At 55.9% G+C, this 72,089-nt stretch overlaps 2 long non-coding RNA genes across 2 annotated transcripts; both read right to left on the bottom strand.

Annotated features, from left to right (window-relative positions):
* Nucleotides 1–29,959: 29,959 nt before the first annotated feature.
* On the bottom strand, nt 29,960–50,921 carry LOC310882078. Its single transcript, XR_014572801.1, has 2 exons — nt 50,047–50,921; nt 29,960–30,469 (listed from the first exon to the last, which is right to left on the bottom strand). It is a non-coding gene; the product is annotated as an uncharacterized lncRNA (long non-coding RNA).
* On the bottom strand, nt 32,400–48,260 carry LOC310882079. Its single transcript, XR_014572802.1, has 2 exons — nt 47,813–48,260; nt 32,400–32,738 (listed from the first exon to the last, which is right to left on the bottom strand). It is a non-coding gene; the product is annotated as an uncharacterized lncRNA (long non-coding RNA).
* Nucleotides 50,922–72,089: the final 21,168 nt, after the last annotated feature.

Here is a 72,089-nt window from a genome sequence, read left to right on the forward strand (position 1 = left end):
GTACTGGCACCACTGGGGATGCACTGCAGTGAGTCCAGAGAGTGCACTGGCACCACTGGGGATGCAGCGCAGTCACTCCAGAGAGTGCACTGGCACCACTGGGGATGCAGCGCAGTGACTCTAGAGAGTGCACTGGCACCACTGGGGATGCAGTACAGTGAGTCCAGAGAGTGCACTGATACCACTGGGGATGCAGTGCAGTGAGTCCAGAGTGCACTAGCACCATTGGGGATGCACTGCAGTGAGTCCAGAGAGTGCACTGGCACCACCGGGAATGCACTGCAGTGAGTCCAGAGAGTGCACTGGCACCACTGGGGATGCACTTCAGTTAGTCCAGAGAGTGCACTGGCACCACTGGGGATGCAGTGACGCGAGTCCAGAGAGTGCACTGGCACCACTGGGGATGCACTGCAGTCACTCCAGAGAGTGCACTGGCAGCACTGGGGATGCACTGCAGTGAGTCCAGAGAGTGCACTGGCACAACTGGGGATGCAGTGCAGTGAGTCCACAGAGTGCACTGGCACCACTGCGGATGCGGTGCAGTGAGTCCAGAGAGTGCACTGGCACCACAGGTGATGCAGTGCAGTGAATCCAGAGAGTGCACTGGCAGCACTGGGGATGCAGTGCAGTGAGTCCAGAGAGTGCACTGGCACCACAGGTGATGCAGTGCAGTGACGCCAGAGAGTGCACTGGCAGCACTGGGGTGGAGTGCAGTGAGTGCAGAGAGTGCACTGGCACCACTGGGGATCCAGTGCAGTGAGTCCAGAGAGTGCACTGGCACCACTGGGGATGCGGTGCAGTGAGTCCAGAGAGTGCACTGGCACCACTGGGGATGCAGTGCAGTGAGTCCAGAGAGTGCACTGGCACCACTGGGGATGCAGTGCAGTTAGTCCAGAGAGTGCACTGGCACCACAGGTGATGCACTCCAGTGAGTCATGAGAGTGCACTTGCACCACGGGTGATGCAGTGCAGTGACGCCAGAGAGTGCACTGGCAGCACTGGGGTGGAGTGCAGTGAGTCCAGAGAGTGCACTGGCACCATTGGGGATGCAGTGCAGTGAGTCCAGAGAGTGCACTGGCACCACTGGGGATGCGGTGCAGTGAGTCCAGAGAGTGCACTGGCACCACTGGGGATGCAGTGCAGTGAGTCCAGAGAGTGCACTGGAACCACTGGGGATGCGGTGGCGGGAGTCCAGAGAGTGCTTTGGCACCACTGGGGATGCACCCCGGTGAGTCCAGAGAGTGCACTGGCACCACTGGGGATGCAGCGCAGTGACCCTAGAGAGTGCACTGGCACCACTGGGGATGCAGTGCAGTGAGTCCAGTGAGTGCTCTGGCACCACTGGGGATGCACTGCAGTGAGTCCAGAGAGTGCACTAGCGCCACTGGGGATGCAGTGCAGTGAGTCCAGAGAGTGCACTGGCACCACTGGGGATGCACTGCAGTGAGTCCAGAGAGTGCACTGGCACCACTGTTGATGCAGTGCAGTGAGTCCAGAGAGTGCACTAGCGCCACTGGGGATGCAGTGCAGTGAGTCCAGAGAGTGCACTGGCACCACTGGGGATGCACTGCAGTGAGTCCAGTGAGTGCACTGGCACCACTGGTGATGCGGTGCAGTGAGTCCAGAGAGTGCACTGGCACCACTGGTGATGCAGTGCAGTGAGTCCAGAGAGTGGCGCTCCAGCCTCGGTTTCCGCTCCAGCCGCGTCAGCCTCTCCAGCCGCGGTAGCCCCTCCAGCCGCGGCAGACGCTCCAGCCGCGGCAGCCGCTCCAGCCGCTCCAGCCGCGGTAACCACTTCAAACGCGGCAGGAGCTCCAGCCGCGGCAGCCGCTCCAGCCGCTCTAGCCGCGGCAGCCGCTCCAGCCGCTACCGAGTGGAGCGGCTGCCACGGCTGGAGCGGTTGCCGCGGCTGGAGACCCTGCCGCGTTTGGAGCGGCTGCCGCGGCTTCCGCGGCTGGAGCGGCTGCCACGGTTGGAGAGTCTGCCGCGTATGCCGCGGACGGAGCGGCTGCCGCGGCTGGAGCGGCTGCCGCGGTCGCCGCGGCTGCCGAGGCTGGAGGGCTACCGCGGCGTGAGCGACTGCCGCGGCTGGAGTAGTGCAGTGAGTCCAGAGAGTGCACTGGCAATACTGGGGATGCAGTGCAGTGAGTCCAGAGAGTTCACTGGCACCACTGGAGATGCACTTCAGTGAGTGTAGAGACTGCACTGGCGCCACTGGGGATGCAGTGCAGTGAGTCCAGTGAGTGTACTGGCACCACTGGGGATGCAGCGCAGTGAGTCCAGAGAGTGCACTGGCACCACTGAGAATGCACTTCAGTGTGTCCAGAGAGTGCACTGGCACCACTGGTGATGCACTGCAGTGAGTCCAGAGAGTGCACTGGCACCACTGTGGATGCAGTGCAGTGAGTCCAGAGAGAGCACTGGCAGCACTGGGGATGCAGTGCAGTGAGTCCAGAGAGTGCACTGGCACCACTAGGGATGCACTGCAGTGAGTCCAGAGAGTGCACTGGCACCACTGGGGATGCATTGACGCGAGTCCAGAGAGTGCACTGGCACCACTGGGGATGCAGTGCAGTCACTCCAGAGAGTGCACTGGCACCACTGGGGATGCGGTGCAGTGAGTCCAGAGAGTGCACTGGCACCACTGGGGATGCAGTGCAGTGAGTCCAGAGAGTGCACTGGAACCACTGGGGATGCGGTGGCGGGAGTCCAGAGAGTGCTTTGGTACCACTGGGGATGCAGTACAGTGAGTCCAGAGAGTGCACTGGCACCACTGGGGATGCAGCGCAGTGACTCTAGAGAGTGCACTGGCACCACTGGGGATGCGGTGCAGTGAGTCAAGAGAGTGCACTGGCACCACTGGGGATGCACTGCAGTGAGTCCAGAGAGTGCACTGGCACCACTGGGGATGCAGTGCAGTGAGTCCAGAGTGCACTAGCACCACTGGGGATGCACTGCAGTGAGTCCAGAGAGTGCACTGGCACCACCGGGAATGCACTGCAGTGAGTCCAGAGAGTGCACTGGCACCACTGGGGATTCAGTGCAGTGAGTCCAGAGAGTGCACTTGCACCACGTGTGATGCAGTGCAGTGACGCCAGAGAGTGCACTGGCAGCACTGGGGTGGAGTGCAGTGAGTGCAGAGAGTGCACTGGCACCACTGGGGATCCAGTGCAGTGAGTCCAGAGAGTGCACTGGCACCACTGGGGATGCGGTGCAGTGAGTCCAGAGAGTGCACTGGCACCACTGGGGATGCAGTGCAGTAAGTCCAGAGAGTGCATTGGCACCACTGGGGATGCAGTGCAGTGAGTCCAGAGAGTGCACTGGCACCACAGGTGATGCACTCCAGTGAGTCCAGAGAGTGCACTTGCACCACGGGTGATGCAGTGCAGTGACGCCAGAGAGTGCACTGGCAGCACTGGGGTGGAGTGCAGTGAGTCCAGAGAGTGCACTGGCACCACTGGGGATGCAGTGCAGTGAGTCCAGAGAGTGCACTGGCACCACTGGGGATGCGGTGCAGTGAGTCCAGAGAGTGCACTGGCACCACTGGGGATGCAGTGCAGTGAGTCCAGAGAGTGCACTGGAACCACTGGGGATGCGGTGGCGGGAGTCCAGAGAGTGCTTTGGCACCACTGGGGACGCAGTACATTGAGTCCAGAGAGTGCACTGGCACCACTGGGGATGCAGCGCAGTGACCCTAGAGAGTGCACTGGCACCACTGGGGATGCAGTGCAGTGAGTCCAGAGAGTGCACTGGCACCACTCAGGGTGCAGTGCGGTGAGTCCAGAGAGTGCACTGGCACCACTGGGGATGCAGTACAGTGAGTCCAGAGAGTGCACTGGCACCACTGGGGATGCAGTGCAGTGAGTCCAGAGAGTGCACTGGCACCACTGGGGATGCACTGCAGTGAGTCCAGAGTGCACTAACACCACTGGGGATGCACTGCAGTGAGTCCAGAGAGTGCACTGAGACCACCGGGAATGCACTGCAGTGAGTCCAGAGAGTGCACTGGCACCACTGTGGATGCAGTGCAGTGAGTCCAGAGAGTGCACTGGCACCACTGGGGATGCACTGCAGTGAGTCCAGAGTGCACTAGCACCACTGGGGATGCACTGCAGTGAGTCCAGAGAGTGCACTGGCACCACCGGGAATGCACTGCAGTGAGTCCAGAGAGTGCACTGGGGATGCACTTCAGTGAGTCCAGAGAGTGCACTGGCACCACTGGGGATGCAGTGACGCGAGTCCAGAGAGTGCACTGGCACCACTGGGGATGCACTGCAGTCACTCCAGAGAGTGCACTGGCACCACTGGGGATGCACTGCAGTGAGTCCAGAGAGTGCACTGGCACAACTGGGGATGCAGCGCAGTGACTCTAGAGAGTGCACTGGCACCACTGCGGAAGCGGTGCAGTGAGTCCAGAGAGTGCACTGGCACCACTGGTGATGCAGTGCAGTGAGTCCAGAGAGTGCACTGGCAGCACTGGGGATGCAGTGCAGTGAGTCCAGAGAGTGCACTGGCACCACAGGTGATGCACTCCAGTGAGTAAAGAGAGTGCACTTGCACCACGGGGGATGCAGTGCAGTGACGCCAGAGAGTGCACTGGCACCACTGGGGATGCAGTGCAGTGAGTCCAGAGAGTGCACTGGCACCACTGGGAATGCACTGCAGTGAGTCCTGAGAGTACACTGGCTCCACCGGGGATGCCCTGCAGTGAGTCCAGAGAGTGCACTGGCAGCACTGGGGATGCAGTGCAGTGAGTCCAGAGAGTGCACTGGCACCACTGGGGATGCAGCGCAGTGAGTCCAGAGAGTGCACTGGCACCACTGGGGATGCCCTGCAGTGAGTCCAGAGAGTGCACTGGCACCACTGGGGATGCACTACAGTGAGTCCAGGGATAGCACTGGCACCACTGGGGATGCAGTGCAGTGAGTCCAGAGAGTGCTCTGGCACCACTGGGGATGCCCTGCAGTGAGCCCAGAGAGTGCACTGGCACCACTGGGGATGCAGTGCAGTGAGTCCAGAGAGTGCACTGGCACCACTGGGGATGCACTGCAGTGAGTCCAGAGAGTGCACTGGCACCACAGAGAATGCACTTCAGTGAGTCCAGAGAGTGCACTGGCACCACTGGGGATGCACTGCAGTGAGTCCAGAGAGTGCACTGGCACCACTGGGGATGCACTACAGTGAGTCCAGGGATATCACTGGCACCACTGGGGATGCAGTGCAGTGAGTCCAGAGAGTGCACTGGCACCACTGATGATGCAGTACAGTGAGTCCAGTGAGTGCACTGGAACAACTGGGGATGTAGTGCAGTGACTCGAGAGAGTGCACTGGCACCACTGGGGATGCACTGCAGTGAGTCCAGAGAGCGCACTGGCACCACTGGGGATGCACTGCAGTGAGTCCACAGAGTGCACTGGCACCACTGGGGATGCACTGCAGTGAGTCCAGAGAGTGCATTGGCACCACTGGGGATGCAGTGCAGTGAGTCCACAGAGTGCACTGGCACCACTGGGGATGCACTGCAGTGAGTCCACAGAGTGCACTGGTACCACTGGGGATGCAGTGCAGTGAGTCCAGAGAGTGCACTGGCACCACTGGGGATGCACTGCAGTGAGTCCAGAGAGTGCACTGGCACAACTGGGGATGCAGTGCAGTGAGTCCAGAGAGTGCACTGGCACCACTGGGGATGCAGTGCAGTGAGTCCAGAGAGTGCACTGGCAGCACTGGGGATGCAGTTCAGTGAGTCCAGAGAGTGCACTGGCACCACTGGGGATGCACTGCAGTGAGTCCAGAGAGCGCACTGGCACCACTGGGGATGCACTGCAGTGAGTCCACAGAGTGCACTGGTACCACTGAGAATGCACTTCTGTGAGTCCAGAGAGTGCACTGGTACCACTGGGGATGCACTTCAGTGAGTCCAGAGAGTGCACTAGCACCACTGGGGATGCAGTGCAGTGAATCCAGTGAGTGCACTGGCACCACTGGGGATGCAGTGCAGTGAGTCCAGAGAGTGCACTGGCACCACTGGGGATGCACTGCAGTGAGCCCAGAGAGTGCACTGGCACCACTGGGGATGCACTACAGTGAGTCCAGGGATAGCACTGGCACCACTGGGGATGCAGTGCAGTGAGTCCAGAGAGTGCTCTGGCACCACTGGGGATGCCCTGCAGTGAGCCCAGAGAGTGCACTGGCACCACTGGGGATGCAGTGCAGTGAGTCCAGTGAGTGCACTGGCACCACTGGGGATGCACTGCAGTGAGTCCAGAGAGTGCACTGGCACCACAGAGAATGCACTTCAGTGAGTCCAGAGAGTGCACTGGCACCACTGGGGATGCACTGCAGTAAGTCCAGAGAGTGCACTGGCACCACTGGGGATGCACTACAGTGAGTCCAGGGATAGCACTGGCACCACTGGGGATGCACTTCAGTGAGTCCAGAGAGTGCACTGGCACCACTGATGATGCAGTACAGTTAGTCCAGTGAGTGCACTGGCACAACTGGGGATGTAGTGCAGTGACTCGAGAGAGTGCACTGGAACCACTGGGGATGCAGTGCCGCGAGTACAGAGAGTGCACTGGCTCCACTGGGGATGCAGTGCAGTGAGTCCAGAGAGTGCACTGGCACCAGTGGGGATGCACTGCAGTGAGTCCAGAGAGTGCATTGGCACCACTGGGGATGCAGTGCAGTGAGTCCAGAGAGTGCACTGGCACCACTGGGGATGCACTGCAGTGAGTCCACAGAGTGCACTGGTACCTCTGGGGATGCAGTGCAGTGAGTCCAGAGAGGGCACTGGCACCACTGGGGATGCACTGCAGTGAGTCCAGAGAGTGCACTGGCACCACTGGGGATGCAGTGCAGTGAGTCCAGAGAGTGCACTGGCACCACTGGGGATGCAGTGCAGTGAGTCCAGAGAGTGCACTGGCAGCACTGGGGATGCAGTGCAGTGAGTCCAGAGAGTGCACTGGCACCACTGGGGATGCACTGCAGTGAGTCCAGAGAGCGCACTTGCACCACTGGGGATGCAGTGCAGTGAGTCCACAGAGTGCACTGGCACCACTGAGAATGCACTTCAGTGAGTCCAGAGAGTGCACTGGTACCACTGGGGATGCACTTCAGTGAGTCCAGAGAGTGCACTAGCACCACTGGGGATGCAGTGCAGTGAATCCAGTGAGTGCACTGGCACCACTGGGGATGCAGTGCAGTGAGTCAAGAGAGTGCACTGGCACCACTGGGGATGCGGTGCCGGGAGTCCAGAGAGTGCACTGGCACCACTGGGGATGCAGTGCAGTGAGTCCAGGGAGTGCACTGGCACCACTGGGGATGCAGTGCAGTGAGTCCAGAGAGTGCACTGGCACCACTGGGGATGCACTGCAGTGAGTCCAGAGAGTGCTCTGGCACCACTGGGGATGCAGTGCAGTGAGTCCAGAGAGTGCACTGGCACCACTGGGGATGCAGTGCAGTGAGTCCAGAGAGTGCACTGGCACCACTGGTGATGCACTGCAGTTACTCCAGAGAGTGCACTGGCACCACTGGGGATGCGGTGCGGTGAGTCCAGAGAGTGCACTGGCACCACTGGGGATGCAGTGCAGTCAGTCCAGTGAGTGTACTGGCACCACTGGGGATGCACTGCAGTGAGTCCAGAGAGTGCACTGGCACCACTGAGAATGCCCTTCAGTGAGTCCAGACAGTGCACTGGCACCACTGGGGATGCACTGCAGTGAGTCCACAGAGTGCACTAGCACCACTGGGGATGTAGTGCAGTGACTCCAGAGAGTGCACTGGCACCACTGGGGATGCACTTCAGTGAGTCCAGAGAGTGCACTGGCACCACTGGGGATGCACTGCAGTGAGTCCAGAGAGTACACTGGCACCAATGGGGATGCAGTGCAGTGAGTCCAGAGAGTGCACTGGCACCACTGGGGATGCACTGCAGTGAGTCCACAGAGTGCACTGGTACCACTGGGGATGCAGTGCAGTGAGTCCAGAGAGTGCACTGGCACCACTGGGGATGCACTGCAGTGAGTCCAGAGAGTGCACTGGCACCACTGGGGCTTCAGTGCAGTGAGTCCAGAGAGTGCACTGGCACCACTGGGAATGCAGTGCAGTGAGTCCAGAGAGTGCACTGGCAGCACTGGGGATGCAGTGCAGTGAGTCCAGAGAGTGCACTGGCACCACTGGGGATGCACTGCAGTGAGTCCAGAGAGCGCACTGGCACCACTGGGGATGCACTGCAGTGAGTCCACAGAGTGCACTGGCACCACTGAGAATGCACAGCAGTGAGTCCAGAGAGTGCACTGGTACCAAAGGGGATGCACTGCAGTGAGTCCAGAGAGTGCACTAGCACCACTGGGGATGCAGTGCAGTGAATCCAGTGAGTGCACTGGCACCACTGGGGATGCAGTGCAGTGAGTCAAGAGAGTGCACTGGCACCACTGGGGATGCACTGCAGTGAGCCCAGAGAGTGCACTGGCACCACTGGGGATGCAGTGCAGTGAGTCCAGAGAGTGCACTGGCACCACTGGGGATGCAGTGCAGTGAGTCCAGAGAGTGCACTGGCACCACTGGGGATGCACTGCAGTGACTCCAGAGAGTGCTCTGGCACCACTGGGGATGCAGTGCAGTGAGTCCAGAGAGTGCACTGGCACCACTGGCGATGCAGTGCAGTGAGTCCAGAGAGTGCACTGGCACCACAGGTGATGCACTGCAGTTACTCCAGAGAGTGCACTGGCACCACTGGGGATGCGGTGCGGTGAGTCCAGAGAGTGCACTGGCACCACTGGGGATGCAGTGCAGTCAGTCCAGTGAGTGTACTGGCACCACTGGGGAAACACGGCAGTGAGTCCAGAGAGTGCACTGGCACCACTGAGAATGCCCTTCAGTGAGTCCAGAGAGTGCACTGGCACCACTGGGGATGCACTGCAGTGAGTCCACAGAGTGCACTAGCGCCACTGGGGATGCAGTGCAGTGAGTCCAGAGAGTGCACTGGCACCACTGGGGATGCACTTCAGTGAGTCCAGAGAGTGCACGCGCTCCACTGGGGATGCAGTACAGTGAGTCCAGAGAGTGCACTGGCACCACTGGGGATGCAGTGCAGTGAGTCCAGAGAGTGCACTGGCAGCACAGAGGATGCAGTGCAGTGAGTCCAGAGAGTGCTCTGGCACCACTGGGGATGCAGTGCAGTGAGTCCAGAGAGTGCACTGGCACCACTGGGGATGCAGTGCAGTGAGTCCAGAGAGTGCACTGGCACCACTGGGGATGCACTTCAGTGAGTCCAGAGAGTGCACTGGCACCACTGGTGATGCACTGCAGTGAGTCCAGAGAGTGCACTGGCACCACTGGGGATGCACTGCAGTGAGTCCAGAGAGTGCACTGGCACCACTGGGGATGCAGTGCAGTGAGTCCAGAGAGTGCACTGGCACCAGAGGGAATGCACTGCAGTGAGTCCAGTGAGTGCACTGGCACCACTGGGGATGCAGTGCAGTGAGTGCAGAGAGTGCACTGGCACCACTGGGGATGCAGTGCAGTGAGTCCAGAGAGTGCACTGGCACCACTGGGGATGCAGTGCAGTGAGTCCAGAGAGTGCACTGGCAGCACTGGGGATGCAGTGCAGTGAGTCCAGAGAGTGCACTGGCAATACTGGGGATGCACCTCAGTGAGTCCAGAGAGTGCACTGGCACCACTGGGGCTGCAGTGCAGTGAGTCCAGAGAGTGCACTGGCACCACTGGGGATGCAGTGCAGTGAGTCCAGAGAGTGCTCTGGCACCACTGGGGATGCACTGAAGTGAGTCCAGAGAGTGCACTGGCACCACTGGGGATGCAGTGCAGTGAGTCCAGAGAGTGCACTGGCAACACTGGGGTTGCAGTGCAGTGAGTCCAGAGAGTGCACTGGCACCACTGGGGATGCAGTGCAGTGAGTCCAGAGTGTGCACTGGCACGACTGGGAATGCAGTGCAGTGAGTCCAGAGATTGCACTGGCACCACTCAGAATGCCCTTCAGTGAGTCCAGAGAGTGCACTGGCACCACAGGTGATGCACTGCAGTGAGTCCAGAGAGTGCACTGGCACCACTGGGGATGCAGTGCAGTGAGTGCAGAGAGTGCACTGGCACCACTGAGAATGCACTTCAGTGAGTCCAGTGAGTGCACTGGCACCACTGAGAATGCACTTCAGTGAGTCCAGTGAGTGCACTGGCACCACTGAGGATGTAGTGCACTGACTCGAGAGAGTGCACTGGCACCACTGGGGATGCAGTGCAGTGAGTCCAGAGAGTGCACTGGTACCACTTGGGATGCAGTGCAGTGAGTCCAGTGAGTGCACTGGCACCACTGGGGATGCAGTGCAGTGAGTCCAGAGAGTGCATTGGCACCACTGGGGATGCAGTGCAGTGAGTCCAGAGAGTGCACTGGCACCACTGGGGATGCACTGCAGTGAGTCCAGAGAGTGCACTGGCACCACTGATGATGCAGTACAGTGAGTCCAGTGAGCGCACTGGCACCACTGGGGATGTAGTGCAGTGACTCGAGAGAGTGCACTGGCACCACTGGGGATGCAGTGCAGTGAGTCCAGAGAGTGCACTGGCACCACTGGGGATGCACTGCAGTGAGTCCAGAGAGTGCACTGTCACTACTGGGGATGCAGTGCAGTGAGTCCAGAGAGTGCAGTGGCACCACTGGGGATGCAGTGCAATGAGTCCAGAGAGTGCACTGGCACCACTGGGGATGCACTGCAGTGAGTCCAGAGAGTGCAGTGGCACCACTGGGGATGCAGTGCAATGAGTCCAGAGAGTGCACTGGCACCACTGGGGATGCAGTGCAGTGAGTGCAGAGAGTGCACTGGCACCACTGAGGATGCAGTGCAGTGAGTCCAGAGAGTGCACTGGCACCACTGGGGATGCACTGCAGTGAGTCCACAGAGTGCACTGGTACCACTGGGGATGCAGTGCAGTGAGTCCAGAGAGTGCACTGGCACCACTGGGGATGCACTGCAGTGAGTCCAGAGAGTGCACTGGCACCACTGGGGATGCAGTGCAGTGAGTCCAGAGAGTGCACTGGCACCACTGGGAATGCAGTGCAGTGAGTCCAGAGAGTGCACTGGCAGCACTGGGGATGCAGTGCAGTGAGTCCAGAGAGTGCACTGGCACCACTGGGGATGCACTGCAGTGAGTCCAGAGAGCGCACTGGCACCACTGGGGATGCACTGCAGTGAGTCCACAGAGTGCACTGGCACCACTGAGAATGCACAGCAGTGAGTCCAGAGAGTGCACTGGTACCGAAGGGGATGCACTGCAGTGAGTCCAGAGAGTGCACTAGCACCACTGGGGATGCAGTGCAGTGAATCCAGTGAGTGCACTGGCACCACTGGGGATGCAGTGCAGTGAGTCAAGAGAGTGCACTGGCACCACTGGGGATGCACTGCAGTGAGCCCAGAGAGTGCACTGGCACCACTGGGGATGCGGTGCCGGGAGTCCAGAGAGTGCACTGGCACCACTGGGGATGCACTGCAGTGAGTCCAGAGAGTGCACTGGCACCACTGGGGATGCACTGCAGTGAGTCCAGAGAGTGCACTGGCACCACTGGGGATGCACTGCAGTGACTCCAGAGAGTGCTCTGGCACCACTGGGGATGCAGTGCAGTGAGTCCAGAGAGTGCACTGGCACCACTGGCGATGCAGTGCAGTGAGTCCAGAGAGTGCACTGGCACCACTGGTGATGCACTGCAGTTACTCCAGAGAGTGCACTGGCACCACTGGGGATGCAGTGCAGTGAGTCCAGTGAGTGTACTGGCACCACTGGGGAAACACGGCAGTGAGTCCAGAGAGTGCACTGGCACCACTGAGAATGCCCTTCAGTGAGTCCAGAGAGTGCACTGGCACCACTGGGGATGCACTGCAGTGAGTCCACAGAGTGCACTAGCGCCACTGGGGATGCAGTGCAGTGAGTCCAGAGAGTGCACTGGCACCACTGGGGATGCACTTCAGTGAGTCCAGAGAGTGCACGCGCTCCACTGGGGATGCAGTACAGTGAGTCCAGAGAGTGCACTGGCACCACTGGGGATGCAGTGCAGTGAGTCCACAGAGTGCACTGGCAGCACAGAGGATGCAGTGCAGTGAGTCCAGAGAGTGCTCTGGCACCACTGGGGATGCAGTGCAGTGAGTCCAGAGAGTGCACTGGCACCACTGGGGATGCAGTGCAGTGAGTCCAGAGAGTGCACTGGCACCACTGGGGATGCACTTCAGTGAGTCCAGAGAGTGCACTGGCACCACTGGTGATGCACTGCAGTGAGTCCAGAGAGTGCACTGGCACCACTGGGGATGCACTGCAGTGAGTCCAGAGATTGCACTGGCACCACTGGGGATGCACTGCAGTGAGTCCAGAGAGTGCACTGGCACCAGAGGGAATGCACTGCAGTGAGTCCAGTGAGTGCACTGGCACCACTGGGGATGCAGTGCAGTGAGTGCAGAGAGTGCACTGGCACCACTGGGGATGCAGTGCAGTGAGTCCAGAGAGTGCACTGGCACCACTGGGGATGCAGTGCAGTGAGTCCAGAGAGTGCACTGGCAGCACTGGGGATGCAGTGCAGTGAGTCCAGAGAGTGCACTGGCAATACTGGGGATGCACCTCAGTGAGTCCAGAGAGTGCACTGGCACCACTGGGGCTGCAGTGCAGTGAGTCCAGAGAGTGCACTGGCACCACTGGGGATGCAGTGCAGTGAGTCCAGAGAGTGCTCTGGCACCACTGGGGATGCACTGAAGTGAGTCCAGAGAGTGCACTGGCACCACTGGGGATGCAGTTCAGTGAGTCCAGAGAGTGCACTGGCAACACTGGGGTTGCAGTGCAGTGAGTCCAGAGAGTGCACTGGCACCACTGGGGATGCAGTGCAGTGAGTCCAGAGTGTGCACTGGCACGACTGGGAATGCAGTGCAGTGAGTCCAGAGATTGCACTGGCACCACTGAGAATGCCCTTCAGTGAGTCCAGAGAGTGCACTGGCACCACAGGTGATGCAGTGCAGTGAGTCCAGAGAGTGCACTGGCACCACTGGGGATGCAGTGCAGTGAGTCCAGAGAGTGCACTGGCACCACTGAGAATGCACTTCAGTGAGTCCAAAGAGTGCACTGGCACCACTGGGGATGCAGTGCAGTGAGTCCAGAGAGTGCACTAGCACCACTGGGAATGCAGTACAGTGAGTCCAGTGAGTGCACTGGCACCACTGAGGATGTAGTGCAGTGACTCGAGAGAGTGCACTGGCACCACTGGGGATGCAGTGCAGTGAGTCCAGAGAGTGCACTGGTACCACTTGTGATGCAGTGCAGTGAGTCCAGTGAGTGCACTGGCACCACTGGGGATGCAGTGCAGTGAGTCCAGAGAGTGCATTGGCACCACTGGGGATGCAGTGCAGTGAGTCCAGAGAGTGCACTGGCACCACTGGGGATGCACTGCAGTGAGTCCAGAGAGTGCACTGGCACCACTGATGATGCAGTACAGTGAGTCCAGTGAGCGCACTGGCACCACTGGGGATGTAGTGCAGTGACTCGAGAGAGTGCACTGGCACCACTGGGGATGCAGTGCAGTGAGTCCAGAGAGTGCACTGGCACCACTGGGGATGCACTGCAGTGAGTCCAGAGAGTGCACTGTCACTACTGGGTATGCAGTGCAGTGAGTCCAGAGAGTGCAGTGGCACCACTGGGGATGCAGTGCAGTGAGTCCAGAGAGTGCACTGGCACCACTGGGGATGCAGTGCAGTGAGTCCAGAGAGTGCACTGGCACCACTGGGGATGCAGTGCAGTGAGTCCAGAGAGTGCACTGGCACCACTGGGGATGCACTGCAGTGAGTCCACAGAGTGCACTGGAACCACTGAGAATGCACTTCAGTGAGTCCAGAGAGTGCACTGGCACCACTGGGGATGCACTGCAGTGAGTCCAGAGAGTGCACTAGCACCACTGGGGAATGCAGTGCAGTGAGTCCAGTGAGTACACTGGCACCACTGGGGATGCAGTGCAGTGAGTCAAGAGAGTGCACTGGCACCACTGGGGATGCACTGCAGTGAGCCCAGAGAGTGCACTGGCACCACTGGGGATGCGGTGCCGGGAGTCCAGAGAGTGCTTTGGCACCACTGGGGATGCAGTGCAGTGAGTCCAGAGAGTGCACTGGGAACACTGGGGATGCAGTACAGTGAGTCCAGAGAGTGCACTGGCACCACTGGGGATGCACTGCAGTGAGTCCAGAGAGTGCACTGGCACCACTCAGGGTGCAGTGCGGTGAGTCCAGAGAATGCACTGGCACCAATGGGGATGCAGTGCAGTGAGTCCAGAGAGTGCACTGGCTCCACTGGGGATGCAGTGCAGTCAGTCCTGTGAGTGTACTGGCACCACTGGGGAAGCAGTGCAGTGAGTCCAGAGAGTGCACTGGCACCACTGAGAATGCACTTCAGTGAGTCCAGAGAGTGCACTGGCACCACTGGGGATGCACTGCAGTGAGTCCAGAGAGTGCACTGGCACCAACGGGGATGCACTGCAGTGAGTCCAGAGAGTGCACTGGCACCACTGGGGATGCACTTCAGTGAGTCCAGAGAGTGCACGGGCTCCACTGCGGATGCAGTGCAGTGAGTCCAGAGAGTGCACTGGCACCACTGGGGATGCAGTGCAGTGAGTCCAGAGAGTGCACTGGCACCACTGGGGATGCACTGCAGTGAGTCCAGAGATTGCACTGGCACCACTGGGGATGCACTGCAGTGAGTCCAGAGATTGCACTGGCACCACTGGGGATGCACCTCAGTGAGTCCAGAGAGTGCACTGGCACCACTGGTGATGCACTGCAGTGAGTCCAGAGAATGCACTGGCACCACTGGGGATGCAGTGCAGTGAGTCCAGAGAGTGCACTGGCACCACTGGGGATGCACTGCAGTGAGTCCAGAGAGTGCACTGTCACCACTGGGGATGCAGTACAGTGAGTCCACAGAGTGCACTGGTACCAGTGGGGATGCAGTACAGTGAGTCCAGAGAGTGCAGTGGCACCACTGGGCATGCAGTGCAGTGAGTCCAGAGAGTGCACTGGCACCACTGGGGATGCACTTCAGTGACTCCAGAGAGTGCACTGGCACCACTGGGGATGCAGTGCAGTGAGTCCAAAGACTTCACTGGCAAAACTGGAGATGCAGTGCAGTGAGTCCAGAGAGTGCACTGGCACCACTGGGGATGCAGTGCAGTGAGTCCAGAGATTGCACTGGCACCACCGGGGCTGCAGTGCAGTGAGTCCAGAGAGTGCACTGGCACCACTGGGGATGCAGTGCAGTGAGTCCAGAGAGTGCACTGGCACCACTGGTGATGCAGTACAGTGAGTCCAGAGAGTGCACTGGCACCACTGGGGATGCACTGCAGTGAGTCCAGAGAGTGCACTGGCACCACTGGGGATGCAGTGCAGTGAGTCCAGAGAGTGCACTGGCACCACTGGGGATGCAGTCCAGTGAGTCCAATGAGTGCACTGGCACCACTGGGGATGCAGTGCAGTGACTGCAAGAGTACACTGGCACCACAGGGGATTCACTGCAGTGAGTCCAGAGAGTGCACTGGCACCACCTGTGATGCAGTGCAGTGAGTCCAGTGAGTGCACTGGCACCACTGGGGATGCAGTGCTGTGACTCCAGAGAGCGCACTGGCACCACTGGGGATGCAGTGCAGTCAGTCCAGTGTTGCACTGGCACCACTGGGGGTGCAGTACAGTGAGTCCAGAGAGTGCACTGACACCACTGGGGATGCACTGCAGTGAGTCCAGACAGTGCACTGGCACCACTGGGGATGCAGTGCAGTGAGTCCAGAGAGTGCACTGGCACCACTGGGGATGCAGTGCAGTGAGACCAGAGAGTGCACTGGCACCACTGGGGATGCACTTCAGTGAGTCCAGAGAGTGCACGGGCTCCACTGCGGATGCAGTGCAGTGAGTCCAGAGAGTGCACTGGCACCACTGGGGATGCAGTGCAGTGAGTCCAGAGAGTGCACTGACACCACTGGGGATGCAGTGCAGTGAGTCCAGTGAGTGCACTGGCACCACTGGGGATGCAGTGCAGTGAGTCCAGAGAGTGCACTGGCACCACTGGGGATGCACTTGAGTGACTCCACAGAGTGCACTGGCAACACTGGGGATGCAGTGCAGTGAGTCCAGAGAGTGCACTTGCACCACGGGGGATGCACTGCCGTGAGTCCAGAGAGCGCACTGGCACCACTGGGGATGCACTGCAGTGAGTCCAGAGAGTGCACTGGCACCACTGGGGATGCACTGCAGTGAGTCCAGAGAGTTCACTGGCACCACTGGAGATGCACTTCAGTGAGTGCAGAGACTGCACTGGCACCACTGGGGATGCAGTGCAGTGAGTCCAGTGAGTGTACTGGCACCACTGGGGATGCAGCGCAGTGAGTCAAGAGATCGCACTGGCACCACGGGGGATGCACTTCAGTGAGTCCAGAGAGTGCACTGGCACCACTGGGGATGCACTGCAGTGAGTCCAGAGAGTGCACTGGCACCACTGGGGATGCACTGCAGTGAGTCCAGAGAGTGCACTGGCACCAGAGGGAATGCACTGCAGTGAGTCCAGTGAGTGCACTGGCACCACTGGGGATGCAGTGCAGTGAGTGCAGGGAGTGCACTGGCACCACTGGGGATGCAGTGCAGTGAGTCCAGAGAGTTCAGTGGCACCACTGGGGATGCAGTGCAGTGAGTCCAGAGAGTGCACAGGCAGCACTGGGGATGCAGTGCAGTGAGTCCAGAGAGTGCTCTGGCACCACTGGGGATGCAGTGCAGTGAGTCCAGAGAGTGCACTGGCACTACTGGGGATGCAGTGCAGTGAGTCCAGAGAGTGCACTGGCACCACTGGTGATGCACTGCAGTTACTCCAGAGAGTGCACTGGCACCACTGGGGATGCGGTGCGGTGAGTCCAGAGAGTGCACTGGCACCACTGGTGATGCACTGCAGTGAGTCCAGAGAGTGCACTGGCACCACTGAGAATGCCCTTCAGTGAGTCCAGAGATTGCACTGGCACCACTGGGGATGCAGTGCAGTGAGTCCACAGAGTGCACTAGCACCACTGGGGATGCAGTGCAGTGAGTCCAGAGAGTGTACTGGCACCACTGGGGATGCACTGCAGTGAGTCCAGAGAGTGCACTGGCACCACTGAGAATGCACTTCAGTGAGTCCAGAGAGCGCACTGGCACCACTGGGGATGCAGTGCAGTGAGTCCAGAGAGTGCACTGGCACCACTGAGAATGCACTTCAGTGAGTCCAAAGAGTGCACTGGCACCACTGGGGATGCACTACAGTGAGTCCAGGGATAGCACTGGCACCACTGGGGATGCAGTGCAGTGAGTCCAGAGAGTGCTCTGGCACCACTGGGGATGCCCTGCAGTGAGCCCAGAGAGTGCACTGGCACCACTGGGGATGCAGTGCAGTGAGTCCAGTGAGTGCACTGGCACCACTGGGGATGCACTGCAGTGAGTCCAGAGAGTGCACTGGCACCACAGACAATGCACTTCAGTGAGTCCAGAGAGTGCACTGGCACCACTGGGGATGCAGTGCAGTGAGTCCAGAGAGTGCACTGGCACCACTGGGGATGCACTACAGTGAGTCCAGGGATAGCACTGGCACCACTGGGGATGCAGTGCAGTGAGTCCAGAGAGTGCACTGGCACCACTGATGATGCAGTACAGTGAGTCCAGTGAGTGCACTGGCACCACTGGGGATGTAGTGCAGTGACTCGAGAGAGTGCACTGGCACCACTGGGGATGCAGTGCAGTGACTCCAGAGAGTGCACTGGCACCACTTGGGATGCAGTGCAGTGAGTCCAGAGAGTGCACTGGCACCACTGGGGATGCACTGCAGTGATTCCAGAGAGTGCATTGGCACCACTGGAGATGCAGTGCATTGAGTCCAGAGAGTGCACTGGCACCACTGGGGATGCACTGCAGTGAGTCCTCAGAGTGCACTGGTACCACTGGGGATGCAGTGCAGTGAGTCCAGAGAGTGCACTGGCACCACTGGGGATGCACTGCAGTGAGTCCAGAGAGTGCACTGGCACCACTGGGGATGCAGTGCAGTTAGTCCAGAGAGTGCACTGGCACCACTGGGGATGCACTGCAGTGAGTCCAGAGAGTGCACTGGCAGCACTGGGGATTCAGTGCAGTGAGTCCAGAGAGTGCACTGGCACCACTGGGGATGCACTGCAGTGAGTCCAGAGAGCGCACTGGCACCACTGGGGATGCACTGCAGTGAGTCCACAGAGTGCACTGGCACCACTGAGAATGCACTTCAGTGAGTCCAGAGAGTGCACTGGTACCACTGGGGATGCACTGCAGTGAGTCCAGAGAGTGCACTAGCACCACTGGGGATGCAGTGCAGTGAATCCAGTGAGTGCACTGGCACCACTGGGGATGCAGTGCAGTGAGTCCAGAGAGTGCACTGGCACCACTGGGGATGCACTGCAGTGAGCCCAGAGAGTGCACTGGCACCACTGGGGATGCGGTGCCGGGAGTCCAGAGAGTGCACTGGCACCACTGGGGATGCAGTGCAGTGAGTCCAGAGAGTGCACTGGCACCACTGGGGATGCAGTGCAGTGAGTCCAGAGAGTGCACTGGCACCACTGGGGATGCACTGCAGTGAGTCCAGAGAGTGCTCTGGCACCACTGGGGATGCAGTGCAGTGAGTCCAGAGAGTGCACTGGCACCACTGGGGATGCACTGCAGTGAGTCCAGAGAGTGCACTGGCACCACTGAGAATGCACTTCAGTGAGTCCAAAGAGTGCACTGGCACCACTGGGGATGCACTGCAGTGAGTCCAGAGAGTGCACTAGCACCACAGGGAATGCAGTACAGTGAGTCCAGTGAGTGCACTGGCACCACTGAGGATGTAGTGCAGTGACTCGAGAGAGTGCACTGGCACCTCTGGGGATGCATTGCAGTGAGTCCAGAGAGTGCACTGGTACCACTTGGGATGCAGTGCAGTGAGTCCAGTGAGTGCACTGGCACCACTGGGGATGCAGTGCAGTGAGTCCAGAGAGTACATTGGCACCACTGGGGATGCAGTGCAGTGAGTCCAGAGAGTGCACTGGCACCACTGGGGATGCACTGCAGTGAGTCCAGAGAGTGCACTGGCACCACTGATGATGCAGTACAGTGAGTCCAGTGAGCGCACTGGCACCACTGGGGATGTAGTGCAGTGACTCGAGAGATTGCACTGGCACCACTGGGGATGCACTGCTGTGAGTCCAGAGAGTGCACTGGCAGCAGTGGGGATGCACTGCAGTGAGTCCAGAGAGTGCACTGGCAGCAGTGGGGATGCACTGCAGTGAGTCCAGAGAGTGCACTGGCACCACTGGGGATGCAGTGCAGTGAGTCCAGAGAGTGCACTGGCACCACTGGGGATGCACTGCTGTGAGTCCAGAGAGTGCACTGGCAGCAGTGGGGATGCACTGCAGTGAGTCCAGAGAGTGCACTGGCAGCAGTGGGGATGCACTGCAGTGAGTCCAGAGAGTGCACTGGCACCACTGGGGATGCAGTGCAGTGAGTCCAGAGAGTGCACTGGCAGCACTGGGGATGCAGTGCAGTGAGTCCAGAGAGTGCACTGGCACCACTGGGGATGCACTGCAGTGAGCCCAGAGAGTGCACTGGCACCACTGGGGATGCGGTGCCGGGAGTCCAGAGAGTGCTTTGGCACCACTGGGGATGCACTGCAGTTACTCCAGAGAGTGCACTGGCAACACTGGGGATGCAGTACAGTGAGTCCAGAGAGTGCACTGGCACCACTGGGGATGCACTGCAGTGAGTCCAGAGAGTGCACTGGCACCACTCAGGGTGCAGTGCGGTGAGTCCAGAGAATGCACTGGCACCAATGGGGATGCAGTGCAGTGAGTCCAGAGCGCGCACTGGCTCCACTGGGGATGCAGCGCAGTCAGTCCTGTGAGTGTACTGGCACCACTGGGGATGCAGTGCAGTGAGTCCAGAGAGTGCACTGGCACCACTGAGAATGCACTTCAGTGAGTCCAGAGAGTGCACTGGCACCACTGGGGATGCAGTGCAGTGAGTCCAGAGAGTGCACTGGCACCAACGGGGATGCACTGCAGTGAGTCCAGAGAGTGCACTGGCACCACTGGGGATGCACTTCAGTGAGTCCAGAGAGTGCACGGGCTCCACTGGGGATGCAGTGCAGTGAGTCCAGAGAGTGCACTGGCACCACTGGGGATGCAGTGCAGTGAGTCCAGAGAGTGCGCTGACACCACTGGGGATGCAGTGCAGTGAGTCCACAGAGTGCACTGGCACCACTGGGGATGCAGTGCAGTGAGTCCAGAGAGTGCACTGGCACCACTGGGGATGCAGTGTAGTGAGTGCAGAGAGTGCACTGTGAACACTGGGGATGCAGTGCAGTGAGTCCAGAGAGTGCACTGGCACCACTGGGGATGCAGTGCAGTGAGTCCAGAGTGTGCACTGGCACCACTGGGGATGCACTGCAGTGAGTCCAGAGATTGCACTGGCACCACTGGGGATGCAGTGCAGTGAGTCCAGAGAGTGCACTGGCACCACTGGTGATGCACTGCAGTGAGTCCAGAGAATGCACTGGCACCACTGGGGATGCAGTGTAGTGAGTCCAGAGAGTGCACTGGCACCACTGGGGATGCAGTGCAGTGAGTCCAGAGAGTGCACTGGCACCAGAGGGAATGCACTGCAGTGAGTCCAGTGAGTGCACTGGCACCACTGTGGATGCACTGCAGTGAGTCCAGAGAGTGCACTGGCACCACTGGGGATGCAGTGCAGTGAGTCCAGAGAGTGCACTGGCACCACTGGGGATGCACTGCAGTGAGTCCAGAGAGTGCACTGGCACCACTGGGGATGCACTGCAGTGAGTCCAGAGAGTGCACTGTCACCACTGGGGATGCACTACAGTGAGTCCACAGAGTGCACTGGTACCAGTGGGGATGCAGTACAGTGAGTCCAGAGAGTGCACTGGCACCACTGGGGATGCACTTCAGTGACTCCAGAGAGTGCACTGGCACCACTGGGGATGCAGTGCAGTGAGTCCAAAGATTTAACTGGCAAAACTGGAGATGCAGTGCAGTGAGTCCAGAGAGTGCACTGGCACCACTGGGGATGCAGTGCAGTGAGTCCAGAGATTGCACTGGCACCACCGGGGCTGCAGTGCAGTGAGTCCAGAGAGTGCACTGGCACCACTGGGGATGCACTGCAGTGAGTCCAGAGAGTGCACTGGCACCACTGGTGATGTAGTACAGTGAGTCCAGAGAGTGCACTGGCACCACTGGGGATGCACTGCAGTGAGTCCAGAGAGTGCACTGGCACCACTGGGGATGCACTGCAGTGAGTCCAGAGATTGCACTGGCACCACTGGGGATGCAGTGCAGTGAGTGCAGGGAGTGCACTGGCACCACTGGGGATGCAGTGCAGTGAGTCCAGAGAGTGCAGTGGCACCACTGGGGATGCAGTGCAGTGAGTCCAGAGAGTGCACAGGCAGCACTGGGGATGCAGTGCAGTGAGTCCAGAGAGTGCACTGGCACCACTGGGGATGCAGTGCAGTTACTCCAGAGAGTGCACTGGCACCACTGGGGATGCGGTGCGGTGAGTCCAGAGAGTGCACTGGCACCACTGGTGATGCACTGCAGTGAGTCCAGAGAGTGCACTGGCACCACTGAGAATGCCCTTCAGTGAGTCCAGAGAGTGCACTGGCACCACTGGGGATGCACTGCAGTGATTCCACAGAATGCACTAGCACCACTGGGGATGCAGTGCAGTGAGTCCAGAGAGTGTACTGGCACCACTGGGGATGCACTGCAGTGAGTCCAGAGAGTGCACTGGCACCACTGAGAATGCACTTCAGTGAGTCCAGAGAGCGCACTGGCACCACTGGGGATGCAGTGCAGTGAGTCCAGAGAGTGCACTGGCACCACTGAGAATGCACTTCTGTGAGTCCAAAGAGTGCACTGGCACCACTGGGGATGCACTGCAGTGAGTCCAGAGAGTGCACTAGCACCACTGGGAATGTAGTGCAGTGAATCCAGTGAGTGCACTGGCACCAGTGGGGATGCACTGCAGTGAGTCCAGGGAGTGCACTGGCACCACTGGGGATGCACTGCAGTGAGCCCAGAGAGTGCACTGGCACCACTGGAGATGCAGTACAGCGAGTCCAGTGAATGCACTGGTAACACTGGGGATACAGTGCAGTGAGTCCAGAGAGTGCACTGGCACCACTGGTGATGCAGTATAGTGAGTCCAGTGAGTGCACTGGCACCACTGGGGATGCAGTGCAGTGAGTCCAGAGAGTGCACTGGCACCACTGGGGATGCACTGCAGTGAGTCCAGAGAGTGCACTGGCACCACTGATGATGCAGTACAGTGAGTCCAGAGAGTGCACTGGCACCACTGGGGATGTAGTGCAGTTTCTCGAGAGAGTGCACTGGCACCACTGGGGATGCAGTGCAGTGACTCCAGAGAGTGCACTGGCACCACTTGGGATGCAGTGCAGTGAGTCCAGAGAGTGCACTGGCACCACTGGGGATGCAGTGCAGTGAGTCCAGAGAGTGCATTGGCACCACTGGGGATGCAGTACAGTGAGTCCAGAGAGTGCACTGGCACCACTGGGGATGCACTGCAGTGAGTCCAGAGAGTGCACTGGTACCACTGGGGATGCAGTGCAGTGAGTCCAGAGAGTGCACTGGCACCACTGGGGATGCACTGCAGTGAGTCCAGAGAGTGCACTGGCACCACTGGGGATGCAGTGCAGTGAGTCCAGAGAGTGCACTGGCACCACTGGGGATGCACTGCAGTGAGTCCAGAGAGTGCACTGGCAGCACTGGGGATGCAGTGCAGTGAGTCCAGAGAGTGCACTGGCACCACTGGGGATGCACTGCAGTGAGTCCAGAGAGCGCACTGGCACCACTGGGGATGCACTGCAGTGAGTCCACAGAGTGCACTGGCACCACTGAGAATGCACTTCAGTGAGTCCAGAGAGTGCACAGGTACCACTGGGGATGCACTGCAGTGAGTCCAGAGAGTGCACTAGCACCACTGGGGATGCAGTGCAGTGAATCCAGTGAGTGCACTGGCACCACTGGGGATGCAGTGCAGTGAGTCAAGAGAGTGCACTGGCACCACTGGGGATGCACTGCAGTGAGCCCAGAGAGTTCACTGGCACCACTGGGGATGCAGTGCAGTGAGTCCAGAGAGTGCGCTGGCACCACTGGGGATGCAGTGCAGTGAGTCCAGAGAGTGCACTGGCACCACTGGGGATGCACTGCAGTGAGTCCAGAGAGTGCTCTGGCACCACTGGGGATGCAGTGCAGTGAGTCCAGAGAGTGCACTGGCACCACTGGCGATGCAGTGCAGTGAGTCCAGAGAGTGCACTGGCACCACTGGCGATGCAGTGCAGTGAGTCCAGAGAGTGCACTGGCACCACTGGTGATGCACTGCAGTTACTCCAGAGAGTGTACTGGCACCACTGGGGAAACACTGCAGTGAGTCCAGAGAGTGCACTGGCACCACTGAGAATGCCCTTCAGTGAGTCCAGAGAGTGCACTGGCACCACTGGGGATGCACTGCAGTGAGTCCACAGAGTGCACTAGCACCACTGGGGATGCAGTGCAGTGAGTCCAGAGAGTGCACTGGCACCACTGGGGATGCACTTCAGTGAGTCCAGAGAGTGCTCGCGCTCCACAGGGGATGCAGTACAGTGAGTCCAGAGAGTGCACTGGCACCACTGGGGATGTAGTGCAGTGAGTCCAGAGAGTGCACTGGCAGCACAGAGGATGCAGTGCAGTGAGTCCAGAGAGTGCACTGGCACCACTGGGGATGCAGTGCAGTGAGTCCAGAGAGTGCACTGGCACCACAGGGGATGCAGTGCAGTGAGTCCAGAGAGTGCACTGGCACCACTGGTGGTGCACTGCAGTGAGTCCAGAGAGTGCACTGGCACCACTGGGGATGCACTGCAGTGAGTCCAGAGAGTGCACTGGCACCACTGGGGATGCAGTGCAGTGAGTCCAGAGAGTGCACTGGCACCAGAGGGAATGCACTGCAGTGAGTCCAGTGAGTGCACTGGCACCACTGGGGATGCAGTGCAGTGAGTGCAGAGAGTGCACTGGCACCACTGGACATGCAGTGCAGTGAGTCCAGAGAGTGCAGTGGCACCACTGGGAATGCAGTGCAGTGAGTCCAGAGAGTGCACTGGCAGCACTGGGGATGCAGTGCAGTGAGTCCAGAGAGTGCACTGGCAATACTGGGGATGCAGTGCAGTGAGTCCAGAGAGTGCACTGGCACCACTGGGGCTGCAGTGCAGTGAGTCCAGAGAGTGCACTGGCACCACTGGGGATGCAGTGCAGTGAGTCCAGAGAGTGCTCTGGCACCACTGGGGATGCACTGAAGTGAGTCCAGAGAGTGCTCTTGCACCACAGGGGATGCAGTGCAGTGAGTCCAGAGAGTGCACTGGCAACACTGGGGTTGCAGTGCAGTGAGTCCAGAGAGTGCACTGGCACCACTGGGGATGCAGTGCAGTGAGTCCAGAGTGTGCAATGGCACGACTGGGAATGCAGTGCAGTGAGTCCAGAGATTGCACTGGCACCACAGGTGATGCACTGCAGTGAGTCCAGAGAGTGCACTGGCACCACTGGGGATGCACTGCAGTGAGTCCAGAGAGTGCACTGGCACCACTGATGATGCAGTACAGTGAGTCCAGTGAGCGCACTGGCACCACTGGGGATGTAGTGCAGTGACTCGAGAGATTGCACTGGCACCACTGGGGATGCACTTCAGTGAGTCCAGAGAGTGCACTGGCACCACTGGGGATGCACTGCAGTGAGTCCAGAGAGTGCACTGGCACCACTGGGGATGCAATGCAGTGAGTCCAGAGAGTGCACTGGCACCACTGGGGATGCAGTGCAGTCAGTCCAGTGAGTGTACTGGCACCACTGGGGAAACACTGCAGTGAGTCCAGAGAGTGCACTGGCGCCACTGAGAATGCCCTTCAGTGAGTCCAGAGAGTGCACTGGCACCACTGGGGATGCACTGCAGTGAGTCCACAGAGTGCACTAGCACCACTGGGGATGCAGTGCAGTGAGTCCAGAGAGTGCACTGGCACCACTGGGGATGCACTTCAGTGAGTCCAGAGAGTGCACGCGCTCCACTGGGGATGCAGTACAGTGAGTCCAGAGAGTGCACTGGCACCACTGGGGATGCAGTGCAGTGAGTCCAGAGAGTGCACTGGCACCACTGGGGATGCAGTGCAGTGAGTCCAGAGAGTGCTCTGGCACCACTGGGGATGCACTGCAGTGAGTCCAGAGAGTGCACTGGCACCACTGGGGATGCAGTGCAGTGAGTCCAGAGAGTGCACTGGCACCACTGGGGATGCATTTCAGTGAGTCCAGAGAGTGCACTGGCACCACTGGTGATGCACTGCAGTGAGTCCAGAGAGTGCACTGGCACCACTGGGGATGCACTGCAGTGAGTCCAGAGAGTGCACTGGCACCACTGGGGATGCAGTGCAGTGAGTCCAGAGAGTGCACTGGCACCAGAGGGAATGCACTGCAGTGAGTCCAGAGAGTGCAGTGGCACCACTGGGGATGCAGTGCAGTGAGTCCAGAGAGTGTACTGGCAGCACTGGGGATGCAGTGCAGTGAGTCCAGAGAGTGCACTGGCAATACTGGGGATGCAGTGCAGTGAGTCCAGAGAGTGCACTGGCAGCACTGGGGATGCAGTGCAGTGAGTCCAGAGAGTGCACTGGCAGCACTGGGGCTGCAGTGCAGTGAGTCCAGAGAGTGCACTGGCACCACTGGGGATGCACTGCAGTGAGTCCAGAGAGTGCTCTGGCACCACTGGGGCTGCAGTGCAGTGAGTCCAGAGAGTGCACTGGCACCACTGGGGATGCAGTGCAGTGAGTCCAGAGAGTGCTCTGGCACCACTGGGGATGCACTGATGTGAGTCCAGAGAGTGCACTGGCACCACTGGGGATGCAGTGCAGTGAGTCCAGAGTGTGCACTGGCACGACTGGGAATGCAGTGCAGTGAGTCCAGAGATTGCACTGGCACCACAGGTGATGCACTGCAGTGAGTCCAGAGAGTGCAGTGGCACCACTGGGGATGCACTTCAGTGAGTCCAGAGAGTGCACTGGCACCAGAGGGAATGCACTGCAGTGAGTCCAGTGAGTGCACTGGCAGCACTGGGGATGCACTGCAGTGAGTCCAGAGAGTGCACTGGCACCACTGGGGATGCAGTGCAGTGAGTCCAGAGAGTGCAGTGACACCACTGGGGATGCAGTGCAGTGAGTCCAGAGAGTGCACAGGCAGCACTGGGGATGCAGTGCAGTGAGTCCAGAGAGTGCACTGGCACCACTGGGGATGCACTGCAGTGAGTCCAGAGAGTGCACTAGCACCACTGGGAATGCAGTACAGTGAGTCCAGTGAGTGCACTGGCACCACTGAGGATGTAGTGCAGTGACTCGAGAGAGTGCACTGGCACCACTGGGGATGCACTTCAGTGACTCCAGAGAGTGCACTGGTACCACTTGGGATGCAGTGCAGTGAGTCCAGTGAGTGCACTGGCACCACTAGGGATGCAGTGCAGTGAGTCCAGAGAGTGCACTGGCACCACTGGGGATGCACTGCAGTGAGTCCAGAGAGTGCACTGGCACCACTGATGATGCAGTACAGTGAGTCCAGTGAGCGCAATGGCACCACTGGGGATGTAGTGCAGTGACTCGAGAGATTGCACTGGCACCACTGGGGATGCAGTGCAGTGAGTCCAGAGAGTGCACTGGCACCACTTGGGATGCAGTGCAGTGAGTCCAGAGAGTGCACTGGCACCACTGGGGATGCAATGCAGTGAGTCCAGAGAGTGCATTGGCACCACTGGGGATGCAGTGCAGTGAGTCCAGAGAGTGCACTGGCACCACTGGGGATGCACTGCTGTGAGTCCAGAGAGTGCACTGGCAGCAGTGGGGATGCAGTGCAGTGAGTCCAGAGAGTGCACTGGCACCACTGGGGATGCACTGCAGTGAGTCCAGAGAGTGCAGTGGCACCACTGGGGATGCAGTGCAGTGAGTCCAGAGAGTGCACTGGCACCACTGGGGATGCACTGCAGTGAGTCCAGAGAGTGCACTGGCACCACTGGGGATGCAGTGCAGTGAGTCCAGAGAGTGCACTGGCAGCACTGGGGATGCAGTGCAGTGAGTCCAGAGAGTGCACTGGCACCACTGGGGATGCACTGCAGTGAGTCCAGAGAGCCCACTGGCACCACTGGGGATGCACTGCAGTGAGTCCACAGAGTGCACTGGAACCACTGAGATTGCACTTCAGTGAGTCCAGAGAGTGCACTGGCACCACTGGGGATGCACTGCAGTGAGTCCAGAGAGTGCACTAGCACCACTGGGGAATGCAGTGCAGTGAGTCCAGTGAGTACACTGGCACCACTGGGGATGCAGTGCAGTGAGTCAAGAGAGTGCACTGGCACCACTGGGGATGCACTGCAGTGAGCCCAGAGAGTGCACTGGCACCACTGGGGATGCGGTGCCGGGAGTCCAGAGAGTGCTTTGGCACCACTGGGGATGCACTGCAGTTACTCCAGAGAGTGCACTGGCAACACTGGGGATGCAGTACAGTGAGTCCAGAGAGTGCACTGGCACCAGTGGGGATGCACTGCAGTGAGTCCTGTGAGTGCACTGGCACCACTCATGGTGCAGTGCGGTGAGTCCAGAGAATGCACTGGCACCAATGGGGATGCAGTGCAGTGAGTCCAGAGAGCGCACTGGCTCCACTAGGGATGCAGTGCAGTCAGTCCTGTGAGTGTACTGGCACCACTGGGGATGCAGTGCAGTGAGTCCAGAGAGTGCACTGGCACCACTGAGAATGCACTTCAGTGAGTCCAGAGAGTGCACTGGCACCACTGGGGATGCACTGCAGTGAGTCCAGAGAGTGCACTGGCACCAACGGGGATGCACTGCTGTGAGTCCAGAGAGTGCACTGGCACCACTGGGGATGCACTTCAGTGAGTCCAGAGAGTGCACGGGCTCCACTGGGGATGCACTGCAGTGAGTCCAGAGAGTGCACTGGCACCACTTGGGATGCAGTGCAGTGAGTCCAGAGAGTGCACTGACACCACTGGGGATGCAGTGCAGTGAGTCCACAGAGTGCACTGGCACCACTGGGGATGCAGTGCAGTGAGTCCAGAGAGTGCACTGGCACCACTGGGGATGCACTGCAGTGAGTCCAGAGAGTGCACTGTGAACACTGGGGATGCAGTGCAGTGAGTCCAGAGAGTGCACTGGCACCACTGGGGATGCAGTGCAGTGAGTCCAGAGTGTGCACTGGCACCACTGGGGATGCACTGCAGTGAGTCCAGAGATTGCACTGGCACCACTGGGGATGCACCTCAGTGAGTCCAGAGAGTGCACTGGCACCACTGGTGATGCACTGCAGTGAGTCCAGAGAATGCACTGGCACCACTGGGGATGCAGTGCAGTGAGTCCAGAGAGTGCACTGGCACCACTGGGGATGCAGTGCAGTGAGTCCAGAGAGTGCACTGGCACCAGAGGGAATGCACTGCAGTGAGTCCAGTGAGTGCACTGGCACCACTGTGGATGCACTGCAGTGAGTCAAGAGAGTGCACTGGCACCACTGGGGATGCAGTGCAGTGAGTCCAGAGAGTGCACTGGCACCACTGGGGATGCACTGCAGTGAGTCCAGAGAGTGCACTGGCACCACTGTTGATGCAGTCCAGTGAGTCCAGTGAATGCACTGGCACCACTGGGGATGCTGTGCAGTGAGTGCAGAGAGTGCACTGGCACCACCTGTGATGCAGTACAGTGTGTCCAGTGAGTGCACTGGCACCACTGGGGATGCAGTGCTGTGACTCCGGAGAGCGCACTGGCACCACTGGGGATGCAGTGTAGTCAGTCCAGTGAGTGCACTGGCACCACTGGGGATGCAGTGCAGTGAGTGCAGAGAGTGCAATGGCACCAATGGGGATGCACTTCAGTGAGTCCAGAGAGTGCACTGGCACCACTGGGGATGCAGTGCAGTGAGTCCAGAGAGTGCACTGGCACCACTGGGGATGCAGTGCTGTGACTCCGGAGAGCGCACTGGCACCACTGGGGATGCAGTGCAGTCAGTCCAGTGAGTGCACTGGCACCACTGGGGCTGCAGTGCAGTGAGTCCAGAGAGTGCACTGGCACCACTGGGGATGCACTGCAGTGAGTCCAGAGATTGCACAGACACCACTGGGGATGCAGTGCAGTGAGTCCAGAGAGTGCACTGGCACCACTGGGGATGCACTACAGTGAGTCCACAGAGTGCACTGGCACCACTGGGGATGCTCTGCAGTGAGTCCAGAGATTGCACTGGCACCACTGGGGATGCAGTGCAGTGAGTGCAGAGAGTGCACTGGCACCACTGGGAATGCACTTCAGTGAGTTCAGAGAGTGCACTTGCACCACTGGGGATGGGTTTCAAGCCAACTGCATTAACCGCTCATGCTTCTTTCTTATGAGACGTTAGTAAACCAATTACATAGCCTTGTCAAGACTAAATCACAGGTAAAAATCCTGTATATCTCATGTGGCCAACCACTCCCAACTAGGATTCCAAGAACCAGGAGGTTCGGTGAAAATAGGGCTAGTGCTATTAGAGGGGTGATTATTAGGGTAAGCCCTAAGCTGTCTTTAATGGAGAAGTATGGGTGGAATGGGATTTTGTCGCAGTCTGATACGATTCCTAGTGGGTTATTTGAGCCTGATTCGTGTAGGAAGGTTAGGTGGACTAGGGTGATTCCTGCAATTAGGAAGGGCAGTAGGAAGTGGATGGCGAAGAATCGGGTTAAGGTTGGATTGTCTACTGAGAATCCTCCTCAGGCTCATTCTACTAGAGTTTGCCCAATGTACGGGATGGCTGAGAATAGGTTGGTGATTACGGTGGCCCCTCAGAATGACATTTGTCCTCATGGTAGGACATACCCTACGAAGGCAGTTGCTATTAGGGTGAGTAGGAGGATTACTCCTGTGTTTCAGGTTTCTTTGTATAGGTAGGAGCCGTAGTAGAGGCCTCGTCCGATGTGTAAGTAGATGCAGATAAAGAAGAGCGAAGCACCGTTGGCGTGGAGGTTGCGGATGAGCCATCCGTACTGGACGTCTCGGCATGTGTGAGCTACTGAGGAGAAGGCGAGTGAAGTGTCTGCGGTGTAGTGTATGGCTAGTAGCAGGCCTGTTAGGATTTGTGTGGCTAAGCAGATGGCTAGAAGGGAGCCGAAGTTTCATCAGGCAGAGATGTTGGAGGGGGCGGGTAGGTCGATTAGGGAGTTGTTGATTATTTTTAGTAGGGGATGGGATTTGCGGATGTTAGGGGCCATTAGTGAGTCTGTGTGTTATTAGGATTATTACCAGGATGGAGAGGGCGAAGGATCCTAGGTAGGCCTTAATTAGCCCTGTGTGTATTGAGGTTGCGGCTTTGCTTGCGGCTACTTGTAGTTCAGCAAGGCCCTCTGGCCCTATTTTTTTGAGTCAGGAGAGGTCGATCAAGTGTAGGGCAATGTTTTGTCCCTTTTCTAGTAGGTTTTTGGAGAAGAATCGGTGTACTAGGGGGTTGAAGTACCCTAATGCAGAGGAGAAGTTTATGAGGGGGTTTGGTTTGGGGTGAGTGAGGGTGTGTGTTATGTTCGATAGTTCTAGGGCTAGGATGATTCCTAGGATTGTTATGAGGATGGCAGCAGTTTTGGTGATAAGGGGTATGGTTATTGGGGGGGTTTTGGTTGGTGTGATGAAAGAGGTAATGATTATTCCTGCTGTAATGCTGCCTAGGGCGAGTCGGGTTAGGGGGGCGGTGATTAGTGGGTTGTTTTCGTTTATTGATACTATTGGGGGGATTCGGGTTTGTCCAGCTTGGACTAGGATGGTTATGCGGATGCTGTAGGTTGCGGTGAATGCTGTGGCTATAAGGGTTAGGAGTAGGGCTCAAGTATTTAGGTATGATGTGTTTAAGCTTTCGATGATGAGGTCTTTTGAGTAGAATCCGGCTAGGAATGGGGTTCCTATCAGCGCCAGGTTTCCGATGGTTAGGCAGGAAGTAGTGACTGGGAGTATTTTCTGTAGGCCTCCTATCTTTCGGATATCTTGTTCTCCGTTTAGGTTGTGGATGATAGACCCTGAGCATAGGAATAGTATGGCTTTAAAGAAGGCATGGGTTGAGATGTGTAGGAAGGCTAGTTGTGGGAGGTTTAGTCCGATAGTGACTATTATTAGTCCTAGTTGGCTGGATGTTGAGAAAGCAATGATTTTTTTGATGTCATTTTGGGTTAGGGCGCATGTGGCAGCGAATAGGGTTGATAGAGCACCTAGGCATAGGCAGGCAGTTAGGGCTGTCTGGTTGGTGGCTAGCAGGGGGTGCATGCGGATGAGCAGGAAGATTCCGGCTACTACTATGGTACTGGAGTGCAGTAGGGCTGATACTGGGGTGGGGCCTTCTATTGCTGCGGGCAGTCATGGGTGGAGTCCAAATTGGGCGGATTTTCCTGCGGCTGCGAGGATTAATCCTATGAGGGGGAGGATTGGGGTTTGGTGGGGGTGTACGGCTTGTTGGATCTCTCAGGTGTTGAATGTTGAAGCTAGTCATGCTATGCTCAGGGTCAGTCCGACGTCTCCGATTCGGTTGTAGATTACGGCTCGTAGGGCGGCGGTGTTGGCATCTGCTCGGCCTTGTCATCAGCCGATGAGAAGGAAGGACATGATTCGTACTCCTTCCCAGCCTACGAATAGGAGGAATATGTTGTTTGCGGTTGTTAGGAGGAGTATGGCGACTAGGAATGTCAGTAGGTAGGTGAAAAATTTTGTTACGTATGGCTCTGAGGCCATGTATCATATGGCGAATTGTAGGATTGATCATGTTACAAATAGGGCGATTGGAAGAAATGTTATTGAGTATTGGTCTATTTTTAGGCTCAGGGGGATTTTAAAGTTTATAATGAATTTTCACTCCCAGTGGCAGGTGACAGATTCTACTCCCGAGTAGATGAATGCGGTTGTAGGGGCTAGGCTAATTAGGAATGCGGTTTTAACAGCGCGGGTGGTGGCTTGTGGGGTGTTTTTAAAGTTTTTAAATAGAAATGGCAGGATGATTGGGGTTAGGAGGATTGTCAGCGTGAGTAGTGTGAGGGAGTTGATTAGTAGTGTGGGGTTCACTACTTTTACTTGGATTTGCACCCAGATGGGTGGTTCCTAAGACCAGTGGATTGCTGTTATCCTTTAAAAGTAAGGGGGCTGAGGTTTTAGGCTCAGATGTAAGAGTTAGCAGCTCTTGTTGGTTAAACCCTCCCCTCGGCAGGTAAGAAGGTTTGAACTTCTATTCTTAGAATCACAGTCTAATGTTTGGTTTAAACTATACTTGCATGAGGGGATTCCGGAGATCAGTTCGGGTTTGAGGATTAGGAGGAATATTGGGATAATGTGGAGTGTTATGAGCAGGTGTTCTCGCGTGGTTGAGTTTTGCATAGATGTGATGTGGGAGGGGATTGAGCCTCGTTGGGTCATTAGTAGTATGAATAAGGTGTAGGAGGCGGTTAGTAGGGTTGCGATTCCTGTTAGGATGATCGTGAAGGCAGATCAGTTGAATAAGGTGATTATAATGGTTAGCTCTGCTATGAGGTTTGTTGTTGGGGGTAAGGCTATGTTTGTTAGATTGGCCAGCAATCATCAGGTAGCTATGAGTGGTAGGAGAGGTTGTAGGCCTCGTGTGAGTAGTAGAATTCGGCTGTGCGTACGTTCATAGTTTGTGTTGGCTAGGCAGAATAGTATGGAGGAAGTTAGTCCATGGGAAATTATTAGGATCATTGCCCCTGAGAATGATCAGTGGGTTTGGATTATTCCTGCGGCGATAACTAGGCCTATGTGGCTAACGGATGAATAAGCGATTAGTGATTTTAGGTCTGTCTGTCGTAGGCAGATTGAGCTAGTCATTAGGGCGCCTCATAGGGCCAGGGTTAGGAAGGGGTAGTGCAGGAGGTTGGACAGTGGGCCCATAAATAGAGTGACTCGTATAATTCCGTATCCTCCTAGCTTTAGTAGTAGGGCGGCGAGGAGTATTGAGCCTGCGATGGGTGCTTCTACGTGGGCTTTTGGCAGTCAGAGGTGTAGGCCGTATAGTGGGGCTTTTACTATGAATGCTATGAGCAGTGCTAGACCTGATAGTATTCCTGTCCATGAGGTGGATAGGGTTGGGTGGGTTAGTTGTAGGGTTGGCAGGTGCAGGGTGCCAATTTTCACGTATAGGTGTATGATTGTGATTAGCAGGGGTAGAGAGCTTACTGGCGTGTAGAATAGCAGGTAGATGCCAGCGCTTAGGCGTTCTGGTTGGTTCCCCCATCGGGTGATTAAGATTAGGGTGGGAATGAGGGTTGCTTCAAATGAGATGTAAAATAGTGCTAGTTCTGTGGTGGAAAAGGCTAGTAGGATGAATGGCTGGACTGCGACTAAGGTTGAGATAAAGATTCGTTTGCGTTGTAGGGGTTCTTGTTGCAGGTGGTTTTGGCTTGCTATGATTATGAGTGGGAGTAGTCAGCAGGATAGTACTAGGAGGGGGGATGAGATTTGGTCAATTCCTGTTCAGTTGGATAAAAATTTGTAGGGGTAGTAGGTTGGGATTAATCACTGTAGGCTTAGGGCAGCGATTAGGAGGCTGTATAAGGTGGTGTTAGTCCATAGAAATTTTGGTGGAGACAGCAGGGCTGTTGGAAGAAGTATGATTGTGGGTAGGATGATTTTTAGCATTGCAGGAGGTTTAGGTTGTGTAGATGGTCGGAGCCATGTGTGCGGGTGGAGGCTACTAGGATGGCCAGGCCTGTGCCCGCCTCACACGCTGAGAAGGTTAGCATGAGAATTGGTACCATGGTGAATGAGGAGACTTGGTTTTCGATGGATCATATTGATAGGCCTACGAATATCGATAATATTATGCTTTCAAGGCATAGTAGGGCGGATACTAGGTGGGTTCGGTGGAAGGCTAGTCCTAGTCCGCTGAAAATGAAGGCTGAGTAGAAGCTTAAATGTAGGGGCGACATAAGAAAGTTACAGGGTTGGCTGTAATCTGCTGGGTCGAAACCAGCTATCTTTTTGGTTAGACTAACTTTCTGTTATTCTGCTCATTCTAGGCCCCCTTGAATTCACTCGTAGGCCAGTCCGAGTGTTAGGAGAAGGAGGATCACTACAGTTCAGGTGAGGGTCATTAGGGGGGATTGGAGTTGGACGGCTCATGGCAGGGGGAGTAGGAGGGCGATTTCTAGGTCGAATAGGACGAACAGGATGGCTACTGAGGAAGAATCGGACTGAGAATGGTAATCGAGCAGATCCAAGTGGGTCGAATCCACATTCGTACGGTGAGAGTTTCTCTGAGTCGGGGTTTATTTGGGCGAGTCAGAAGTTTAATGCGGTTAGGGCGGCGCTTAGGATTGATGATAGGGCGAATATGAACATGAGTGCGTTCATTGCTCTCCTCTGGGTTTATACCAGATTCTAGAGATTGGAAGTCAATTGTAATTAATATACTAGAAGAGCAAGATCCTCATCAGTAGATGGTTATGTAGAGGAATAGTCAGATGACGTCTACGAAGTGTCAGTATCAGGCTGCTGCCTCGAATCCGAAGTGGTGGTCTGATGTAAAGTGGAACTTGATCAGTCGGAAGAGGCAGACGGTCAGGAAGGAGGATCCGATGATTACGTGGAGTCCGTGGAATCCAGTGGCAACGAAGAAGGTAGATCCGTAGACGCTATCGGCGATTGAGAATGGGGCTTCGTGGTATTCTATTGCTTGTAGGGCTGTGAAGTAGAATCCCAGGAGGATCGTTAGGGTTAGGGCGTGGATGGCGTGTTTTCGGTTTCCTTCTGTGATGCTGTGATGGGCTCACGTTACGGTAACGCCTGAGGCTAGTAGGATGGCTGTGTTTAGTAGGGGGACTTCTATCGGGTTGAGTGGTTTAATTCCTGTTGGGGGTCATTGGCCTCCTAGTTCTGGGGTTGGGGCCAGGCTCGAGTGGAAGAACGCTCAGAAGAACCCTAAGAAGAAGAATGCTTCGGATGTGATGAAAAGGATTATGCCGTATCGTAGGCCTTTTTGGACTGTGGGAGTGTGATGGCCTTGGAAGGTGCTTTCTCGTACAATGTCTCGTCATCATTGGAGTATTACTAGGAGTATTGAGATGAGGCCTAGGGTTAGTAGTATGGATGAGTTGTAGTGGAATCACATGATTAATCCTGAGGTTGTGAGTAGGGCGGCGGCTGCCCCGAAGATTGGTCAAGGGCTTGGGTCAACTATGTGGTATGAGTGTGCTTGGTGTGCCATTAGATGTTTTCTTGTAAGTATAGGCTTAGAAGGAGCACGAAGACGTAGGCCTGGATTATGGCTACTGCTACTTCTAGGATGGTTAGGAGTAGTAGGATGATTATTGTTAGGATGGATACTGCAGGAAGGGTGGGTATTAATGCAATGGAGGCTGTAGAGATGAGTTGGATGAGTAAGTGTCCTGCTGTAAGGTTGGCTGTAAGGCGGACTCCGAGGGCTAGGGGGCGGATTAGTAGGCTGGTTGTTTCGATCAGGATTAGTGCGGGGATTAGGGGTGTAGGGGTACCTTCGGGTAATAGGTGGGCTAAAGAGGCTGATGGTTGGTTTCGTAGGCCTGTTAGTAGTGTGGCGAGCCATAGTGGGAAGGCTAGGGCTATGTTCATAGATAGTTGGGTGGTTGGGGTGAATGTATATGGAAGGAGGCCTAGAAGGTTGATTGTAAGAAGTATGATTATTAGGGATGTAAATATTATGGCTCATTTGTGGCCATTTTTGTTGAGTGGGACTATTAGTTGTTTTGTGATTAGGTGAAGGAGTCATGTTTGGATAGTAGAAAGGCGGTTGTTGATTCATCGGTTGTTTGGGGACGGGAATAGTAGGGCTGGGAAGAGTAGGGATAGTAGGATTAAGGGGATGCCAAATAGATTGGGGCTGGAAAATTGGTCAAAGAAGCTTAGGTTCATGGTCAGGATCATGGTGTGGGTTTGGTAGTGAGGGAGGTCTTATTTGATGGGGGGTTGGTTGTGGTGAAGGCTAGTAGTTTTGGTTGGATGAGGAGTGCTAGGGTTAATCAGGTTATAATTATGATTGAAAATCATGGTGCGGGGTTAAGCTGTGGCATATCATTAAGGAGGGGGAAGTCCCTCTTTGGCTAGCTTAAAAGGCTAGTGCTGTTGCATAGCTTCTTAATGATTAGGATGATGATAGAAGGGACGATCAGGCCTCGAAATGTGGGAGTGGGGTTGATTCTACTACAATGGGTATGTAGCTGTGATTAGCCCCGCAAATTTCTGAGCATTGTCCGTAAAAAATCCCAGGCCGGGTGGTAATGAATGAAGTTTGGTTTAGTCGGCCTGGGATTGCGTCTGTTTTAACTCCGAGCGTTGGGACTGCTCAGGAGTGGAGTACGTCTCCTGCAGTAATGATCACGCGGATGGGGGATTCTATTGGGATAACTACGCGGTGGTCAACTTCTAGCAGTCGGAAGTGGCCGTTGGGTAAGTCTGGGGTGGGCACTATGTAGGAGTCGAATGATAGGTCTTTGAAGTCTGTGTATTCGTAGCTTCAGTATCATTGGTGGCCGATGGCTTTTAGGGTGAGGTCTGGTTCGTCGATTTCGTCCATTATGTAGAGGATTTGTAGGGATGGGAGGGCGAGGAGTACCAGGACGATAGCAGGTAGGATTGTCCAGATCAGCTCTACTTCTTGGGCGTCTACAGCATTGGACGAGAGTTTTTCTGTTAGTATGTGGGCTAAAAGGTAGAGAACTAGGCTGCAGATAGCTAGGGCAACGATTAGGGCGTGGTCGTGGAATTCAACGAGTTCTTCTATGATGGGTGATGAGGCGTCTTGGAATCCTAGTTGGGAGTGGTTGGCCACATGAGATGTACAGGATTTTTACCTGTGATTTAGTCTTGACAAGGCTATGTAATTGGTTTACTAACGTCTCATAAGAAAGAAGCATGAGCGGTTAATGCAGTTGGCTTGAAACCAGCATGTGAGGGTTCGATTCCTTCCTTTCTTGTACTTGGACGAAGGCCGGTTCCTCGAAAGTATGGTATGGGGGAGGGTAGCCGTGGATTCATTCAACGTTTGTGGTAGTTAGTTCTGGTTGTAGGACTTTTCGTTTGGCCGAAAAGGCTTCTCAGATGATGAATATTAGTATGATTACGGCTACTATTGAGATTAGGGAGCCGATGGAGGAAATGGTGTTTCATAGTGTGTAGGCGTCGGGATAGTCCGAGTATCGTCGGGGTATTCCTGCTAGGCCTAGGAAGTGCTGGGGGAAGAACGTTAGGTTTACTCCTGTAAATATTACCCCGAAGTGGGCTTTTGCTCATGTTTGGTGTAGGGTAAACCCAGTGAGTAGTGGGAATCAGTGAGTAAATCCTGCTAGAATGGCAAAGACGGCGCCTATGGATAGGACGTAGTGGAAGTGGGCAACTACGTAGTACGTGTCGTGCAGGGCGATGTCTAGGGAAGAGTTTGCAAGAACGATTCCTGTTAATCCTCCGATGGTAAATAGGAAGATAAATCCTAGAGCTCATAGTATTGGGGGGGTCTCATTTGATTGTTCCTCCGTGCAGGGTGGCTAGTCAGCTAAATACTTTGATTCCGGTAGGGATGGCAATGATTATAGTGGCTGATGTAAAGTAGGCTCGGGTATCAACGTCTATTCCTACTGTAAACATGTGGTGAGCTCAGACGATGAATCCTAGGAAGCCGATGGATAGTATGGCTCAGACTATTCCCATGTAGCCGAAGGGCTCCTTTTTGCCTGAGTAGTACGTGACTACGTGTGAGATGATTCCGAACCCCGGTAGGATCAGAATATAGACTTCTGGGTGTCCGAAGAATCAGAATAGGTGTTGGTACAGGATTGGGTCTCCTCCTCCAGCGGGGTCGAAGAATGTGGTGTTTAGGTTTCGATCAGTTAGTAATATTGTAATACCGGCGGCGAGTACGGGGAGTGATAGAAGGAGTAGGATGGCGGTAATTAGTACGGATCAGACAAATAGTGTCCACTTCCACTACGTCCTATCCATAGGCGCCGTCTTTGCCATTCTAGCAGGATTTACTCACTGATTCCCACTACTCACTGGGTTTACCCTACACCAAACATGAGCAAAAGCCCACTTCGGGGTAATATTTACAGGAGTAAACCTAACGTTCTTCCCCCAGCACTTCCTAGGCCTAGCAGGAATACCCCGACGATACTCGGACTATCCCGACGCCTACACACTATGAAACACCATTTCCTCCTAGTCCTAGGACTTAGAGAAACTCCAGTACTAAAAATAGTAAACACAAGCAATAATTTCATATACTTCACTCTCACTCACCACTCAACTATCAGCTAACCACACCCCCGTCCACATAGCTTAACACAAAGCATGGCACTGAAGTTGCCAAGATGGCATAAAACATGCCTGCGGACAAAAGACTTAGTCCTAACCTTACGGTTGGTTTTTGCTAAATATATACATGCAAGTATCCGCGCCCCAGTGTAAACGCCCTCGACCACCTACCCCCATACAGGCCTTGAGGAGCGGGTATCAGGCACACCCAAGTAGTAGCCCAAGACGCCTCGCTAAGCCACGCCCCCACGGGTATTCAGCAGTAATTAACATTAAGCAATGAGTGCAAACTTGACTTAGTTATAGCAACAGCCTAACTTCAAGGGTTGGTAAATCTTGTGCCAGCCACCGCGGTCATACAAGAAACCCAAATCAACCGTCCTATTGACACGGCGTAAAGAGTGGTAAAATGCCTATCCTAGCTAACTAAGATCAAAATGCAACTGAGCTGTCATAAGCCCAAGATGCACCTAAACACACCATTAAGATGATCTTAGGAACTAACGACTGATTTAAACCCACGAAAGCCAGGGCCCAAACTGGGATTAGATACCCCACTATGCCTGGCCCTAAATCTTGATACTTACTTTACCGAAGTATCCGCCAGAGAACTACGAGCACAAACGCTTAAAACTCTAAGGACTTGGCGGTGCCCCAAACCCACCTAGAGGAGCCTGTTCTACAATCGATAATCCCCGATTAACCCAACCACCCCTTGCCAACACAGCCTACATACCGCCGTCGCCAGCCCACCTCGAATGAGAGCACAACAGTGGACACAATAGCACCCCGCTAATAAGACAGGTCAAGGTATAGCCTATGGAGTGGAAGAAATGGGCTACATTCCCTATTCATAGGGCACACGGAAAGAAGCGTGAAACCACTTCTGGAAGGCGGATTTAGCAGTAAAGTGGGACAATAGAGCCTACTTTAAGCCGGCCCTGGGGCACGTACATACCGCCCGTCACCCTCCTCAAAAGCCACATCCCACATAACTAATACCATAAATACGCTGAAGATGAGGTAAGTCGTAACAAGGTAAGTGTACCGGAAGGTGTACTTAGAATATCAAGACGTAGCTATAACACCAAAGCACTCAGCTTACACCTGAAAGATATCTACTAGACCGGATCGTCTTGAAGCCCCCCCTCTAGCTCAACCACACAAATAGTACACCAAAACTAAAGAATTTACTAAACTAATTAAACTAAAGCATTTTACAGTCTTAGTATAGGCGATAGAAAAGACACTTAGACGCGATAGAGACCCCAGTACCGTAAGGGAAAGATGAAATAGCAGTGAAACAATCAAAGCGACAGACAGCAAAGATCAACCCTTGTACCTTTTGCATCATGGTTTAGCGAGAACAACCAAGCAAAGTGAACTAAAGTTTGCCCCCCCGAAAGCCAAGCGAGCTACTTTCAAGCAGTTAAAGAGAGCGAACCCGTCTCTGTTGCAAAAGAGTGGGATGACTTGTCAGTAGAGGTGAAAAGCCAACCGAGCTGGGTGATAGCTGGTTACCTGTGAAACGAATCTAAGTTCCCCCTTAATCCTCCCTACCGGACATCCTGAACCCTAATGAGATGATTAAGAGCTCTTTAATGGAGGGACAGCTCCATTAAAAAAGGACACAACCTCGACTAGCGGATAATTCTTACTACTGATCCTACCGTGGGCCCTAAAGCAGCCATCAAAAAAGAGTGCGTCAAAGCTCCACCACCTAAAAATACCAAAATAAGATGATTCCCTTATCACAAACAGGTCAACCTATGAATATAGGAGAATTAATGCTAAAATAAGTAACTCAGGGCCACACCCCTCTAACGGCGCAAGCTTACATAGAAACATTATTAACAGACCTAGACAGATACAAAAACCCCTACAAGACCACGTATTAACTAACCCTGTTAACCCGACTCAGGAGCGCCTATAAGAGCGATTAAAATCTGTGAAAGGAACTCGGCAAATTAATAAGGCCCGACTGTTTACCAAAAACATAGCCTTCAGCAAATTAAACAAGTATTGAAGGTGATGCCTGCCCGGTGACTTAGGTTTAACGGCCGCGGTATCCTAACCGTGCAAAGGTAGCGCAATCAATTGTCCCATAAATCGAGACTTGTATGAATGGCTAAACGAGGTCTTAACTGTCTCTCACAGATAATCAGTGAAATTGATCTCCCCGTGCAAAAGCGGGGATGTGAACATAAGACGAGAAGACCCTGTGGAACTTAAAAATCAACGACCACCGCGAATCCTCAATCAACCCCACTGGGGCCACTACCATCGCAGAGCCTGGTCGATATTTTTCGGTTGGGGCGACCTTGGAGGAGAACAAATCCTCCAAAAACAAGACCATACCTCTTTACCTAGAGCTACCCCTCAAAGTGCTAACAGTGACCAGACCCAATATAATTGATTAATGGACCAAGCTACCCCAGGGATAACAGCGCAATCCCCCTCAAGAGCCCTTATCGACAGGGGGGTTTACGACCTCGATGTTGGATCAGGACATCCTAATGGTGCAGCCGCTATTAAGGGTTCGTTTGTTCAACGATTAACAGTCCTACGTGATCTGAGTTCAGACCGGAGCAATCCAGGTCGGTTTCTATCTATGACACACTCTCCCCAGTACGAAAGGACCGGGAAAGTGGGGCCAATACCACAAGCACGCCCCCCCCCTCTAAGCAGTGAAACCAACTAAACCGTGAAGAGGGCCTTCCCCCACCACTTTCAATCCTAGAAAAGGACCAGCTAGAGTGGCAGAGCCCGGCAAGTGCAGAAGGCTTAAGCCCTTTCCCCAGAGGTTCAAATCCTCTCCCTAGCTTCACCCATGATTCAAATAACAACACTAAGCTGCCTCGTTATATCCCTCCTATACATCATCCCAATCCTGATTGCCGTAGCCTTCCTAACCCTAGTAGAACGGAAAATCCTAAGCTACATACAATCCCGCAAAGGCCCTAACGTTGTCGGGCCTTTTGGCCTACTTCAACCATTTGCGGACGGACTGAAACTATTTACCAAAGAGCCCATCCGACCCTCTACCTCTTCCCCACTTCTATTCATTCTGATACCAATACTAGCCCTTGTCCTAGCCCTCACCACTTGAGCACCACTACCACTCCCATTTCCCCTAGCAGATCTAAACCTCGGAGTTCTCTTCCTAATAGCCATGTCAAGCCTAGCCGTCTACTCAGTCCTATGATCAGGCTGAGCCTCGAACTCAAAATACGCACTAATCGGAGCCCTACGGGCAGTAGCACAGACCATTTCATACGAAGTGACACTGGCCATAATCCTGCTATCAATAATCATACTAAGCGGAAGCTACACACTCAGCTCCTTTGCCGTCGCACAGGAGCCTCTATACTTCATTTTCTCCTCATGACCCCTAGCAATAATATGATACGTATCCACCCTAGCAGAGACAAACCGAGCTCCTTTTGACCTCACAGAGGGTGAATCTGAGCTAGTCTCAGGGTTTAACGTTGAATACGCCGCAGGACCCTTCGCCTTATTCTTCCTAGCTGAATATGCGAACATTATGCTAATAAATACACTTACAGCCATCATATTCCTAAACCCAAGCGCCCTAGGGCCACCCACAGAACTATTCCCCGTCATCCTAGCCACAAAAGTCCTCCTACTATCTTCTGGTTTCTTATGGGTCCGAGCTTCATACCCACGATTCCGATATGACCAACTAATGCACCTACTATGAAAAAACTTCCTACCCCTCACACTAGCTCTGTGCCTCTGACACATCAGCATACCTATCTGCTATGCAGGCCTACCTCCTTACATAAGGAAATGTGCCTGAACTACAAAGGGTCACTATGATAAAGTGAACATAGAGGTATAACAGCCCTCTCATTTCCTGTTGACCTTAGAAAAGTAGGAATTGAACCCACACAAGAGAAATCAAAATTCTCCATACTTCCCTTATATTATTTTCTAGTAGAGTCAGCTAATCAAGCTATCGGGCCCATACCCCGAAAATGATGGTTTAACCCCCTCCTCTACTAATGAACCCTTACGCGACCCCAATCATAACCTTCAGCCTCATCTTGGGCACCACAATCACAATTTCCAGCAACCACTGAGTTCTGGCCTGGACAGGACTGGAGATCAACGCACTAGCCATCATTCCCCTAATTGCCAAATCCCACCACCCACGAGCAGTAGAAGCCGCAACGAAATACTTCCTAACCCAAGCAGCTGCTTCCGCCCTGGTCCTATTCTCTAGCATAACCAATGCCTGAGTCACCGGCCAATGAGACATCACACAAATAAACCACCCAACCTCCTGTCTACTACTGACAGCAGCAATCGCTATTAAACTGGGCCTAGTGCCATTTCACTTCTGATTCCCAGAAGTACTACAAGGATCGCCACTAATAACAGCCCTGCTACTCTCGACCCTCATAAAATTCCCCCCACTAACCCTGCTCCTACTAACATCCAAATCCCTCGACCCAGCTCTACTCACCGCCATGGCCCTAGCCTCAACAGCACTAGGAGGCTGAATAGGACTGAACCAAACACAAACACGCAAAATCCTAGCCTTCTCGTCCATCTCCCACTTAGGCTGAATCGCCATCATCCTAGTTTACAGCCCCAAATTGGCCTTACTTACCTTCTACCTATACTAGGATGGCCTCTAGCAGGATTTACTCACTGATTCCCACTACTCACTGGGTTTACCCTACACCAAACATGAGCAAAAGCCCACTTCGGGGTAATATTTACAGGAGTAAACCTAACGTTCTTCCCCCAGCACTTCCTAGGCCTAGCAGGAATACCCCGACGATACTCGGACTATCCCGACGCCTACACACTATGAAACACCATTTCCTCCATCGGCTCCCTAATCTCAATAGTAGCCGTAATCATACTAATATTCATCATCTGAGAAGCCTTTCCGGCCAAACGAAAAGTCCTACAACCAGAACTAACTACCACAAACGTTGAATGAATCCACGGCTGCCCTCCCCCATACCATACTTTCGAGGAACCGGCCTTCGTCCAAGTACAAGAAAGGAAGGAATCGAACCCTCACATGCTGGTTTCAAGCCAACTGCATTAACTGCTCATGCTTCTTTCTTATGAGACGTTAGTAAACCAATTACATAGCCTTGTCAAGACTAAATCACAGGTAAAAATCCTGTACATCTCATGTGGCCAACCACTCCCAACTAGGATTCCAAGACGCCTCATCACCCATCATAGAAGAACTCGTTGAATTCCACGACCACGCCCTAATCGTTGCCCTAGCTATCTGCAGCCTAGTTCTCTACCTTTTAGCCCACATACTAACAGAAAAACTCTCGTCCAATGCTGTAGACGCCCAAGAAGTAGAGCTGATCTGGACAATCCTACCTGCTATCGTCCTGGTACTCCTCGCCCTCCCATCCCTACAAATCCTCTACATAATGGACGAAATCGACGAACCAGACCTCACCCTAAAAGCCATCGGCCACCAATGATACTGAAGCTACGAATACACAGACTTCAAAGACCTATCATTCGACTCCTACATAGTGCCCACCCCAGACTTACCCAACGGCCACTTCCGACTGCTAGAAGTTGACCACCGCGTAGTTATCCCAATAGAATCCCCCATCCGCGTGATCATTACTGCAGGAGACGTACTCCACTCCTGAGCAGTCCCAACGCTCGGAGTTAAAACAGACGCAATCCCAGGCCGACTAAACCAAACTTCATTCATTACCACCCGGCCTGGGATTTTTTACGGACAATGCTCAGAAATTTGCGGGGCTAATCACAGCTACATACCCATTGTAGTAGAATCAACCCCACTCCCACATTTCGAGGCCTGATCGTCCCTTCTATCATCATCCTAATCATTAAGAAGCTATGCAACAGCACTAGCCTTTTAAGCTAGCCAAAGAGGGACTTCCCCCTCCTTAATGATATGCCACAGCTTAACCCCGCACCATGATTTTCAATCATAATTATAACCTGATTAACCCTAGCACTCCTCATCCAACCAAAACTACTAGCCTTCACCACAACCAACCCCCCATCAAATAAGACCTCCCTCACTACCAAACCCACACCATGATCCTGACCATGAACCTAAGCTTCTTTGACCAATTTTCCAGCCCCAATCTATTTGGCATCCCCTTAATCCTACTATCCCTACTCTTCCCAGCCCTACTATTCCCGTCCCCAAACAACCGATGAATCAACAACCGCCTTTCTACTATCCAAACATGACTCCTTCACCTAATCACAAAACAACTAATAGTCCCACTCAACAAAAATGGCCACAAATGAGCCATAATATTTACATCCCTAATAATCATACTTCTTACAATCAACCTTCTAGGCCTCCTTCCATATACATTCACCCCAACCACCCAACTATCTATGAACATAGCCCTAGCCTTCCCACTATGGCTCGCCACACTACTAACAGGCCTACGAAACCAACCATCAGCCTCTTTAGCCCACCTATTACCCGAAGGTACCCCTACACCCCTAATCCCCGCACTAATCCTGATCGAAACAACCAGCCTACTAATCCGCCCCCTAGCCCTCGGAGTCCGCCTTACAGCCAACCTTACAGCAGGACACTTACTCATCCAACTCATCTCTACAGCCTCCATTGCATTAATACCCACCCTTCCTGCAGTATCCATCCTAACAATAATCATCCTACTACTCCTAACCATCCTAGAAGTAGCAGTAGCCATAATCCAGGCCTACGTCTTCGTGCTCCTTCTAAGCCTATACTTACAAGAAAACATCTAATGGCACACCAAGCACACTCATACCACATAGTTGACCCAAGCCCTTGACCAATCTTCGGGGCAGCCGCCGCCCTACTCACAACCTCAGGATTAATCATGTGATTCCACTACAACTCATCCATACTACTAACCCTAGGCCTCATCTCAATACTCCTAGTAATACTCCAATGATGACGAGACATTGTACGAGAAAGCACCTTCCAAGGCCATCACACTCCCACAGTCCAAAAAGGCCTACGATACGGCATAATCCTTTTCATCACATCCGAAGCATTCTTCTTCTTAGGGTTCTTCTGAGCGTTCTTCCACTCGAGCCTGGCCCCAACCCCAGAACTAGGAGGCCAATGACCCCCAACAGGAATTAAACCACTCAACCCGATAGAAGTCCCCCTACTAAACACAGCCATCCTACTAGCCTCAGGCGTTACCGTAACGTGAGCCCATCACAGCATCACAGAAGGAAACCGAAAACACGCCATCCACGCCCTAACCCTAACGATCCTCCTGGGATTCTACTTCACAGCCCTACAAGCAATAGAATACCACGAAGCCCCATTCTCAATCGCCGATAGCGTCTACGGATCTACCTTCTTCGTTGCCACTGGATTCCACGGACTCCACGTAATCATCGGATCCTCCTTCCTGACCGTCTGCCTCTTCCGACTGATCAAGTTCCACTTTACATCAGACCACCACTTCGGATTCGAGGCAGCAGCCTGATACTGACACTTCGTAGACGTCATCTGACTATTCCTCTACATAACCATCTACTGATGAGGATCTTGCTCTTCTAGTATATTAATTACAATTGACTTCCAATCTCTAGAATCTGGTATAAACCCAGAGGAGAGCAATGAACGCACTCATGTTCATATTCGCCCTATCATCAATCCTAAGCGCCGCCCTAACCGCATTAAACTTCTGACTCGCCCAAATAAACCCCGACTCAGAGAAACTCTCACCGTACGAATGTGGATTCGACCCACTTGGATCTGCTCGATTACCATTCTCAGTCCGATTCTTCCTCAGTAGCCATCCTGTTCGTCCTATTCGACCTAGAAATCGCCCTCCTACTCCCCCTGCCATGAGCCGTCCAACTCCAATCCCCCCTAATGACCCTCACCTGAACTGTAGTGATCCTCCTTCTCCTAACACTCGGACTGGCCTACGAGTGAATTCAAGGGGGCCTAGAATGAGCAGAATAACAGAAAGTTAGTCTAACCAAAAAGATAGCTGGTTTCGACCCAGCAGATTACAGCCAACCCTGTAACTTTCTTATGTCGCCCCTACATTTAAGCTTCTACTCAGCCTTCATTTTCAGCGGACTAGGACTAGCCTTCCACCGAACCCACCTAGTATCCGCCCTACTATGCCTTGAAAGCATAATATTATCGATATTCGTAGGCCTATCAATATGATCCATCGAAAACCAAGTCTCCTCATTCACCATGGTACCAATTCTCATGCTAACCTTCTCAGCGTGTGAGGCGGGCACAGGCCTGGCCATCCTAGTAGCCTCCACCCGCACACATGGCTCCGACCATCTACACAACCTAAACCTCCTGCAATGCTAAAAATCATCCTACCCACAATCATACTTCTTCCAACAGCCCTGCTGTCTCCACCAAAATTTCTATGGACTAACACCACCTTATACAGCCTCCTAATCGCTGCCCTAAGCCTACAGTGATTAATCCCAACCTACTACCCCTACAAATTTTTATCCAACTGAACAGGAATTGACCAAATCTCATCCCCCCTCCTAGTACTATCCTGCTGACTACTCCCACTCATAATCATAGCAAGCCAAAACCACCTGCAACAAGAACCCCTACAACGCAAACGAATCTTTATCTCAACCTTAGTCGCAGTCCAGCCATTCATCCTACTAGCCTTTTCCACCACAGAACTAGCACTATTTTACATCTCATTTGAAGCAACCCTCATTCCCACCCTAATCTTAATCACCCGATGGGGGAACCAACCAGAACGCCTAAGCGCTGGCATCTACCTGCTATTCTACACGCCAGTAAGCTCTCTACCCCTGCTAATCACAATCATACACCTATACGTGAAAATTGGCACCCTGCACCTGCCAACCCTACAACTAACCCACCCAACCCTATCCACCTCATGGACAGGAATACTATCAGGTCTAGCACTGCTCATAGCATTCATAGTAAAAGCCCCACTATACGGCCTACACCTCTGACTGCCAAAAGCCCACGTAGAAGCACCCATCGCAGGCTCAATACTCCTCGCCGCCCTACTACTAAAGCTAGGAGGATACGGAATTATACGAGTCACTCTATTTATGGGCCCACTGTCCAACCTCCTGCACTACCCCTTCCTAACCCTGGCCCTATGAGGCGCCCTAATGACTAGCTCAATCTGCCTACGACAGACAGACCTAAAATCACTAATCGCTTATTCATCCGTTAGCCACATAGGCCTAGTTATCGCCGCAGGAATAATCCAAACCCACTGATCATTCTCAGGGGCAATGATCCTAATAATTTCCCATGGACTAACTTCCTCCATACTATTCTGCCTAGCCAACACAAACTATGAACGTACGCACAGCCGAATTCTACTACTCACACGAGGCCTACAACCTCTCCTACCACTCATAGCTACCTGATGATTGCTGGCCAATCTAACAAACATAGCCTTACCCCCAACAACAAACCTCATAGCAGAGCTAACCATTATAATCACCTTATTCAACTGATCTGCCTTCACGATCATCCTAACAGGAATCGCAACCCTACTAACCGCCTCCTACACCTTATTCATACTACTAATGACCCAACGAGGCTCAATCCCCTCCCACATCACATCTATGCAAAACTCAACCACGCGAGAACACCTGCTCATAACACTCCACATTATCCCAATATTCCTCCTAATCCTCAAACCCGAACTGATCTCCGGAATCCCCTCATGCAAGTATAGTTTAAACCAAACATTAGACTGTGATTCTAAGAATAGAAGTTCAAACCTTCTTACCTGCCGAGGGGAGGGTTTAACCAACAAGAGCTGCTAACTCTTACATCTGAGCCTAAAACCTCAGCCCCCTTACTTTTAAAGGATAACAGCAATCCACTGGTCTTAGGAACCACCCATCTGGGTGCAAATCCAAGTAAAAGTAGTGAACCCCACACTACTAATCAACTCCCTCACACTACTCACGCTGACAATCCTCCTAACCCCAATCATCCTGCCATTTCTATTTAAAAACTTTAAAAACACCCCACAAGCCACCACCCGCGCTGTTAAAACCGCATTCCTAATTAGCCTAGCCCCTACAACCGCATTCATCTACTCGGGAGTAGAATCTGTCACCTGCCACTGGGAGTGAAAATTCATTATAAACTTTAAAATCCCCCTGAGCCTAAAAATAGACCAATACTCAATAACATTTCTTCCAATCGCCCTATTTGTAACATGATCAATCCTACAATTCGCCATATGATACATGGCCTCAGAGCCATACGTAACAAAATTTTTCACCTACCTACTGACATTCCTAGTCGCCATACTCCTCCTAACAACCGCAAACAACATATTCCTCCTATTCGTAGGCTGGGAAGGAGTACGAATCATGTCCTTCCTTCTCATCGGCTGATGACAAGGCCGAGCAGATGCCAACACCGCCGCCCTACGAGCCGTAATCTACAACCGAATCGGAGACATCGGACTGATCCTGAGCATAGCATGACTAGCTTCAACATTCAACACCTGAGAGATCCAACAAGCCGTACACCCCCACCAAACCCCAATCCTCCCCCTCATAGGATTAATCCTCGCAGCCGCAGGAAAATCCGCCCAATTTGGACTCCACCCATGACTGCCCGCAGCAATAGAAGGCCCCACCCCAGTATCAGCCCTACTGCACTCCAGTACCATAGTAGTAGCCGGAATCTTCCTGCTCATCCGCATGCACCCCCTGCTAGCCACCAACCAGACAGCCCTAACTGCCTGCCTATGCCTAGGTGCTCTATCAACCCTATTCGCTGCCACATGCGCCCTAACCCAAAATGACATCAAAAAAATCATTGCTTTCTCAACATCCAGCCAACTAGGACTAATAATAGTCACTATCGGACTAAACCTCCCACAACTAGCCTTCCTACACATCTCAACCCATGCCTTCTTTAAAGCCATACTATTCCTATGCTCAGGGTCTATCATCCACAACCTAAACGGAGAACAAGATATCCGAAAGATAGGAGGCCTACAGAAAATACTCCCAGTCACTACTTCCTGCCTAACCATCGGAAACCTGGCGCTGATAGGAACCCCATTCCTAGCCGGATTCTACTCAAAAGACCTCATCATCGAAAGCTTAAACACATCATACCTAAATACTTGAGCCCTACTCCTAACCCTTATAGCCACAGCCTTCACCGCAACCTACAGCATCCGCATAACCATCCTAGTCCAAGCTGGACAAACCCGAATCCCCCCAATAGTATCAATAAACGAAAACAACCCACTAATCACCGCCCCCCTAACCCGACTCGCCCTAGGCAGCATTACAGCAGGAATAATCATTACCTCTTTCATCACACCAACCAAAACCCCCCCAATAACCATACCCCTTATCACCAAAACCGCTGCCATCCTCATAACAATCCTAGGAATCATCCTAGCCCTAGAACTATCGAACATAACACACACCCTCACTCACCCCAAACCAAACCCCCTCATAAACTTCTCCTCTGCATTAGGGTACTTCAACCCCCTAGTACACCGATTCTTCTCCAAAAACCTACTAGAAAAGGGACAAAACATTGCCCTACACTTGATCGACCTCTCCTGACTCAAAAAAATAGGGCCAGAGGGCCTTGCTGAACTACAAGTAGCCGCAAGCAAAGCCGCAACCTCAATACACACAGGGCTAATTAAGGCCTACCTAGGATCCTTCGCCCTCTCCATCCTGGTAATAATCCTAATAACACACAGACTCACTAATGGCCCCTAACATCCGCAAATCCCATCCCCTACTAAAAATAATCAACAACTCCCTAATCGACCTACCCGCCCCCTCCAACATCTCTGCCTGATGAAACTTCGGCTCCCTTCTAGCCATCTGCTTAGCCACACAAATCCTAACAGGCCTGCTACTAGCCATACACTACACCGCAGACACTTCACTCGCCTTCTCCTCAGTAGCTCACACATGCCGAGACGTCCAGTACGGATGGCTCATCCGCAACCTCCACGCCAACGGTGCTTCGCTCTTCTTTATCTGCATCTACTTACACATCGGACGAGGCCTCTACTACGGCTCCTACCTATACAAAGAAACCTGAAACACAGGAGTAATCCTCCTACTCACCCTAATAGCAACTGCCTTCATAGGGTATGTCCTACCATGAGGACAAATGTCATTCTGAGGGGCCACCGTAATCACCAACCTATTCTCAGCCATCCCGTACATTGGGCAAACTCTAGTAGAATGAGCCTGAGGAGGATTCTCAGTAGACAATCCAACCTTAACCCGATTCTTCGCCATCCACTTCCTACTGCCCTTCCTAATTGCAGGAATCACCCTAGTCCACCTAACCTTCCTACACGAATCAGGCTCAAATAACCCACTAGGAATCGTATCAGACTGCGACAAAATCCCATTCCACCCATACTTCTCCATTAAAGACAGCTTAGGGCTTACCCTAATAATCACCCCTCTAATAGCACTAGCCCTATTTTCACCGAACCTCCTGGTTCTTGGAATCCTAGTTGGGAGTGGTTGGCCACATGAGATATACAGGATTTTTACCTGTGATTTAGTCTTGACAAGGCTATGTAATTGGTTTACTAACGTCTCATAAGAAAGAAGCATGAGCGGTTAATGCAGTTGGCTTGAAACCCACCCCAGTGGTGCAAGTGCACTCTCTGAACTCACTGAAGTGCATTCCCAGTGGTGCCAGTGCACTCTCTGCACTCACTGCACTGCATCCCCAGTGGTGCCAGTGCAATCTCTGGACTCACTGCAGAGCATCCCCAGTGGTGCCAGTGCACTCTGTGGACTCACTGTAGTGCATCCCCAGTGGTGCCAGTGCACTCTCTGGACTCACTGCACTGCATCCCCAGTGGTGTCAGTGCAATCTCTGGACTCACTGCAGTGCATCCCCAGTGGTGCCAGTGCACTCTCTGGACTCACTGCACTGCAGCCCCAGTGGTGCCAGTGCACTCACTGGACTGACTGCACTGCATCCCCAGTGGTGCCAGTGCGCTCTCCGGAGTCACAGCACTGCATCCCCAGTGGTGCCAGTGCACTCTCTGGACTCACTGCACTGCATCCCCAGTGGTGCCAGTGCACTCTCTGGACAAACTGAAGTGCATCACCAGTGGCGCCAGTGCACTCTCTGCACTCACTGCACTGCATGTCCAGTGGTGCCAGTGCGCTCTCTGGAGTCACAGCACTGCATCCCCAGTGGTGCCAGTGCAATCTCTGCACTCACTGCACTGCATCCCCAGTGGTGCCAGTGCACTCACTGGACTGACTACACTGCATCCCCAGTGGTGCCAGTGCGCTCTCCGGAGTCACAGCACTGCACCCCCAGTGGTGCCAGTGCACTCACTGGACACACTGTACTGCATCACAGGTGGTGCCAGTGCACTCTCTGCACTCACTGCACAGCATCCCCAGTGGTGCCAGTGCACTCTCTGGACTCACTGGACTGCATCAACAGTGGTGCCAGTGCACTCTCTGGACTCACTGCAGTGCATCCCCAGTGGTGCCAGTGCACTCTCTGGACTCACTGCAGTGCATCCCCAGTGGTGCCAGTGCAGTCTCTGGACTCACTGCACTGCATCCCCAGTGGTGCCAGAGCACTCTCTGGACTCACTGCACTGCATCCCCAGTGGTGCCAGTGCACTCTCTGGAGTCACTGCACTGCATCCCCAGTGGTGCCAGTGCACTCTCTGGACTCACTGCAGTGCATCCCCAGTGGTGCCAGTGCAATCTCTGGACTCACTGTAGTGCATCCCCAGTGGTGCCAGTGCACTCTCTGGACTCACTGCAGTGCATCCCCAGTGGTGCCAGTGCACTCTCTGGACTCACTGTACTGCATCACCAGTGCTGCCAGTGCACTCTCTGGACTCACTGCAGTGCATCCCCAGTGGTGCCAGTGCACTCTCTGGACTCACTGCAGTGCATCCCCAGTGGCGCCAGTGCTCTCTCTGGACTCACTGCACTGCATCCCCAGTGGTGCCACTGCACTCTCTGCACTCACTGCACTGCATTCCCAGTGGTGCCAGTGAAGTCTCTGGACTCAGTGCACTGCATCCCCAGTGGTGCTAGTGCACTCTCTGGACTCACTGCACTGCATCCCCACTGCTGCCAGTGTACTCACAGGATTCACTGCACTGCATCCCCAGTGGTGCTAGTGCAGTCTCTGGACTCACTGCAGTGCATCCCCAGTGGTGCCAGTGCACTCTCTGGACTCACTGAAGTGCATTCTCAGTGGTGCCAGTGCACTCTCTGGGCTCACTGAAGTGCATCCCCAGTGGTGCCAGTACACTCACTGGACTCACTGCACTGCATCTCCAGTGGTGCCAGTGCACTCTCTGGACTCACTGCACTGCATCTCCAGTGGTGCCAGTGCACTCTCTGGACTCACTGTAGTGCATCCCCAGTGGTGCCAGTGCACTCTCTGGACTCACTGCAGTGCATCCCCAGTGGTGCCAGTGCACTCTCTGGACTCACTGCACTGCATCCCCAGTGGTGCCAGTGCACTCTGTGATGTCACTGAAGTGCATCCCCAGTGGTGCCAGTGCACTCTCTGGACTCACTGCACTGCATGTCCAGTGGTGCCAGTGCACTCTCTGGACTCACTGTATTGCATCCCCACTGGTGCCAGTGCACTATGTGGACTCACTGTACTGCATCCCCAGTGGTGACAGTGCACTCTCTGGACTAACTGCAGTGCATCCCCAGTGGTGCCAGTGCACTCTCTGGACTCACTGCAGTGCATCCCCAGTGGTGCCAGTGCACTCTCTGGTCTCACTGCAGTGCATCACCAGTGGTGCCAGTGCAGTCTCTGGACTCACTGCACTGCATCCCCAGTGGTGCCAGTGCACTGTCTGGACTCACTGCAGTGCATCCCCAGTGGTGTCAGTGCACTCTCTGGACTCACTGTACTGCACCCCCAGTGGTGCCAGTGCACTCACTGGACTGACTGCACTGCATCCCCAGTGGTGCCAGTGCGCTCTCTGGAGTCACAGCACTGCATCCCCAGTGGTGCCAGTGCACTCACTGGACTCACTGCACTGCATCACAGGTGGTGCCAGTGCAGTCTCTGGACTCACTGCAGTGAATTCCCGGTGGTGCCAGTGTACTCTCTGCAGTCACTGCACTGCATCCCCAGTGGTGCCAGTGCACTCACTGGACTAACTGGACTGCATCCCCAGTGGTGCCAGTGCACTCTCTGGACTCACTGCACTGCATCCCCAGTGGTGCCAGTGTACTCTCTGGACTCACTGCACTGCATCCCCAGTGGTGCCAGAGCACTCTCTGGACTCACTGCACTGCATCCCCAGTGGTGCCAGTGCACTCTCTGGACTCACTGCACTGCATCCCCAGTGGTGTCAGTGCACTCTCTGGACTCACTGAAGTGCATACCCAGTTGTGCCAGTGCACTCTCTGGACTCAATGCACTGCATCCCCAGTGGTGCCAGTGCACTCTCTGGACTCACTGCACTGCATCCCCAGTGGTGCCAGTGCAATCTCTGGACTCACTGCAGTGCATCCCCAGTGGTGCCAGTGCACTCTCTGGACTCACTGCAGTGCATCCCCAGTGGCGCCAGTGCTCTCTCTGGACTCACTGCACTGCATCCCCACTGGTGCCAGTGCACTCTCTGCACTCACTGCACTGCATTCCCAGTGGTGCCAGTGAAGTCTCTGGACTCACTGCACTGCATCCCCAGTGGTGCCAGTGCACTCTCTGGACTCACTGTACTGCATCCCCAGTGGTGCCAGTGCACTCTCTGGACTCACTGCACTGCATCCCCAGTGGTGCCAGTGCACTCTCTTGACTCACTGCACTGCATCCCCAGTGGTGCCAGTGCACTCTCTCGAGTCACTGCACTACATCCCCAGTAGTGCCAGTGCACTTCACTGGACTCACTGTACTGCATCATCGGTGGTGCCAGTGCACTCTCTGGAGTCACTGCACTGCATCCCCAGTGGTGCCAGTGTACTCACAGGATTCACTGCACTGCACCCCAGTGGTGCTAGTGCAGTCTCTGGACTCACTGCAGTGCATCCCCAGTGGTGCCAGTGCACTCTCTGGACTCACTGAAGTGCATTCTCAGTGGTGCCAGTGCACTCTCTGGGCTCACTGAAGTGCATCCCCAGTGGTGCCAGTACACTCACTGGACTCACTGCACTGCATCCCCAGTGGTGCCAGTGCACTCTCTGGACTCACTGCACTGCATCCCCAGTGGTGCCAGTGCAATCTCTGGACTCACTGTAGTGCATCCCCAGTGGTGCCGGTGCACTCTCTGGACTCACTGCAGTGCATCCCCAGTGGTGCCAGTGCACTCTCTGGACTCACTGTACTGCATCCCCAGTGGTGCCAGTGCACTCTCTGGACTCACTGCACTGCATCCCCAGTGGTGCCAGTGCACTCTCTTGACTCACTGCACTGCATCCCCAGTGGTGCCAGTGCACTCTCTCGAGTCACTGCACTACATCCCCAGTAGTGCCAGTGCACTTCACTGGACTCACTGTACTGCATCATCGGTGGTGCCAGTGCACTCTCTGGAGTCACTGCACTGCATCCCCAGTGGTGCCAGTGTACTCACAGGATTCACTGCACTGCACCCCAGTGGTGCTAGTGCAGTCTCTGGACTCACTGCAGTGCATCCCCAGTGGTGCCAGTGCACTCTCTGGACTCACTGAAGTGCATTCTCAGTGGTGCCAGTGCACTCTCTGGGCTCACTGAAGTGCATCCCCAGTGGTGCCAGTACACTCACTGGACTCACTGCACTGCATCCCCAGTGGTGCCAGTGCACTCTCTGGACTCACTGCACTGCATCCCCAGTGGTGCCAGTGCAATCTCTGGACTCACTGTAGTGCATCCCCAGTGGTGCCAGTGCACTCTCTGGACTCACTGCAGTGCATCCCCAGTGGTGCCAGTGCACTCTCTGGACTCACTGCACTGCATCCCCAGTGGTGCCAGTGAAGTCTTTGGACTCACTGCACTGCATCCCCAGTGGTGCCAGTGCACTCTGTGAAGTCACTGAAGTGCATCCCCAGTGGTGCCAGTGCACTCTCTGGACTCACTGCACTGCATGTCCAGTGGTGCCAGTGCACTCTCTGGACTCACTGTACTTCATCCCCACTGGTGCCAGTGCACTATGTGGACTCACTGTACTGCATCCCCAGTGGTGACAGTGCACTCTCTGGACTAACTGCATTGCATCCCCAGTGGTGCCAGTGCACTCTCTGGACTCACTGCAGTGCATCCCCAGTGGTGCCAGTGCACTCTCTGGTCTCACTGCAGTGCATCCCCAGTGGTGCCAGTGCACTCTCTGGACTCACTGCACTGCATCCCCAGTGGTGCCAGTGCACTGTCTGGACTCACTGCAGTGCATCCCCAGTGGTGTCAGTGCACTCTCTGGACTGACTGCACTGTAGCCCCGGTGGTGCCAGTGCACTGTCTGGACTCACTGTACTGCACCCCCAGTGGTGCCAGTGCACTCACTGGACTGACTGCACTGTATCCCCAGTGGTGCCAGTGCGCTCTCTGGAGTCACAGCACTGCATCCCCAGTGGTGCCAGTGCACTCACTGGACTCACTGCACTGCATCACAGGTGGTGCCAGTGCACTCTCTGGACTCACTGCAGTGAATCCCCGGTGGTGCCAGTGTACTCTCTGCTGTCACTGCACTGCATCCCCAGTGGTGCCAGTGCACTCACTGGACTAACTGGACTGCATCCCCAGTGGCGCCAGTGCACTCTCTGGACTCACTGCACTGCATCCCCAATGGTGCCAGTGTACTCTCTGGACTCACTGCAGTGCATCCCCAGTGGTGCCAGAGCACTCTCTGGACTCACTGCACTGCATCCCCAGTGGTGCCAGTGCACTCTCTGGACTCACTGCACTGCATCCCCAGTGGTGTCAGTGCACTCTCTGGACTCACTGAAGTGCATACCCAGTTGTGCCAGTGCACTCTCTGGACTCAATGCACTGCATCCCCAGTGGTGCCAGTGCACTCTCTGGACTCAGTGCACTGCATCCCCAGTGGTGCCAGTGCAATCTCTGGACTCACTGTAGTGCATCCCCAGTGGTGACAGTGCACTCTCTGGACTCACTGCACTGCATCCCCAGTGGTGCCAGTGCACTCTCTGGACTCACTGCACTGCATCCCCAGTGGTGCCAGTGCACTCTCTGGAGTCACTGAAGTGCATCCCCAGTGGTGCCAGTGCACTCTCTGGACTCACTGCACTGCATTCACAGTGGTGCCAGTGCACTCACTGGACTCACTGCGGTGCATCCCCAGTGGTGCCAGTGCACTCTCTGGACTCACTGCACTGCATCCCCAGTGGTGCCAGTGCACTCTCTGGACTCACTGCACTGCATCCCCAGTGGTGCCAGTGCATTCTCTGGACTCACTGCAGTGCATCACCAGTTGTGCCAGTGCACTCTCTGGACTCACTGAGGTGCATCCCCAGTGGTGCCAGTGCACTCTCTGGAGTCACTGAAGTGCATCCCCAGTGGTGCCAGTGCACTCTCTGGACTCACTGCACTGCATCCCCAGTGGTGCCAGTGCACTCTCTGGACTCACTGAACTGCATCCCCAGTGGTGCCAGTGCACTCTCTGGACTCACTGCACTGCATCCCCAGTGGTGCCAGTGCACTCTCTGGACTCACTGCAGTGCATCCCCAGTGGTGCCACTGCACTCTCTGGACTCACTGCACTGCTTCCCCAGTGGTGCCAGTGCACTCTCTGGACTCACTGCAGTACATCCCCAGTGGTGCCAGTGCACTCACTGGACTCACTGCAGTGCATCCCCACTGGTGCCAGTGCACTCTCTGGACTCACTGCACTGCATCCCCAGTGGTGCCAGTGCACTCTCTGGACTCACTGCACTGCATCCCCAGTGGTGCTAGTGCACTCTGTGGACTCACTGCAGTGCATCCCCAGTGGTGGCAGTACACTCTCTGGACTCACTGAAGTGCATTCTCAGTGGTGCCAGTGCACTCTGTGGACTCACTTAATTGCATCCCCAGTGGTGCCAGTACACTCTCTGGACTCACTGCAGTGCATCCCCAGTGGGGCCAGTGCACTCTCTGGACTCACTGCAGTGCATCCCCAGTGGAGCCAGTGCACTCTCTGGACTCACTGCATTGCATCCGCAGTGGTGCCATTGCACTCTCTGGACTCACTGCACTGCATCTCCAATGGTGCCAGTGCACTCTCTGGACTCACTGCACTGCATCCCCAGTGGTGCTAGTGCACTGTGTGGACTCACTGTACTGCATCCCCAGTGGTGCCAGTGCAATCTCTGGACTCACTGCAGTGCATCCCCAGTGGTGCCAGTGCACTCTCAGGACTCACTGCACTGCATCCCCAGTGGTGCCAGTGCACTCTCTGGACTCACTGCACTGCATCCCCAGTAGTGACAGTGCACTCTCTGGACTCACTGCAGTGCATCCCCACTGGTGCCAGTGCACTCTCTGGACTCACTGCACTGCATCCCCAGTAGTGCCAGTGCACTCTCTGGACTCACTGCACTGCATCCCCAGTGGTGCCAGTGCACTCACTGGATTCACTGCACTGCATCCCCAGTGGTGCCAGTGCACTCTCTGGACTCACTGCACTGCATCCCCAGTGGTGCCAGTACACTCACTGGACTCACTGTACTGCATCCCAAGTGGTGACAGTGCACTCTCTGGACTCACTGCAGTGCATCCCCAGTGGTGCCAGTGCACTCTCTGGACTCACTGCAGTGCATCCCCACTGGTGCCATTGCACTCTCTGGACTCACTGCAGTGCATCCCCAGTGGTGCCAGTGCAGTCTCTGGAGTAACTGCAGTGCATCCCCACTGTTTCCAAAGCACTCTCTGGACTCACTGCAGTGCATCCCCAGTGGTGCCAGTGCACTCTCTGGACTCATTGAAGTGCATTCTCAGTGGTGCCAGTGCACTCTCTGGACTCACTGCAGTGCATCCCCAGTGGTGCCAGTACACTCACTGGACTCACTGCAGTGCATCCCCAGTGGTGCCAGTGCACTCTCTGGACTCACTGCACTGCATCCCCAGTGCTGCCAGTGCACTCTCTGGACTTACTGCACTGCATCCCTAGTGGTGCCACTGCACTCTCTGGACTCACTGCACTGCTTCCCCAGTGGTGCCAGTGCACTCTCTGGACTCACTGCACTGCATCCCCAGTGGTGCCAGTGCACTCACTGGACTCACTGCAGTGCATCCCCACTGGTGCCAGTGCACTCTCTGGACTCACTGCACTGCATCCCCAGTGGTTCCAGCGCACTCTCTGGACTCACTGCACTGCATCCCCAGCGGTGCTAGTGCACTCTGTGGACTCACTGCAGTGCATCCCCAGTGGTGCCAATGCACTCTCTGGACTCACTGAAGTGCATTCTCAGTGGTGCCAGTGCACTCTCTGGACTCACTTCAGTGCATCCCCAGTGGTGCCAGTACACTCTCTGGACTCACTGCAGTGCATCCCCAGTGGTGCCAGTGCACTCTCTGGACTCACTGCAGTGCATCCCCAGTGGTGCCAGTGCACTCTCTGGACTCACTGCAGTGCATCCGCAGTGGTGCCATTGCACTCTCTGGACTCACTGCACTGCATCCCCAGTAGTGCCAGTGCACTCTCTGGACTCACTGCACTGCATCCCCAGTGGTGCCAGTGCACTCTCTGGACTCACAGTACTGCATCCCCAGTGGTGACAGTGCACTCTCTGGACTCACTGCAGTGCAACCCCAGTGGTGCCAGTGCACTCTCTGGACTCACTGCAGTGCATCCCCACTGGTGCCAGTGCACTCTCTGGACTCACTGCAGTGCATCCCCAGTGTTGCCAGTGCAGTCTCTGGAGTAACTGCACTGCATCCCCACTGGTGCCAAAGCACTCTCTGGACTCACTGCAGTGCATCCCCAGTGGTGCCACTGCACTCTCTGGACTCACTGCAGTGCATCCCCAGTGGTGCCAGTGCACTCTCTGGACTCATTGAAGTGCATTCTCAGTGGTGCCAGTGCACTCTCTGGACTCACTGCAGTGCATCCCCAGTGGTGCCAGTACACTCACTGGACTCACTGCACTGCATCCCCAGTGGTGCCAGTGCACTCTCTGGACTCACTAAACTGCATCCCCAGTGGTGCCACTGCACTCTCTGGACTCACTGCTCTGCTTCCCCAGTGGTGCCAGTGCACTCACTGGACTCACTGCAGTGCATCCCCACTGGTGCCAGTGCACTCTCTGGGCTCACTGCAGTGCATCCCCAGCGGTGTCAGTGCACTCTCTGGACTCACTGCACTGCATCCCCAGTGGTGCCAGTGCGTTCTCTGGAGTCACAGCACTGCATCCCCAGTGGTGCCAGTGCAATCTCTGGACTCACTGCAGTGCATCCCCAGTGGTGCCAGTGCACTCTCTGGACTCACTGCACTGCATCCCCGGTGGTGCCAGTGCAGTCTCTGGAGTAACTGCACTGCATCCCCAGTGGTGCCAAAGCACTCTCTGGACTCCCAGCACCGCATCCCCAGTGGTGCCAGTGCACTCTCTGGACTCACTGCACTCCATCCCCAGTGCTGCCAGTGCGCTCTCTGGAGTCACAGCACTGCATCCCCTGTGGTGCCAGTGCACTCTCTGGACTCACTGAAGTGCATTCTCAGTGGTGCCAGTGCACTCTCTGGACTCACTGCAGTGCATCCCCAGTGGTGCCAGTGCACTCTCTGGACTCACTGAAGTGCATTCTCAGTGGTGCCAGTGCACTCTCTGGACTCACTGCAGTGCATCCCCAGTGGTGCCAGTACACTCACTGGACTCACTGCAGTGCATCCCCAGTGGTGCCAGTGCACTCTCTGGACTCACTGCACTGCATCCCCAGTGCTGCCAGTGCACTCTCTGGACTCACTGCACTGCATCCCTAGTGGTGCCACTGCACTCTCTGGACTCACTGCACTGCTTCCCCAGTGGTGCCAGTGCACTCTCTGGACTCACTGCACTGCATCCCCAGTGGTGCCAGTGCACTCACTGGACTCACTGCAGTGCATCCCCACTGGTGCCAGTGCACTCTCTGGACTCACTGCACTGCATTCCCAGTGGTTCCAGCGCACTCTCTGGACTCACTGCACTGCATCCCCAGCGGTGCTAGTGCACTCTGTGGACTCACTGCAGTGCATCCCAAGTGGTGCCAATGCACTCTCTGGACTCACTGAAGTGCATTCTCAGTGATGCCAGTGCACTCTCTGGACTCACTTCAGTGCATCCCCAGTGGTGCCAGTACACTCTCTGGACTCACTGCAGTGCATCCCCAGTGGTGCCAGTGCACTCTCTGGACTCACTGCAGTGCATCCGCAGTGGTGCCATTGCACTCTCTGGACTCACTGCACTGCATCCCCAGTAGTGCCAGTGCACTCTCTGGACTCACTGCACTGCATCCCCAGTGGTGCCAGTGCACTCTGTGGACTCACTGTACTGCATCCCCAGTGGTGACAGTGCACTCTCTGGACTCACTGCAGTGCATCCCCACTGGTGCCAGTGCACTCTCTGGACTCACTGCAGTGCATCCCCAGTGTTGCCAGTGCAGTCTCTGGAGTAACTGCACTGCATCCCCACTGGTGCCAAAGCACTCTCTGGACTCACTGCAGTGCATCCCCAGTGGTGCCACTGCACTCTCTGGACTCACTGCAGTGCATCCCCAGTGGTGCCAGTGCACTCTCTGGACTCATTGAAGTGCATTCTCAGTGGTGCCAGTGCACTCTCTGGACTCACTGCAGTGCATCCCCAGTGGTGCCAGTACACTCACTGGACTCACTGCACTGCATCCCCAGTGGTGCCAGTGCACTCTCTGGACTCACTAAACTGCATCCCCAGTGGTGCCACTGCACTCTCTGGACTCACTGCTCTGCTTCCCCAGTGGTGCCAGTGCACTCACTGGACTCACTGCAGTGCATCCCCACTGGTGCCAGTGCACTCTCTGGGCTCACTGCAGTGCATCCCCAGCGGTGTCAGTGCACTCTCTGGACTCACTGCACTGCATCCCCAGTGGTGCCAGTGCGTTCTCTGGAGTCACAGCACTGCATCCCCAGTGGTGCCAGTGCAATCTCTGGACTCACTGCAGTGCATCCCCAGTGGTGCCAGTGCACTCTCTGGACTCACTGCACTGCATCCCCGGTGGTGCCAGTGCAGTCTCTGGAGTAACTGCACTGCATCCCCAGTGGTGCCAAAGCACTCTCTGGACTCCCAGCACCGCATCCCCAGTGGTGCCAGTGCACTCTCTGGACTCACTGCACTCCATCCCCAGTGCTGCCAGTGCGCTCTCTGGAGTCACAGCACTGCATCCCCTGTGGTGCCAGTGCACTCTCTGGACTCACTGAAGTGCATTCTCAGTGGTGCCAGTGCACTCTCTGGACTCACTGCAGTGCATCCCCAGTGGTGCCAGTGCACTCTCTGGACTCACTGAAGTGCATTCTCAGTGGTGCCAGTGCACTCTCTGGACTCACTGCAGTGCATCCCCAGTGGTGCCAGTACACTCACTGGACTCACTGCAGTGCATCCCCAGTGGTGCCAGTGCACTCTCTGGACTCACTGCACTGCATCCCCAGTGCTGCCAGTGCACTCTCTGGACTCACTGCACTGCATCCCTAGTGGTGCCACTGCACTCTCTGGACTCACTGCACTGCTTCCCCAGTGGTGCCAGTGCACTCTCTGGACTCACTGCACTGCATCCCCAGTGGTGCCAGTGCACTCACTGGACTCACTGCAGTGCATCCCCACTGGTGCCAGTGCACTCTTTGGAGTCACTGCAGTGCATTCCCAGTGGTTCCAGCGCACTCTCTGGACTCACTGCACTGCATCCCCAGCGGTGCTAGTGCACTCTGTGGACTCACTGCAGTGCATCCCAAGTGGTGCCAATGCACTCTCTGGACTCACTGAAGTGCATTCTCAGTGATGCCAGTGCACTCTCTGGACTCACTTCAGTGCATCCCCAGTGGTGCCAGTACACTCTCTGGACTCACTGCAGTGCATCCCCAGTGGTGCCAGTGCACTCTCTGGACTCACTGCAGTGCATCCCCAGTGGTGCCAGTGCACTCTCTGGACTCACTGCAGTGCATCCGCAGTGGTGCCATTGCACTCTCTGGACTCACTGCACTGCATCCCCAGTAGTGCCAGTGCACTCTCTGGACTCACTGTACTGCATCCCCAGTGGTGACAGTGCACTCTCTGGACTCACTGCAGTGCAACCCCACTGGTGCCAGTGCACTCTCTGGACTCACTGCAGTGCATCCCCAGTGTTGCCAGTGCAGTCTCTGGAGTAACTGCACTGCATCCCCACTGGTGCCAAAGCACTCTCTGGACTCACTGCAGTGCATCCCCAGTGGTGCCACTGCACTCTCTGGACTCACTGCAGTGCATCCCCAGTGGTGCCAGTGCACTCTCTGGACTCATTGAAGTGCATTCTCAGTGGTGCCAGTGCACTCTCTGGACTCACTGCAGTGCATCCCCAGTGGTGCCAGTACACTCACTGGACTCACTGCACTGCATCCCCAGTGGTGCCAGTGCACTCTCTGGACTCACTAAACTGCATCCCCAGTGGTGCCACTGCACTCTCTGGACTCACTGCTCTGCTTCCCCAGTGGTGCCAGTACACTCACTGGACTGACTGAAGTGCATCCCCAGCGGTGTCAGTGCACTCTCTGGGCTCACTGCAGTGCATCCCCAGCGGTGTCAGTGCACTCTCTGGACTCACAGCACTGCATCCCCAGTGGTGCCAGTGCAATCTCTGGACTCACTGCAGTGCATCCCCAGTGGTGCCAGTGCACTCTCTGGACTCACTGCACTGCATCCCCGGTGGTGCCAGTGCAGTCTCTGGAGTAACTGCACTGCATCCCCAGTGGTGCCAAAGCACTCTCTGGACTCCCAGCACCGCATCCCCAGTGGTGCCAGTGCACTCTCTGGACTCACTGCACTGCACCCCCAGTGCTGCCAGTGCGCTCTCTGGAGTCACAGCACTGCATCCCCTGTGGTGCCAGTACACTCACTGGACTGACTGAAGTGCATCCCCAGTGGTGTCAGTGCACTCTCTGGACTCACTGCGCTGCATCCCCTGTGATGCCAGTGCACTCCCTGGACTCACTGCACTGCTACAGCCGCGGCAGCCGCTCCAGCCGCGGTAGCCCTCCAGCCGTGGCAGCCGCTCCACTCGGTAGCGGCTGGAGCGGTTGCCGCGGCTGGAGCGGCTGGAGCGGCTGCCGCGGCTGGAGCGGCTGCCGCGGATGGAGAGGCTGGCGCGGCTGGAGGGGCTGGAGCGGCTGCCGCGGCTGGAGCGGATGGAGCGGCTGCCACGGCTGGAGCGTCTGCCGCGGCTGGAGGGGCTACCGCGGGGTTGACTCGGCTGGAGCGGATGCCGAGGCTGGAGCGGCACTCTCTGGACTCACTGAAATGCATTCTCAGTGGTGCCAGTGCACTCTCTGGACTCACTGCTCTGCATCCCCAGTGGTGCTAGTGCACTCTGGACTCACTGCAGTGCATCCCCAGTGGTGCCATTGCACTCTCTGGACTCACTGCACTGCATCCCCAGTAGTGCCAGTGCACTCTCTGGACTCACTGCACTGCATCCCCAGTGGTGCCAGTGCACTCTGTGGACTCACTGTACTGCATCCCCAGTGGTGACAGTGCACTCTCTGGACTCACTGCAGAGCATCCCCACTGGTGCCAGTGCACTCTCTGGACTCACTGCAGTGCATCCCCAGTGTTGCCAGTGCAGTCTCTGGAGTAACTGCACTGCATCCCCACTGGTGCCAAAGCACTCTCTGGACTCACTGCAGTGCATCCCCAGTGGTGCCACTGCACTCTCTGGACTCACTGCAGTGCATCCCCAGTGGTGCCAGTGCACTCTCTGGACTCATTGAAGTGCATTCTCAGTGGTGCCAGTGCACTCTCTGGACTCACTGCAGTGCATCCCCAGTGGTGCCAGTACACTCACTGGACTCACTGCACTGCATCCCCAGTGGTGCCAGTGCACTCTCTGGACTCACTAAACTGCATCCCCAGTGGTGCCACTGCACTCTCTGGACTCACTGCTCTGCTTCCCCAGTGGTGCCAGTGCACTCACTGGACTCACTGCAGTGCATCCCCAGTGGTGTCAGTGCACTCTCTGGACTCACTGAAGTGCATACCCAGTTGTGCCAGTGCACTCTCTGGACTCAATGCACTGCATCCCCAGTGGTGCCAAAGCACTCTCTGGACTCCCAGCACCCCATCCCCAGTGGTGCCAGTGCACTCTCTGGACTCACTGCACTCCATCCCCAGTGCTGCCAGTGCGCTCTCTGGAGTCACAGCACTGCACCCCCTGTGGTGCCAGTGCACTCTCTGGACTCACTGAAGTGCATTCTCAGTGGTGCCAGTGCACTCTCTGGACTCACTGCAGTGCATCCCCAGTGGTGCCAGTGCACTCTCTGGACTCACTGAAGTGCATTCTCAGTGGTGCCAGTGCACTCTCTGGACTCACTGCAGTGCATCCCCAGTGGTGCCAGTACACTCACTGGACTCACTGCAGTGCATCCCCAGTGGTGCCAGTGCACTCTCTGGACTCACTGCACTGCATCCCCAGTGCTGCCAGTGCACTCTCTGGACTCACTGCACTGCATCCCTAGTGGTGCCACTGCACTCTCTGGACTCACTGCACTGCTTCCCCAGTGGTGCCAGTGCACTCTCTGGACTCACTGCACTGCATCCCCAGTGGTGCCAGTGCACTCACTGGACTCACTGCAGTGCATCCCCACTGGTGCCAGTGCACTCTTTGGAGTCACTGCAGTGCATTCCCAGTGGTTCCAGCGCACTCTCTGGACTCACTGCACTGCATCCCCAGCGGTGCTAGTGCACTCTGTGGACTCACTGCAGTGCATCCCAAGTGGTGCCAATGCACTCTCTGGACTCACTGAAGTGCATTCTCAGTGATGCCAGTGCACTCTCTGGACTCACTGCAGTGCATCCCCAGTGTTGCCAGTGCAGTCTCTGGAGTAACTGCACTGCATCCCCACTGGTGCCAAAGCACTCTCTGGACTCACTGCAGTGCATCCCCAGTGGTGCCACTGCACTCTCTGGACTCAATGCAGTGCATCCCCAGTGGTGCCAGTGCACTCTCTGGACTCATTGAAGTGCATTCTCAGTGGTGCCAGTGCACTCTCTGGACTCACTGCAGTGCATCCCCAGTGGTGCCAGTACACTCACTGGACTCACTGCACTGCATCCCCAGTGGTGCCAGTGCACTCTCTGGACTCACTAAACTGCATCCCCAGTGGTGCCACTGCACTCTCTGGACTCACTGCTCTGCTTCCCCAGTGGTGCCAGTACACTCACTGGACTGACTGAAGTGCATCCCCAGCGGTGTCAGTGCACTCTCTGGGCTCACTGCAGTGCATCCCCAGCGGTGTCAGTGCACTCTCTGGACTCACTGCACTGCATCCCCAGTGGTGCCAGTGCGTTCTCTGGAGTCACAGCACTGCATCCCCAGTGGTGCCAGTGCAATCTCTGGACTCACTGCAGTGCATCCCCAGTGGTGCCAGTGCACTCTCTGGACTCACTGCACTGCATCCCCGGTGGTGCCAGTGCAGTCTCTGGAGTAACTGCACTGCATCCCCAGTGGTGCCAAAGCACTCTCTGGACTCCCAGCACCGCATCCCCAGTGGTGCCAGTGCACTCTCTGGACTCACTGCACTGCACCCCCAGTGCTGCCAGTGCGCTCTCTGGAGTCACAGCACTGCATCCCCTGTGGTGCCAGTACACTCACTGGACTGACTGAAGTGCATCCCCAGTGGTGTCAGTGCACTCTCTGGACTCACTGCGCTGCATCCCCTGTGATGCCAGTGCACTCCCTGGACTCACTGCACTGCTACAGCCGCGGCAGCCGCTCCAGCCGCGGTAGCCCTCCAGCCGTGGCAGCCGCTCCACTCGGTAGCGGCTGGAGCGGTTGCCGCGGCTGGAGCGGCTGGAGCGGCTGCCGCGGCTGGAGCGGCTGCCGCGGATGGAGAGGCTGGCGCGGCTGGAGGGGCTGGAGCGGCTGCCGCGGCTGGAGCGGATGGAGCGGCTGCCACGGCTGGAGCGTCTGCCGCGGCTGGAGGGGCTACCGCGGGGTTGACTCGGCTGGAGCGGATGCCGAGGCTGGAGCGGCACTCTCTGGACTCACTGAAATGCATTCTCAGTGGTGCCAGTGCACTCTCTGGACTCACTGCTCTGCATCCCCAGTGGTGCTAGTGCACTCTGGACTCACTGCAGTGCATCCCCAGTGGTGCCATTGCACTCTCTGGACTCACTGCACCGCATTCCCAAAGGTGTCAATGCAGTCTGTGGACTCACTGCACTGCATCCCCAGTGGTGCCAAAGCACTCTCTGGACTCCAGGCACCGCATCCCCAGTGGTGTCAGTGCACTCTCTGGACTCCCGGCACCGTATCCCCAGTGGTGCCAGTGCATTCTCTGGACTCACGGCACTGCATCCCCAGTGGTGCCAGTGCACTCTCTGGACTAACTGCAGTGCATTCCCAGTGTTGCCGGGGCACTCTCTGGACTCACAGCACGGCATGCCCAGTGGTGCCAGTGCACTCTCTGGACTCACTGCATTGCATCCCCAGTGGTGCCAGTGCACTCTCTGGACTCACTGCACTGCATCCCCAGTGGTGCCAGTGCGCTCTCTGGACTCACTGCACTGCATCCCCAATGGTGCCAGTGCACTCTCTTTACTCACTGCACTGCATCCCCAAGGTGCCAGTGCACTCTCTGGACTCACTGCACTGCTCCAGCCGCGGCAGACTCTCCATCCGCACCAGCCGCGGCATCCGCTCCAGCCTCGGCATCCGCTCCAGCCGCGTTAACCGCTCCAGCCGGGGTAGCTCCTCCAGCCGCGCCAGCCGCTCCAGCCGCTCCAGCCGCGGCAGCCGCTCCAGCCGCGGCAGCCGCTCCAACAGCGGCAGCCGCTCCAGCCGCGGCAGCCGCTCCAGCCGCGGCAGCCGCTCCAGCCGCTACCGAGTGGAGCGGCTGCCACGGCTGGAGGGCTACCGCGGCTGGAGCGGCTGCCGCGGCTGGAGCAGTGCAGTGAGTCCAGGGAGTGCAAAGGCACCAGTGGGGATGGGGTGCAGTGAGTCCAAAGACTTCACTGTCACCACTGGGAATGCAGTGCACTGAGTCCAGAGAGTGCACTGGCACCACTGGCGATGCAGTGAAGTGAGTGCAGAGAGTGCACTGGCACCACTGGGGATGCCCTGCAGTGAGTCCAGAGAGTGCACTGGCACCACTGGGGATGCACTACAGTGAGTCCAGGGATAGCACTGGCACCACTGGGGATGCAGTGCAGTGAGTCCAGAGAGTGCACTGGCACCACTGGGGATGCCCTGCAGTGAGTCCAGAGAGTGCACTGGCACCACTGGGGATGCACTGCAGTGAGTCCAGAGAGTGCACTGGCACCACTGGGGATGCAGTGCAGTGAGTCCAGAGAGTGCACTGGCACCACTGGGGATGCACTACAGTGAGTCCAGGGATAGCACTGGCACCACTGGGGATGCAGTGCAGTGAGTCCAGAGAGCGCACTGGCACCACTGGGGATGCCCTGCAGTGAGTCCAGAGAGTGCACTGGCACCACTGGGGATGCAGTGCAGTGAGTCCAGAGAGTGCACTGGCACCACAGGTGATGCACTCCAGTGAGTCCAGAGAGTGCACTTGCACCACGGGGGATGCACTGCAGTGAGTCCAGAGAGCGCACTGGCACCACTGGGGATGCACTGCAGTGAGTCCACAGAGTGCACTGGCACCACTGGGGATGCAGTGCAGTGAGTCCAGAGAGTGCACTGGCACCACTGGGGATGCAGTGCAGTGAGTCCAGAGAGTGCACTGGCACCACTGGGGCTTCAGTGCAGTGAGTCCAGAGAGTGAACTGGCACCACTGGGGATGCAGTGCAGTGAGTCCAGAGAGTGCACTGGCACCAGTGGGGATGCACTGCAGTGAGTCCAGAGAGTGCACTAGCGCCACTGGGGATGCAGTGCAGTGAGTCCAGAGAGTGCACTGGCACCACTGGGGATGCACTGCAGTGAGTCCAGTGAGTGCACTGGCACCACTGGGGATGCAGTGCAGTGAGTCCAGAGAGTGCACTGGCACCACTGGTGATGCAGTGCAGTGAGTCCAGAGAGTGGCGCTCCAGCCTCGGTTTCCGCTCCAGCCGCGTCAACCGCTCCAGCCGCGGTAGCCCCTCCAGCCGCGGCAGACGCTCTAGACGCTCCAACCGCGTCAGCCTCTCCAGCCGCGTTAGCCCCTCCAGCCGCGGCAGCCGCTCCAGCCGCGGCAGCCGCTCCAGCCGCTCCAGCCGCGGTAACCGCTCCAAACGCGGCAGGAGCTCCAGCCGCGGCAGCCGCTCCAGCCGCTCTAGCCGCGGCAGCCGCTCCAGCCGCTACCGAGTGGAGCGGCTGCCACGGCTGGAGCGGTTGCCGCGGTTGGAGCGCCTGCCGCGTTTGGAGCGGCTGCCGCGGCTTCCGCGGCTGGAGCGGCTGCCGCGGTTGGAGAGTCTGCCGCGTATGCCGCGGACGGAGCGGCTGCCGCGGCTGGAGCGGCTGCCGCGGCTGCCGCGGCTGCCGAGGCTGGAGGGCTACCGCGGCGTGAGCGACTGCCGCGGCTGGAGTAGTACAGTGAGTCCAGAGAGTGCACTGGCACCACTGGGGATGCAGTGCAGTGAGTCCAGAGAGTGCACTGTCACCTTTGGGGATGCACTGCAGTGTCTGCAGAGAGTGCCCTGGCACCACTAGGGATGCAGTGCAGTGAGTCCAGAGAGTGCACTCGCACCACTGGGGATGCAGTGCAGAGAGTCTAGAGAGTTCACTGGCACCACTGGAGATGCACTGCAGTGAGTCCAGAGAGTGCACTGGCAACACTGGGGATGCAGCGCAGTGAGTCCAGAGAGTGCACTGGCACCACTGAGAATGCACTTCAGTGTGTCCAGAGAGTGCACTGGCACCAATGGTGATGCAGTGCAGTGAGTCCAGAGAGTGCACTGGCACCACTGTGGATTCAGTGCAGTGAGTCCAGAGAGAGCACTGGCAGCACTGGGGATGCAGTGCAGTGAGTCCAGAGAGTGCACTGGCACCACTAGGGATGCACTGCAGTGAGTCCAGAGAGTGCACTGGCACCACTGGGGATGCACTGCAGTGAGTCCAGAGAGTGCACTGGCACCACTCGGGATGCAGTGCAGTGAGTCCAGAGAGTGCATTAGCACCGCTGGGGATGCGGTGGCAGGAGTCCAGAGAGTGCTGTGGCACCACTGGGGATGCAGTACAGTGAGTCCAGAGAGTGCACTGGCACCACTGGGAATGCAGCGCAGTGAGTCCAGAGAGTGCACTGGCGCCACTGGGGATGCAGTGCAGTGAGTCCAGAGAGTGCACTGGCACCACTGGGGATGCAGTGCAGTGAGTCCAGAGAGTGCACTGGCACCACTGGGGATGCAGTGCAGTGAGTCCAGAGAGTGCACTGGCACCACTGGGGATGCACTGCAGTGAGTCCAGAGTGCACTAGCACCACTGGGGATGCAGTGCAGTGAGTCCAGAGAGTGCACTGGCACCACCGGGAATGCACTGCAGTGAGTCCAGAGAGTGCACTGGGGATGAACTTCAGTGAGTCCAGAGAGTGCACTGGCACCACTGGGGATGCAGTGACGCGAGTCCAGAGAGTGCACTGGCACCACTGGGGATGCCCTGCAGTGAGTCCAGAGAATGCACTGGCAGCACTGGGGATGCAGTGCAGTGAGTCCAGAGAGTGCACTGGCACCACTGGGGATGCAGAGCAGTGAGTCCAGAGATTCCACTGGCACCACTGGGGATGCCCTGCAGTGAGTCCAGAGAGTGCACTGGCACCACTGGGGATGCACTGCAGTGAGTCCAGGGAGAGCACTGGCACCACTGGGGATGCAGTGCAGTGAGTCCAGAGAGTGCTCTGGCACCACTGGGGATGCCCTGCAGTGAGCCCAGAGAGTGCACTGGCACCACTGGGGATGCAGTGCAGTGAGTCCAGTGAGTGCACTGGCACCACTGGGGATGCACTGCAGTGAGTCCAGAGAGTGCACTGGCACCACAGAGAATGCACTTCAGTGAGTCCAGAGAGTGCACTGGCACCACTGGGGATGCACTGCAGTGAGTCCAGAGAGTGCACTGGCACCACTGATGATGCAGTACAGTGAGTCCAGTGAGTGCACTGGCACCACTGGGGATGCACTGCAGTCACTCCAGAGAGTGCACTGGCACCACTGGGGATGCACTGCAGTGAGTCCAGAGAGTGCACTGGCACTACTGGGGATGCAGCGCAGTGACTCTAGAGAGTGCACTGGCACCACTGCGGATGCGGTGCAGTGAGTCCAGAGAGTGCACTGGCACCACAGGTGATGCAGTGCAGTGAGTCCAGAGAGCGCACTGGCAGCACTGGGGATGCAGTGCAGTGAGTCCAGAGAGTGCACTGGCACCACAGGTGATGCACTCCAGTGAGTCCAGAGAGTGCACTTGCACCACTGGGGATGCAGTACAGTGAGTCCACACAGTGCACTAGCACCACTGGGGATGCAGTGCAGTGAGTCCAGAGAGTGCACTGGCACCACTGGGTATGCAGTGCAGTGAGTCCAGAGAGTGCACTGGCACCACTGGTGATGCCCTGCAGTGAGTCCAGAGAGTGCACTGGCAGCACTGGGGATGCAGTGCAGTGACTCCAGAGAGTGCACTGGCACCACTGGGGATGCAGCGCAGTGAGTCCAGAGATTCCACTGGCACCACTGGGGATGCCCTGCAGTGAGTCCAGAGAGTGCACTGGCACCACTGGGGATGCACTGCAGTGAGTCCAGGGATAGCACTGGCACCACTGGGGATGCAGTGCAGTGAGTCCAGAGAGTGCTCTGGCACCACTGGGGATGCCCTGCAGTGAGCCCAGAGAGTGCACTGGCACCACTGGGGATGCAGTGCAGTGAGTCCAGTGAGTGCAGTGGCACCACTGGGGATGCACTGCAGTGAGTCCAGAGAGTGCACTGGCACCACTGGGGATGCCCTGCAGTGAGTCCAGAGAGTGCACTGGCACCACTGGGGATGCAGTGCAGTGAGTCCAGAGAGTGCACTGGCACCACTGGGGATGCACTACAGTGAGTCCAGGGATAGCACTGGCACCACTGGGGATGCAGTGCAGTGAGTCCAGAGAGTGCACTGGCACCACTGGGGATGCACTGCACTGATCCAGAGAGTGCACTGGCACCACTGATGATGCAGTACAGTGAGTCCAGTGAGTGCACTGGCACAACGGGGGATGTAGTGCAGTGACTCGAGAGAGTGCACTGGAACCACTGGGGATGCAGTGCAGTGACTCCAGAGAGTGCACTGCCACCACTGGGGATGCACTGCAGTGAGCCCAGAGAGTGCACTGGCACCACTGGTGATGCGGTGCTGGGAGTCCAGAGAGTGCTTTGGCACAACAGGGGATGCAATGCAGTTACTCCAGAGAGTGCATTGGCACCACTTGGGATGCACTGCAGTGAGTCCAGAGAGTGCACTTGCACCACTGGGGATGCACTGCAGTGAGTCCGCAGAGTGCACTGGCACCACTGGGGATGCAGTGCAGTGAGTTCAGAGAGTGCACTGGCACCAATGGGGATGCACAGCAGTGAGTCCACAGAGTGCACT

This window comes from Anser anser, assembly GCF_964211835.1.
Source record: "Anser anser genome assembly, chromosome: 15".
NCBI classification, from domain to species: Eukaryota; Metazoa; Chordata; class Aves; order Anseriformes; family Anatidae; genus Anser; species Anser anser.